Below are 72,089 nucleotides of genomic sequence, written 5' to 3' on the forward strand. Positions count from 1 at the left end.
TCATGAAATTTATTTGGAAAAACAAGAGACCCAGAATAGCCAAAGCAATCCTTAGCAAGAAAAGTGAAGTAGGAGGCATCACAATACCAGAACTTAAATCATACTACAGAGCTAAGGTAACAAAAATGGGATGGTATTGGCACCAAAACAGACACATAGACCAATGGTACAGAATAGAAGACACAAATAAATCCCATAAATACAGTTATGTCCTCCTAAACAAAGGCACTAAACACATACATTGGAGAAAAGAGCCTCTTCAACAAATGGTACTGGGAATACTAGAAATCCATATGTAGCAGAATGAAGTGAATCCCTATCTCCAGCCTGCACAAAACTCAACTCACAGTGGATCAAGGATCCCATTAGACCAGAGATTCTGTGCCAAAGAGCAGAAAAGGTAGGCCCAAATCTCCACCACGTTGGCTTAGGAACCAAATTCCTCAACAAGACTCCTAAAACACAAGAAGTAAAATCAAGTAACAATAAATGGGATGGAATCAAACTAAAAACCTTCACAGCAAAGGAAACAATAAGGAACGTGAAGAGAGACCCTATAGATTGGGAGAAGATCTTTGCCACCTGCACCTCAGACAGAGCACGAATCTCCAGGATATATAAAGAACTTAATTCATGTTTTTTAAGCAATATTTTTAGAAAATTCCACAACGATAGAGCCAGTGAAGGACATAGTAGTGACTCAGACGCTGTGAGAGTTCGTGGAATTCACAGTCGAGTAGAAAGGTCCATTACAGGCATAGTTACCAAGCAAGAAAAATCATGAGGGTTGCCCAGAGTTATCTAAGTGAAGAACGTTGGGAGTGCGGAAAAGAAGGAGAGTCACGGGCCACGTACTGATGGGCCCGATTTCACACCTACAGGTCAAGAGTCCTGAAGCGCCAGGTTCTGAAGTGTCTGCAGACCGTCAGACTGCCCCCCAGAAGCCTCGGTCTGTGAGGGACTGTGGACCTGGGGTTCTGGACAGCAGCCTCTCCATTCTGTAGTGCAGGAGGTGAATGTAGCCCGGAATCTTGAAGGGTGATGGAGAAGCGGGAAGGTCCCTGAGTGGCCAGGTGACAGGCCAACGTCACATGGGAACAGAAAACTGTCACCCTTTGCTGACCAGAAGGGAAGCTTGGAGCCAGAGAGCAGATGGTGAAAATGTGAGGGAGTGTCCGGACTGCTGGGAGGACCTGGCGATCAGGCTGCTTCATCGCTGGTGGACCTTCTCCCCAGATGCGCTGCTGGGACCTTGGCTGCTGCTTCTCCGGCTCTGCCAGTGAGCCTGAGCTGCATCAGGCCACAGGTCAGCTGCCTCCCCATCCTCTGCCCTCCAATCGCCAGGAATGGAAGAAGACTGTCGCCTTCTTCCTACACGCCTGGAAGATCTACAACTACTTTCCATCAGTGGCATGGACGTGGGAAGATGTGATCACACTGGCCTCCCTCCAAGCCCACACGCCTGCCTTGGGGATCAGCAGTTCAGTTGATCATAAGCGACGGTAGCTCTTCAGTTTTGAGGTTCTAAGGCCAGGCTGGTCTTAGGCGAAGCATTCCCAACTTACGTGAAGAATCTAACTTGGCTCCCTAAGGGCATATCCGCTTCCTCTCCTAAGGACTGTCAGGTGCGAGGGGTTCTTGACAGGTCAGAGACTTCCCTGGAAGCACTTCTCAGCCAGGGCGCTGCAGACCAGCCCATGACCCTTGCTAGGGCCAGCGCTGGCGGCTGTCTCCTTCCCTCCATGGGGACCAGGCAGTGACTTCCTTCCCTGTTCCTCAGGTGGCCCATTCTTAACTTGGCCCAGGCCATTTGAAGCCACCTTGAATGGCCCTCGCATGTGATCAGCAGCTGTAGTTTCCCCAGCACCTCTGAAGGGCTCAGTATGTAACCTTCCAATAACCTTGCAAACCAGGCAGGACTGTTTTGAGTCCCTCATACAGGAGTGTGGATGGGGCGGTGCATAATACATATAATGTAATACATATAATGCCTTTCTATGTTCATTTTTTTAAGTGTTTGGATATATTTCCTGATTGAGAGACCCTGGCATTTCTGGAATAAGACGTGCTCAGTCACACAGTGATATTCTTTTAGTTTATTGTTGTTTTCCTCTTGATAATATTTTATGTAGAATTTTTTATCTGTATTTATAATAGAACTTCTTTGTATTATCTTTATTATAACTTGGTAACTATACTGAATTCATACAATAATTGTATAGTCTTTTAACTTATCAACTCAAAATTCTTTCATGAACACTTGCATATACTTATTTTAAATGAGATAAAATTGACTATAAACTTATCTACTTCTGTTACCTTTTTAAACAGGCCATTAATCAAGTTATCAATCACTGTAGTGCTTAGTACACTACTGGGGTTTCTATTTTCTCCCTGTAGGGTTCTTTATAACCCCTTTATATCTCAAGAGAGAGTTAACTACTCCTCTTTTTATGAAATCGACTAGTAATCTTACACCTTTGCAAACATCTCTGCTACTATCAACATTAAACATATCACATTTGATGTCTCTCTATAGAAATGTTAAATAAGATAATTGATGTTCACTAATAGAAATATATACACTACTAGAAATATCAATCATCTGAGTGGTGACCGAATTACTATAATTCACATTTAATTCCAGCATACTTGTTTTTCTTTGACTTTCTGTGAACGTCTAATATTTAACAGAATCTACTTCAAATGTTTTCTTTATGAACTGGAAAGTGCCTCAGTGATCTCACCCATGCTCCGTGCTCAGGATTTTTTGAAAACTGGACCATTACACAGAAACATTATTCCATGGGTTTTGTGAGTGAATGTGAGGCAAGCGTATGCAGGAAGGCTGCAATTTGCCTACAGACTTCCTGGGGGGCGATGTTTACGGAGCAAATATTGAGCACACACTACCTGCTCACGTGACTAAATGACTGGTATTTAATTCAGGCAAAAGCAATTTGTTAGTCCTGGTGTAAGATGAGCTAAACAATGTCTCTTCTATTTTTTAAATGAAATAAATAGTTGCTGCATAGGCTGTGGTAACTTGGCACATACCATGGGGCAACAGAGAGTAAAGAAAACCTACTACTCAACAATTTCTGGATGTGTTTCTGAGGGTTTGCATTCCAGGGAAGACCTTACATAGTAAAATCTGCTCAAAGTTTAGTGGAAGAAATAATTGAGCCGCTGAAAATACAATATTAGTAATAATGATGATAATAATACTGGGGAATGAGGCTTATCAACTTATGTGCATGTACAATATAGCATGATGAATCCCGGTACAAATAAAATACACCAACAAACAATTTTTTAAAATAAAAATGATGTGTTTTGGAATTGGGTTATCAATAAAACTCACAAGATATGATTAAACTTACACAGCACCAAATTTATTCATCCTTAAGAAAGGGCACAGAACAGGAAGCACCACCTTGCAAATCACAGCATCCCAGGGACAGTAGGAAAGCAGACTTTGCTCGACGCGCCCTCTCGTGGTCGGAGGTGATATCGCACCGTTTGTGGAGACTGGCGAGTGAGGCCGGTCATCCCAGGAAGGCAAAGGGGTCTGAAGATCCTCTGCTTAAAGGTCCTGGTAGTTACACAGGCTCTGCGAGGTTGGATACTTCACTCCAGAAATTCAGAATAATGGAATAAACAATCCTGACTGGGATGCACAGTTGGTGAAGGAACTTTTTGGACTCATTAACCGCACATGGCAATCCATGTGCAGTTAACTTACCTACTTTCAGTGTCTGTGCTGCTAAAAGTTTGATTAAGTTCCAAATATTTAGCCTGTAGGAATAATTCACAACCCAGATTTTAACCTTTTCTGGGCACGAGCAAAAAAACCTAGCAATATGCAGACTTTGTATGAAATGAATGGAAAAAACTAACAGGTTATTGACTAATACATGAGCAATAGCTAATCAGGAAAAAAAAAAATCAGCAGTAAAATGTAATATTCTGCTGCACTCAGGCTTGGGGGTTCTTCCTTAAGCTTCCTTCTCAGGCCAGTACCATCCTTATCAGTGCCTGGAAGCCGCCACGCCTGGCTCACCTAACCACACTTTTTGGTAATCTACGCTTAGTCCCTCCTTAGAGTGTATCAAACAGTCAGTGATATTTAATGGGAATAATAAGGTGAACATCTTCACTTTAGCAAGATCTAAGATTCGGAAAATTAACCAATTGGCTGAAAGATACATAAGAGCCTTTCTTCCAATGTCAATGTAGGTTTATCCCAAACTCATCATTCTGTCCAGGAAACACACTATTTCACGCTACAGTCTGATTATAACCCTGCCTCACTAGCCATGCACACTGTCGAGACTTACAGATTTTCTTCTGACTAACCAACATACTTGTCCTGGATCCAATGGCCTAAAAGTGAATTAAACAGTGACATCATGAATGACAGGGTCCCGTGGAACCCGTCCTCCATGTGGTCGTGGTAACCTGAATGCCAGTCTTGCCAAGCTGGTTGACATAAATGATCCCGTCATCTGACAGGATGTCGTGCTCACACGTGAGGATGTAGGTCAAGGGCAGGTTCCGCAGCTGTAGTCGCTGGCTATCAGAGGGGACACTCTGCTGTCCACCAGCACTGGATATGAAGAGTTCAGCTTTCCAAGAACTGGCTCAGGGTAAATGTGGTTCCTTTTATACTTCTCCAGCAAGGACGCTCCAGTTAGCAACCTGAACAGGTGCCTGGACCCCCAAGGCACGTGCTGGTTTTTCCTCATCCCCTGGGGCAGGGCCTTATCTTCTGTCAAATACAGGCAGCCCAGTTGAGTGCCATGTCTGGGGACAGATGGGCCCATGTTTGTTTTTCCTGGTGAGAGGGCGTGAAGGTATCCAGCAACTGTAAACCCGGGTAGATTAAGGCTTGGGCCTTAATTTTATCTTTGAATTCTGGATCATTCTGTGGCTGAAAAAAGATAATAAAATTAATGAGTCAAAGACTTTCAAACTGTAGGAGTAGGAGGCAAATAATTTATGAAACAGATTATAAATTATGGTTGTGAATATTCTGATAACATTTATACTCTATTTTGGAAAGTAAAGAAATCACACAAGTACACACATACAGTCACACCCGTGTTCACATATGACCACCAAATGGAAATGTAATTATGAGATTCTTAGAGAAGATGACAAGGTATCTATGTTCAAAAAACCACTTTCCCTAAATTAAAATAAACAAGAAGAAAGAATAAGTATAATAAAAAATAGTCATGTTAAGACTCACACAGTAACCAATTCAAAAGGAATGTACCAGATGAAAGGAATATTCCAGATATACCACTCACCTTCAGGACAAAAATCCTGCAGGGTGATGGAAAGAGAGTAAGTCATGAAACCTGGAAAACCAGGAGGAAGTGGAACTGGGTGCACTTGGCCTCCCTCCCTGAGCCCTCAGCCGGGAGGTGGCTCCCTCCTCCTGTTCAGCCCTGCACTCTGGGACTGTACCTAGGATTCGGCTCCAGGGGAAAGGCCTCAGGCATAGGTCAGCTTCCCTGGCTGGATGAAGGGATGCCTTCTTCATTCTTCCCACGAGATTTTTAATTCCTCTATTCCTGACACTGAGCCATCATAACATCTACCTACCTTTCTATATGTCATCTCTTTCTGTCTTCCTACCTATCCATCATCCTTCCATTTTACCACTATCTATATGGAAAATGCATATATTAGTTTGTTTTATATTTATTTATATGCTATTTTTTAAAAAATCATATATTTATTTTTCATTATGGGGGGAGAGCCGGGGATTGAACCCAGGGCTCCTTACCCACTGAGCCACATCCCCAGCCCTTATTTTTTATTTGGAGACAGGGTCTCCCTAAGTTGCTTAGGGCCTTGCTAAGTTACTGAGTTTTGGCTTTGAAATTGCAATCCTCCTGCCTCAGCCTCCCAAGCCACGGGGATTATAGACATATGCCTGGCGTTTACATATTTATTGATGTTACATAGCATACAAATTACATGTTCTATATGGATTATAAATGTAAATATGTGGAAGGAACATTTTCTATATAGCCTGTATCTGCGGCAATGATAAAAAATGAAAGAATAATTTCATTATTCATCCTTCTATTCTTCAAATAGGAAAACAGCATATCATCTTTGTAGTCAGAAAAAAGTGCAGTCTCAGACATATGCCACGGTTCCTGCAGTAAATTCCCTTGGCTGCGGAGAAAGCCCCTGCCGAGTTTCCCTATTCTGGTTGCCGTACAAACCCAAAGAGGACGAACCATCCAGAAGGCAGGGGATCAAAGAAGCAGGGATACGACAGGGCAGGGAGCCCGGGGAGGCCCCGGAGCCCTGGAAACACAGTGGGACATACGTGCACCACCCCAGGCACAGCTAGCAAGCCCAGTGCAAGGAGAGGCTCCGCGGGCTGGGGCTTTAGTACGTGCACAGTCAGAAAGAGAGACACGGCACAGCGTGACCTCTCCCTTGTGTTGGTGCAGAACTGAAATTGTTCAGTTGGTACCTCGCTATCTCGTCCTCCAGGGCACCTTCAGTCACTCTGGATCAGAAGGGCTGATGTGACTCAGGACGGGCCTCCTCATCTGGAGATTCCCTCCAACTCCATCGGCACACACTTGGTGCAGTTTCAGCTGCAGGTGGAAGGTCCCTGTGCTGCTCCCCATAGAAGCAGCGTGGTTTAAACCTCTGAGCGATTTGGTCGATGACGATACTACTTAGTCTCATCAAACAGTTGGTTTATAAACACTGAGTTCAAGGCTAATCCCCGGTGGGGCTGGCTGCAAGTCGTGTGGCAAGCGCGTCAAGGGCCGGTGTGCTATTTATGTTGAGTTTTGTAAGAATTTTATCATGGTTCAGTAACGGGGGGACGCTTTCTAAAGACACGAAATGACCCTCCTAGAGAAAGGTGACACACCACTAGTGATGCTCGGGGAATGATCTCCACACAGCTAAAATCTCCAGGACTGCACAGGCAGAGCTCCCACACAGACTGGGACCTGAGAGTGACTAGGGTCCGACCCTCAACCCGCCCCTCTCGCTGCTCCGAGCAGGCCAGGCTCTCCTGGGATCGCCCACCCTCCCCCCGTGCTGGAACCTCTTCTGGACTCCCCGCTTCAGGTTTGTCACTGCTGAAGGTTTGCCCACGAGGCAAGGACAGTTTTTAGTCCACGACCAGAAGACACCGGGTCTCCAAGCTCAGGACCCAGAGGGGCTCTGAGACGGTGGAAGAGGAACAGCACTTAGGTGCATTTTCCTCTGGCGCCCTAAGGAGATGCCAAGAGGTCGCCATGGTTCATGGTGGTTTGATTTGATTTGATTTTCTCTGACACTGTCTATAAACTAAAAAGGGTATCCCTCTGCTGTACTAGCTTCATTATATAAAAACGGTTCTGAGGTTGAGAAGTGTGCATTGAATGGAGCTTATTTTTCAATATATTACTTAGTGCCAGTTGTTGGTCAACCACACACAGCAAGGTTCTCACGGGAGTGCAGTTGCCTGTCCTGTCTCAGTTGTGACGCTTCTATATGAGCATGACATGCCACCTAGGTGCTACGTCATGACACTCCACAGGGCTTAACACATCAGTTACCAGCATCCCAAATTCCTGGCAAACTTTACAATCAGGGAGAAAAACAAACTGTCATATCATGTGGTAGTTCCTAGACATGAGTGGGTGTTTTCTTAAATGAGTGAGAACACTAGAGCCTTCCGTAGCGTCACATTTCATCCTCTTGATGCCTTTAAAGCCTTCTCACCTCAAGACAAAATGATGTGGGGACAGAAGGTAGTTCTGGGGGTTTGTATTTCAACATTTCACAGTTCACATATAAGCCTAATGCAGCTATCACAGCTGAAATTAAAAGGCTCCTGAGTGTCGTGGTCACAGTGCGTGAGCTACAAGCATGCACAACATGGAGGACCTACCAGCTGTGTCACTTTTGTGGCCAACACGCCCCCGGAACTGCCTCCTGAAACTCAGATTCGGGTGGGATCCACTCCATGTTTTGCAAGAATTTCGTCTTGAAGGAAGAACTTCACCACAGAAATGGCATCTTCCAGGGAGACTGGGACCCAGTCTATTAGCTGCAGGGAGTGAGCCCAGGGAAGGGAGACAGTGGGATTAGACCCCCCAGAAGGGGGTCCAGGTGTCCCCAGGAACCCACAGAGCCAGCTGGCAGGCCCGGTGTGAACCCTCATCTCACCACCCAGACCTGGGCTTGCTTCTGCCTTCTGCTTAAATAAGAGCAACTCTGGGGTGGAGGCCCCGAGCTGCTGGGTCCGCAGAGCCAGGGAACCGGGTGTCCTCACCCCTAGACACGTGAGTTTTCAGCAGCAGCAGATCTTTCAGTGTGGATTTCACGCTAGACGCGCTCTGGCTTCCATGACTGTCTCAAGTAGCTGACAACTCAAAAATTAAAAAATTAAGTATAGCAAGGCATCATGCTTAGTCAGTGTGAGTCCATTGTAAGACAGAGCACTGCAGCATGTCTTAATACATGAGTGTCTGCCCCACACCGTCACAGGAGCACAGCTCACTGGGACCTATTTTCTATTTCTATCTATTGTAGTAATCTTAATATTTGTAAGAATTGGTGAATTATTTCCACGCCAAGTTCAACACTTAATATTCCAGAGGGCCCTGGCAATTTTGTTATGTTGTATCTGTGTCCAAACTGCCCTAAATAAGTGTAATCTATAAAAAGTAACGTATTGACAATGTAGTTGCTACATTCAGAAGTTCCTGGGTGAGGAACAGCAAGTATCAGAAGTCACTAACAGAGGTCTTAACCAGGAACAACAACTGTCACCATGCAAAAAGTTTATTTAAAATGACAGTGTTGTTGAGTTTAAGGTTATAGAAGGGAAGGGAGAACATTCTTAGTGTTGTAAATCAGAAATAGCTCCGAATCCCAGGGGCTCTTCAGGTTGCTACAGACAGTAGTTGTGGGTGGGCAGCACTGATCCCACCAGAACATTCCGCCTGACCTCATCACACTCCCAGGTAGCCAAGAAACCCACCGTGTGTTCCTCACCTCAGGCAGCTGTCTCTGTTTTGCATTCTGAAATTGGTAGAAGAGGTGGAAAAGTTCTTCGTCCTCAGGGCTGGGATTTCAGAAGCACAGAGTACACCTGGATCAGAAAGTAATGGGCACTTGCTGACCTTTCTGGAAAATGTCTGGAGTTTGGGGGAAAGTCATGTGATGCTAAGCGCTCTCATTTTGAGAATGCTTGACTCTCTCAGGTGGTCCCACCTAAAGCTCCTCCAACCAGGAACATCTCCAAACTTCATCTCTTTTTTCCACCACCTCAAAAAAATCCCAAATGTGTAAGGGGAAACCGAGTTCCCCCTTTCCAAGTGTCTGACCTGCAGATTAAACGGGTCCTTTGAGAACCTGAGCTTTATGTTTCCAGGATTGTCACAGCTGTGCTGGCAAAAATGCTTCCCCTCGGGTGCCCCCAGAGGTCCACTAAAGTGGAACTGAGCCCCGCGGAGGAGGTGTGGACGTTGTATTGTTAATAAAAGTTCCTGCAAACCCAGGTCCCAGCATCAGCCCCTCCTGAGGCCCGAGCGGCTTGCTTGGCGTGACAGCTGGGTTGTAAGGGCAGGGCGGTGCCGCAGAGGGCAGTGTCTCTCACTGGGCTCCAACGACAGCATCGGCTGTCAGCGGTCCATCTATCCAGGGAGTCCTAAGCCGACGACTCTGAAATGGAAGGAAGGAATTCGAGTGTGCGCCCCATAAAGGAGGAGCAGTAGAAACCGCCTGTTAGGGCTTGGATGTGAGGTGTCCCCAGGAGCGCAGGGCAGACGAGGCAGGAAGGCTCAGGGGGAAATGACTGGGCTGTGAGAGCTTCAGCCCAGTCGTGCACTAACCCCTGCTGGGACTCACCGGGGTGGCGGGCGTGGCTCTGGGTATGTTTTGCATCTGGAGAGCGGAGACCTCCTCTCTCCACTTCCTAATGGTGTGAGCAGCTTCCCTCTGCCGTGCTCTTCCACCCCGAGGAGTGGAGCGTGCTGTCTGTGGATTGAAACCTCTGAAACTGTGAGCCCTACATAGACCTTCCCTCCTTTACAGTTGTGCTGGTCGGGTCCTTCGGCCACAGCAGCAAACAGCTGACTAGAACACCACCCGCCTTGCGAAGTGCAGAAATCCAGGCCGAGTGGTTGTTGGACTCCATCCCCACCTCTGCTGCCAAGTGGAGGGACGCTGTCGGAGGAGCGAAGCCTTCCTCGCCCCCAGCTCTCCGCCACCCCTAAGCAAAGTCTGAGAGAGGACATCAGATTGTTCACACTGGGGAAGAAACCAGACATGCCCCTTGGCTCATGTGGCTTCTGCAGGACACTCTTCCAGGTTCTCTGTCATGCACGCCTCGAAGATGTCCAGGTCTATCGTGCCCTGCTGCTTTCTGCACGGGCTTCACCAGGAAACTGCACCCGTTAACAAGAGCGACGGACACATTCCTAACAGACGCACTGCACTGCCCATGGTTGAATCTTAGGATTCTCAGTATTTGCAAAACTAAGGAGAAGGAGAAGTATGTGCCTTGATCCATAACTGATACCCTCATTATCATAGTATCCCACAAAACTGATGGGAATAAGCCAGAACTCTCAAGTTGAAGATGATTTTAGCTCCAGTATTAGGATGTTGATGTGCTCACAGGTTCAATCAGAGTTCATTTTTTCAGGAACTGTTAGTCAGGACCCCTTTCCTTTTCAATAAAGAGACAGTAGTTTACCTAATTCCAAATATACTTTTCAGTGCAATTAAAGTGAGCTTTTTTTCTTTATCAATTTCTCTGATATTTACATGAACACATTCATGTTTAATTATCTTGTATATAAATTTTAAGTTATCTTTCTGGATAGAGGTGAAAATTTAAATTTTAGTCTAAATCAGGTGACAGGAGATGCCTGCTATTCTAATTCCTTATAACGATTATGAACTAAATCTAATGATGGTGTGCTTAAAGGAATGGAAAGATTGAGAAGATTGGGTAGAATTTGGGATAAAATCCAACTAGAAATCAGCGTCAAACACTGATTCTATATGAATTCACTCATTCAAAAGGGCATTAATCGAGCATTCACTGGGTAAAAGGTAAAGACGTGATAACTAATATCAAATAGGAAAGGGAAATGTCTTCATCATAGGAAAAAAGTGGGTTCAGAGACAAAGGCTCCTAAGAATGCAGAGTTCAGGGAAGTAAATGCAGTGAGAACAGCCAAAATAAAACTTTAGAGAGGAAGAAGGGTAGGAAGTCAGGCGCCATAGGAAAATAAGAATGTGGGTGTCTAAGCTTGGATGGCAAACAAGACTTCTTTGTCAACAAGCGGCGGATATTATCAAAGTTTGACAATAATTTATATGGTCAGCTTTGCATATAACAAAGGTTTAATCCAAAAGAAGGTGACAGAGTTGAAGAACTGTGGTGAACAAGCAGAGAAGAAGCAACGGAAAGAAATCCGAATGATGAATCATTGACTTCATTTTTGACAGAGGGAAGAAATCTAGAAAACAGGGTGGGCAGAGCGGGCGATGAGATGGGAGCTGAGGGACCGAGTAACTGAGCTGCCACTTACAAACACCAGCCCAGGAATGCGGGGACAGGGTGCGACTGAGCTCCTGCCATGGTGACGGACACCAGCCCCGAGTCTGGTTTGTGGGGTTTGTGGGGTTTGTGGGGACCGCACTGTCCTGGGTGTTTGTTTGTTTCCTTCCTTTTCTGTGAAGCTCGAGTGCGAGTTAGACGTGACCCAGTCTGAGTGCGCGGGGCCTGGGCTGGGCATGCGGTCCCGCCGAGCCGCTGACCTAGGGGTTCTGGGGCGCACGGGCCTGCTCAGCCTTGGACTTACTGAATTGGGATTCAGGAATCATGTGATTGGCGAAGACGCGGAGCCAGAAGTCGGCTTCAGGCGCGGGGCAGGGTCTGGGAGGAAAGTGCTGGGGTCGACATGGAAGCCCAGACCCTGAAGACGGCGGGCACAGGGGGCAGGCCTGTACTGCCAGCCGCTCAGGAGGCCCAGGCAGGGATGGCGAGTTCAAAGCCAGCCTCAGCAAAAGCGAGGAGCTAGGCAACTCCGTGACCCTGTCTCTAAATAAAACACAAACAGGGCTGGGGTGTGGCTCAGTGGTCGAGTGCCCCTGAGCTCAATCCCTGGTACCCCCCCAAAAAAAACCTGAAGATGGAATCCTGGGGAGTGTGAGCGTTATGCGGTGGAAAAGGACAGCCCGTTTGTGGGTGGGCAGCTTTGCCTCTGCTTTGTTGACAGAGGGAGAAGGAGGTAGAAGGAAGGAAATGAATTCTGTCATAGGAACTGAAGGAGCAGAGCCCTGGGGTGAAGCAGAGGACAGGGGCCATTTTCCAATTCCAGCTCAAAGAACTGCTCAGAGAATCAGAAACGGACCTGCGATGTGTACCAAGGAGACTGAGGAAAGCACGAGTGGCAGGCAGTGGACAGAGACGTGGGGTCCAGGGAGGTCGGGGTGGAGAGGGCCACGTGGTCCAGAGTCCACTGAAGCGCACATCTGGAGGGGGGAGGCTGAAGGGGACGAGGCTGGAGAGATCGTGATCCCAAGCCAAGCAGAGGGCTGACCTTCGCCACAAGCTAAATCATGATCAAAAAGAAGTGAATCAGTGGCCACTGCGGCGCAGATCCCTTTAGGGAGATGCGAGATGGACGGGGTGGAGGGAGGGCTAGGCAAGGGGCTGACTCTCTGGATTCACATCCTGGATGGCCGATGGGGGGAATCGGGAGGCCTGTGATCATCACACCCATCCCGGGGTGCGCAGGCCTAGCGAGAATCGGCCACCAACTGAAGGCAGTAGCATTTTTTGACATTTTGAAATGTTAGCAGGTAAAGGAGCCAAACTTCTGGATATAGGAGTTAGGCTGCAGGTCCTCTCAGGAAAGGACCTTGCCGTTTGTTTCCGACATCTTCTAAGCACGTGGCTCAGCAGCCTGCAGCCTGTGCCGTGTGCTGACTTGCTGACATGCATCCGTGGTCTGAAAGTGAGTGCGTGTCGGCCACTCCACTGCATTTCTTGGAATTGTCTCCACATACTGGATGGGCACACAGATTTTAAGAGAAGAGCTGATTACTCCGTCCTATTTTGTCTTCCTTCCTTATTTGTCTGTGGCCAAGTCATGCGTTGGATTGTAAGCGTCAACATTATTGACGCACGGGAGTCTGCAACATGAACGTGCGCTCACAACTATGAATCACGTCATTTCTGATTTGACACACACTGGATTCACTTGAGTTTTTTCTGAAAGTGAAGTCAGGTTCTTGGCTAACTTGAAACTTAAGTTTCCAGGTTACCATTTGAACTTACCATTCCATGCTATCAATGGAAGTTTATTTGATAATAAAGTTTATAAAACCCAAATCTCATCTAATGTTTTTATTATTTCATTTGCCAAACTGTGTATGAAGTGTGTATGAGCCATGATTGTTATAATCCACAATATCTCTGTAAAATGCACCCACAGAGTCACAGAAACAAATACTGCATAAACAAATGGTCGGTCAATTTTACATATATGCACAATATGTTTTAAGACAAATTCATTTATAAAGATCAACACACAGTCATATAAACAAAATGCACTTACTGCACCTTCCCAAGACAAAGGCACCACCATGAAGAAAAATCACAGCTGGTCTCTGATTTCCGACTTCCTTTCTGGCAAGTACAGAGAACGTCACTAAAGGTCGTGTCAACAACCGTGATGTTTTCATCTGAAATTGGTTTTGTAACATCCAGCTTTGTGACTGTGAAAAATAATTCTTCGTATGTCATAAGACCTATGCTTTCAAACCATGTAGGCTATCAAAACAAAATAAAACGAAAATAGAGAGAATCGTCCTGGAGAAGAGGGCCGAGCGGACCAGGCGGGGGCCTCGAACCCTGCTCAGTCCAGCGATGACGCAGTGCAGCAGAGCCGGCTGGGAGGTGGGGGACACAGTCCAGGCTCAACTCAAGCCTGGACGGTCAGAGACGTGGGGCGTGGAGTCTGGTTACTGGGACAGAAAATAAGGACAGAATTCCTTGCCCAGAACCCTGACCAGGACGGGGCCATGAGGAGGGGTAACAGAGAAAGAGGGGGAGGGACAGCCCACAAGTCACGTCCTTATCAGTAGCTAAAAGGGAAAGCAAACCAAGTTAAATGGGGACAGCAGCAGAGACAACGAGCGAGAGCTCACGGTTTAGACAATGTGGGCTGAAAGCCATGCTGGGCAGGGCAGTCGTCCTGTGGAGCCCTCAGCCAGCTGGCCTTCCTAGAGGAAATGAGAGCCATGCAGCCTCCCCACCTTGGGTAACGGACACCCTCCCCAGGCACAGGGATGAGCCAGCCCCCAAGAGCGGCAGCCGGGGTGGAGGCTTCTGTGCCGCAGACCCACAGGGGCTGCACCCACAGGCCCGCAGGCGCAGACAGCCACCCAGCAATCGGATAGCACCACGACAAAGAAGCTGGCAGCGCGAGCAGGTGCTCAGCGCCCCCCAGCAGCCAGTGACAGCCCTGAGCCCTGCACTGCACCTCCACACCCCACAGAAACAGCCAGCAGGTGCAGCACCCTCCCAACATGGGGCCTGGGCCTCTGCGCTAACAAGCACCATCTGGCGAGAAACCGTAGCAACCCTGAGCAGGGCATGCTAGGGTGCAGGAGGCTGGTGAGTCAGGTGCCAGCAACAGCAACTCGGCAAGACTGTCCCAAATTCTAAAAAAATGAAAAGGGCTGGGGAAGTAGCTCAGTGGCAGATGCTAGTGGATTCAATTTCTAGTTCAGGAAGAAAAGAAAGAAAAGTGTATCAACCAGGGAAGTAGTTCCTGTGCCCCAGCACCTCTTGCTTCAGGAAGGCACATGAGACTGCACCTCTAACAGGGAGTAACCTGAGTAACCTAAGTCACAATGAGGGACCATCTCCTCTGACCCTCCAGAAAGCCAGCAGCACCTGGACACATCAAAAATCGAGAGGAGCCTACCAGAGTCATATCAGAGGTGAGCTGGGGTGCTCACTACCTCTCAGGAAAACTCAGAGGAGTAGTGTGCATCTTCTAAAGGACCAAATCCTGGTGAAATCCAGATCGGGAACTCCAGGAAACCTGCCCACCTCAGCAAGGAATATCAGTATCTCTCATGTCAGTCTTGACCTCCAGCTATGACTTGTACAGAGTTGCCAGACGGTCCTCTACTATTCAACCTTGCAGGCCTCAACCCACTCAGCTGCATTCCTTCCAGCGTTTTAAATAATGAATGGAGCACCCTTCCTGCCCATGCCTGCGGATCTCAGGTGCCCAAGCCCCTCTTGGGCCCTACGGCATTCCCTGTGTCGGCTCAAACACACCCCACATTTTCCTTGTTCTCATCTTAGTTTCCGTTACTTCGTTCTACATTTTCTTTTCTCTTTCTTTTGCTTCTTGGCCTATTGCTTCTCTTCCCCCCTTCCCAACCCTTACAGAGCGTAATAGTAATTTCACTCTCTTTAACCACTGATTTCTAACCTATTGAAGAACATTACTACAATTTTACGCTTGGACTAGAGGAATTGTGAAGAAGTCTTCAACAAGTTTTTTCCCCTAAGGTTCATTAGCATGTGGCTTTGTTCTAAAGTGATTGCAGTTAATCGGATGCAGTATCTCATCTCAAGTGGTGCTGGATATAGGTCATAGCAGAGGGCACACTTTGGGAGTATTGATATTTGAATATTCACCACTTAAGAGAAAGAAGCTCACTAAATAATAATTGCTTCCATAAAAGTAGAAGAGATCATCATCCCAGCACATTGGCATATTTACCAAAAAATATGAAAAAGCAAGGGAACCAGCTGCCCCGGATCTCCCACAATGCTTCAAAAATCGATCCAATCCCAGTGGAGGAAATGTTAGACAAAGAATTCAGAAAGTCCATACCTCACACGTTCAGTGAGATAAAAGATGGAAGGAATGAACGTAGAATACAGGAGTGAAAGATCATTTCAATAAAGAGATAGAGATTCTGAAAAAGAACCAAACAGAAATCCTGGAAATGAAAGGCTCAATACATGATATTAAAATTTCAAGTGAAAGCATCACCAATAGATTAGACCACGTTGAAGACAGATTCTCAGGCCGAAAAGACAAAGTACATAATTTTGAAAGTAAAGGTGACAAAAAAGAAATGATGATAAGATACCATAACAATATTCAAGAGATCTGAGATAACTGAGACAAACTCAAGCAGTCACTGACGTAGAAGAAGGCACCAAAATGCAAACGAAAGGAATGCACAATTTTCTTCCATGAAATAATTTCAGAAAAAATTTCCAATCCTCAGGAATTAGATGGAAATGCAACTGCAAGAAGCATTTAGAATCCTAGGGATACAAGACTAAAAAATCATCTCTAAAGCACATTATAATTATAATGCCTAACAAGGATGGAATTTTAAAAGCTTCAAGAGAAAAACAGCAGGTTATGTTTAGAGGTAAGAGATAGATTTCCTTCTGATTGCTCAACCCAGGCCCTAAAAGTCTTGGAATAATATATACCAAGCCCTGAAAGATAACAGCTGCCAACCAAGATTACTACATCCAGAAAAACTATCCTCCAGAATTTAAGATGAAATAAAAACCTTCCTTGATAAAAAATCATAACCTCTAAGCCGGTATTATAAAACAGATTTGAGAAACAATAAATATTTTATTGACAGGAAGGGAAAAATAAATATCAGAGCCAGCATAAGGATGAATCTCACTTGAACACTAGTCAATCAAAGGAAAATTAAGTCTGAGTTAAATATTAGAAATAAATCAAAATGAAAGGAAATAAAAGTCATCTATATAATTGTAGTGGGAAACTGACCCAGGCCTGGATATGAAGTACACTAAGGAAGTGTCTGTAAGAATGTGTGCCCAGGAGAGGAGAGAGTTCCCCTCCCACCTCCAGCTCGCCAGCTGGGTTTCAGCAAAACTAATTAGCACCATTAGCTCCTTCCTTTTGGAATGTAAAGGACTTTTCCTGGGACCTAACCATGTCCCTTTGAAGTGTACACGCCCCTGCAAGGCACACAGTCATATATCGGTTTTTGTTTTTTTTTTTTGAAACCTTGTGCCCAATTATGTACTGTTTTAGACTAGAACACTTGTGACACTAGACAGCCTATAAATATTGTGAAAAACTAGTGAGGGGAATTTGGAGTGCTGATCTCCTCTGGGCCCACGGGTACAAAATTAAGTTTGTTTTCTCTCACTCTTTGAGTGCTATTTGCACCTCCTGTGTGATTCCCGTAACATAACAACACAGTATAAATCGTCTAAATTCACCCATCAAAAGTCAGAGATTGGAAGAATGGATTAAAAAACAAGACCCACTCCTGTGTTGTTTAGGAGAAACTCACCTTGCAGGCAAGAACATCTACAGGTTGAAGGTGAGAGGACAGAAAAATACATACCTTGTAAATGGAGACCAAAAGTCCATAGGAGTCTCTTCTTTCTTATCTGGGAAAGTAGATCTCAGTCCAAAATTAACCAGAATATACAAGCAGGTCACTGCATACTGGTTAAGGGAGTCACTCAACAAGAAGTAATTGAAGCCAGAATTAAGGACAGGTAGTTAGTGTAGAAATAGGAAATCGGGTCAATTCAAGGAAATGAAGCCATGAAGCCATCTGCCTCTGGAAGTTGGAGACTGCCCCTGGAAGAATGGAATGTCAAGGAGCTCCAGAGCCCATTGATTACCAAATTTACCTGCCTTTATCAAGGACTGCAAGCATGGAGCTGCTAATTAATGCCCCCTGGGCCCTTGTCTGCCTGAATCACCTTGGACTTCCCCCTGCCCATGGCTTCTCACTTTATGCAAAACCAGGCCTAGTCACTAGGCAGGAAGGAGGGGAGATAAGGGGGAGAGAACTGGAGAACAAGAGAGAACTTAACCTATAAAAGATGTAGGGTGCGCTCACTTCTTGGGACTTTAGAACATCAGCCATGGCCCCCTTCTTCCTGCCGGGAGAAGTCTGTATTATTACCTTTAGATAAAAGCTGCTTAATCTGCTTGCCTTGGCTGCTTCTCTAGTGTTCAATCTTCAACATTAGAAGGAGCAGAACTCGTCACCGGTAAACGGCGGTATCAGATTTGGAGGTCCCACCGAGACTTACGCCAAGGTAGGTAAGCTTCTCTCTCCATGCACCCCACATCTGTTTGAGGTGCATCTTTCTGTCTCTTTATTTTTGGAGGGCAAAATGGGCACCTGTCGGCTACTTAAATGCAGTTAGTGCAGCCGCCATTCTTAAGACTCGGGTGAGAGGTTTCCCGGCCCAGGCAAGTTTCCAATCACCTGCTCTGTAGGCATGTTGGACTGTGCTGAAGCCATTTCCTACTTTTCTGTCCAGGCCCGGAGCGCAATTGCCGCCAGTACACAGTGTCCCTAGTCCTGATCTGCCCAGGATGCGTGGAGGTGGAGGAAGGGTTGGAGCAACTGCGGGGTTCTTGGCCCGGGCTACTCTCGGGTGGACCCCAAAGGTTCCTTCTCCAGACTCCCCCTCCTAACAGCCCTGAGGGGTATCCAGAGTGATCGGTAGACGAGTGGCACTGAGGGAAAGCGCCAATTACCTTTGCCTCCGTATGGGCCATACAGTGCACAGCACTCCCACACATCCACTCCCTCCTGGATGCTCCCCTTCCCTTGCCGGTCAGACATTAGGAATTCAGACTGTAGGATTAAGGTCTGGGATGATTAGTATGAAAATGCCCAGGTTCCCTTTGTTCGCATAGTTAGCCTTCACTAGTCTGGACACTAGAGTCTCCCCATTACTGTTCCTGTGCTTAAATGTGCTCACGGTGTTCTCTTTAAGCTGCAAGAGGGATGCATTTAAAAACCGCTCCCGTAAGACCCTCCAAGCAAAGGGCGTTATACGCCTAACAACCAATAGATGTCCCCCCACCCTCCGGAGATTCCTTTAGTCTACAGGGCAAAAAGATAGGCAAAAGGCACACTTTTTACTTTTATCATCATTTTTATAATTAGGAGTTTATAGTGGCAGGAGGAAAGCAGTAATGCCCTTAAGTCTGAATCCTCCCAGGGTCTCTAGCACAGGGCAAACTAGGACCCTAGCACTTTGCCGAAGAAGGCCAGAAATAACTTTGGCAAAGCCAGGTAGTGAGAGACGGGTTTTTCTGGGCCGTAAGGAAGTTCAGTTAGGGAGACATCCCTAATACTTCTAACTCAGAAGGGAGCTTCTCTCTCAACAGTATTGCCAGGTTCACCACTAGCCTGCATATTGCTAAATTGTAATGATCAAGAAAAGTGCCTTTCATATGTTACCATGCTTGACAGCAATAATCTCTACCATGAGAGGAGAAAGCCTTGAGGAATGGCCCACTAAGGGAGGAGAATCGAGGGAACCCTCCCAACTTAAGACAGACAAAAATAAATTTAAGGAGGCTTTTGGAGGATCCTAATAAATATTGAGATGTTTCAAAACTTATGCCAGGTATTTGACTTCACCTGGAAAATTATGCTATTAACCATCTAGAGAACAGGCAGTTCACAGAAATCATCCTAACTGGGATTCGAATAATGAGTAGGATGCCTAAAAAAACTATTATGCAGTCTTCAGGAAAGTCCTGCTATTTTCATGGAGAGACTTAGAAAAGTAATAAGAAAGCACACCACTCTGAATCCTGAATCCATAAAGGGCTACCTACTTTTAAAGTATAAATTTATCATTTAGTCAGCCCCAAATATTTAGAGGGAATTACAAAAATTGGCACGTAGCCCTGATCAATCCTCAGACGATCTTCTCCAGCTTGCATCTTCCGTTTTTAATAGACATCAAAAAGAAAGAAAAGGGAACATATAGGCAAGAAAAAGGACTTATTAAAGATCATTCAAACTGATAGAAACTTTTAATGCCTTGCAATAGCCCATGCAATTTGCCCATTTTAGGAGTTAAAAAGCAAACTGCCTAGTCCAAAACCTTAGAATAATGAAGCAGTAATTTCCCCCACCCTGTAGTTCTTAATCTGTACACTTTTATCTTGGATTCCAACTGCTGCTTGGTTTACTAAGTTAGATTTAAAAGATGGCTTTTCCTGTTTATGCTAAACTCTGAATAGCAATTTCTGTTTGCCTTTGAGGAACCAGATACTGTATCTCAACTAACCTAGACAGTATTGCCTCAGGATTTAGATGGCCCTCACCTGTTCCCGACAAACCTTAGCAAAGGACTTAACAAAATTCAGAGATAAAACATTCTGTGATTGTTCTCCAATAAGTAAATGACATCCTTTATGTGCCTCCACCCAGGAGGAATATCAAACGGCCATTGCAGAACTCCTAAACTTCTTAGCTAATAGGAATTAAAAGATCTCAAAAAATAAAGCTTAATTATGTCATCAACAGGTTCAATACTACAGGGAATAGTCACCATAGGACAATATTCTGCCCCAGGAAGGGGCCTTACTTCAAGCTCCTGTCCTCAGCTTACCTGTGAAGCAAGATTTAACCTATTTGTCACAAAGGGGAAAATAAATCCTGAATAAGCAGCCATAGGCAGCTCAGTAACCAATGGCATATCTCAGTGAGGAGCTTAGCAAAGTAGCTTCATTCTCAAAAGTAATGGAAAACAAGGTCTCATAATTTTCTTTGACATCCAACCTGTCCTGATGAGTTGGCTAAAATGCCCTAGGCACAAGGTTTCTATTAAAACCTGTTAGATCCTTCCAGATCTCAGTCAAGGCTTACATTGAAATATAAATAGGAAGCCTAAAGGCTCAATAGGAGACCGGTGTCAAACCCAAGGAAAAAAAAAGATAAAAAAGAGCCTTACCTAAACTCCAGCAAAAGTAAATTTTATGGTACTTTACTGAAGTAATTAACGGCTGTATCATTTTTCCAGGACTCTTGTTTCTTTTAATTGTATATTTTTTTGAGCTCATGATTTTTTTGATCAGTTCTATTTTTCATTCAACTAGAGTTTTTGAACATCTGTTACATTGCAATGGAGATTCACCTATAAAGTTACAAGGCCTTTGATTTTGTGTTATTTGTATGTCATGCTGTCTGATGTCATGTTTTGTCTGTATCAAAACTGAGCGCTCCTAAAATTAAAATTTAAAAATGGATCCAGATACTTTTAATTCACGTGATTTAAAGGTTCAATTCAAGTTGGGAAAACTAATAAAAGTAAAATGTCTTTGAAAATAACTCACAAGTCTCTAGGTGGTCAAGCTAATAAAATATTGATGTTAATAAAATGTCTAATATCAATTGTTTCTAGGACTTTTCTTCAACAGGAAAGAGACAGCAAATACTGTTCAGGACACTTGTCTGATTTTTTGGTTTTTACAGAATAAGTGAATTAGAGTTAACATGTATGGGATTACTCAAATGTGTTTGTAGAGACATCTGATTAATTTACAAAGTTAAAATGCTAATTGTTAAATAACATCAAGTACTCTTAACTCCTTAAATTCCATGGGGTATCATACTTAAACATTATTGGTGTTTACATAGGTTGGTAAATAAAAGGGTTTAAACTTGCTTTGTGTCATCACTAAACTAAAACAAGGTTACTAAGAGTTATGTCCTAACAAGTGCAATTCTATATACAAAGAGTCCCAAAAGTTTCAACTGTGTTTCAATTAGAGTACTATAAACAACAAAATATTTAATCTTATTAAAATAGAGCAATTTATCTAAATTCAGAAATTTCATAAGAGTTGTTTCAGAATGTAAACAAAAAGGGGTCAACAAATAGGAAAGAGAAAATAAAAGGTTCTGGGTATGGAAATATATTTAGTAAAAGGGAAAAGGAAATGTTTCTGGGTAAGAAAGTGCTTGTGTGATGAAATACATGAGGGTCTAAGTAAGTGCTAAGAAAGTCTGTGTGTAAGTAAAGGGCAAGTTTCAACAAGTTTGCGTGAAACTAAGTTGGTTGTATGTATGTGAGATAGCTAAAGCTATTTAAGGTTTTTCCTAAGGTGAAATACTAATGTTCTGATATAAACCAAAGTTTAATCTATATGGTAAAATGACATGGTAAAATGACAAGGATTTGAAACACTAATTTACTCTTAACTTTGTGTCTATTAAGTATTATTCTTTAGAACAATTAGTCTTAAAAATTGGGGTATATACAATTATGGTTAAACAACTGTTAGAGTATTGTACTATGTTACAGAGTCTACATTTTTCTTTAAAAACTAAATTTGGTAAGATAAAAGTGTCAAGGTAATTGTGAAATGGTCACTAGTTGTAAATTAAATGTGTTCATATTTTCCAGGTATACAAGTTTTTAAAGCAGGGAATTTATCAAGCTCTGCTATTCTCCAGATTAAACTTGTCTGTAATGGTAATCTTAAACTTATAAAGAGTAAATTTTATTGGGGATTTATTTCTATCATTTAATGTTCTATTATAGGACCTGATATCAATAGGGTATATGTAAAATTTGTTACTTTTTACACTGAGATAAAGAATTTCAAATATAAATGTATTTATAAAAGTTAGAGCCTGACTTGTTTAAAGGTTAATTTTGTGAAACATGAAAACATTTTGCCACTTTATCACACAAAAGGAAAATTAAAAGCTCTCTCAGCCTTTCTTTGATTCATGTTTTAGATACAATGTTAAATTGTGTTAATTATAAAGTTTATGTAGACTCAGGAAACAGTATATGTAGACTACTTAATGATAATAAGGAAGAAGCAAAGATCAACATCAGAATTAGAACACTTAAGATCTGTAAAGAGCCACGCCTTACCTGATATAAGGCTCTGCCTCCCACCTTACTGCATAATAGAATGGCTCCAAAATAAGTCAGACTTCAGCTTATTTAGAGTTATAGTCAAAAGATTGGTTCTTGTTGTAAAAGTACTGTGATCTCAAATAGGGGATATAATGTGGTTCTCAGTCAAAATTCAAGATAGCTATTATACAAGCTAAATATATTTTTACTCTTGCTAATTTCATTTTGAAAAACTGTTACCTGTTAATGTTTTGCAGAAGTAGCTGCTTCAAGAACACGCAACCTAGGTAACTTGTGATAATAAGCCATCACCTAACAGATAGTGGTAACAGATACCAGAACAGATAGTGGTAACTTCCAATACTAATGCAGACTCCAGTTAGATAAAAGGGTAAATAACTGTAAAGTTATGGACATTGAAGTTAAAGCCCAGTACTCTTACTTTATGACTGGTGAGACTGGCTTGCTGGATGATTAAGATCAAACTTAGAGATTGGAATTAAATACAGAAGGCAAAATAGACCAGTATTTGGAACTTTTGCCCTCAGTCAGCCTGAACCCATGAACAAGAGAACTTCTCTAAGGAGCTTTGCAACTCTGGGTCACACAACCTCCTGATCAAGGAGATTGTTGAGACTAGAGGATGAAAAATCACTCAGTGCATCTGCTGCAGAGGAGGGTCATGGAAAAAGGAAGACATCCCTTGATGCTTCCAAAGGAAGTCACCTCATCAAGGAGACCCTGCCTAACCAATGGCACTGGTGGAGCTAAGAAGCTGCTCTTAAGTTCTCTACGAGTGGCCCCTGTGGGAAATCAGCTGACTCTTTAACAAGGCAGGAACCAGGTCAATTTGACCAGCTTGATCTTAGACACCCAGCAAAACAGTTAAAACCAAAATATAGCCACTCTTGGGCATTTAAAAGAAATAATAGTTAAATGTAACTTAAGATGTACACTTGTATTAGCCCACTAGAATAAAGACTGGAAGCTACAAATGAAAGATTCTTCAGCAAATGTGCCTGATAACTATCAAGAGAAACTGCCAGAGTCAGAAGTTTTTAGTCAGTTTAAGGCCTGCAGACCTTCCTAAGCTACACAGGTAGACTTAACCTATGTTTGCTCCTATGATTATCTATCCCTAAGTAACAGAAGTATAGAGCTCTCTACTAAACACAGGTTATACCAATAAAGGGATATTTTACAAAAATCAGATGACATTAAGTAGCTTAACTATATTTTCTGGGGACATCTATGACATTAAGAGTTAAATGTTGTGTTTACATTCCTGATAACCTGGACAATGTTAAAGTCCCCAAATAAAGGCCTTGTCCTCTCCAGCCTTTGCTAGGCCTAGTTATGGGAATAATTTCTCAGTTCTTCCACCTCCTGGTGAGAGATTGACTTCTGTCATTTTCATGATACTCGGTGGCATGTTTCAGATGCTGCAACATTTACTTTGTACTAATCTCACTTCAGAACTCATGTCTTTTTGCTCTTCTATCATAGAAGCACCCACCCCCAGATGACTTTACAACCTGCTCTTCCCCAACCAGACTTCTACCTTGGACCCCTTGATTGACCCGATTTTTTAAAAAAGGAACTCCAAACTGCTTGCCCCTCGCTGCCCCCTTTCAGCTTCGAAGCAGCCAGAACGATTGACGCCCCCTTTTCCTTAAAGCAGTTAGGAGTTCCTATAGCTAAAGGGGGGAATGAAGCCAGAATTAAGGACAGGTATCTAGTATAGAAATAGGAAATCGGGTCAATTCGAGGAAATGAAGCCATGAAGCCATCTGCCTCTGGAAGTTGGAGACTGCCCCTGGAAGAATGGAATGTCAAGGAGCTCCAGAGCCCATTGATTACCAAATTTACCTGCCTTTATCAAGGACTGCAAGCATGGAGCTGCTAATTAATGCCCCCTGGGCCCTTACCTGACTGAGTCACCCTGGCCTCCCCCTGCCCATGGCTTCTCACTTTATGCAAAACCAGGCCTAGTCATGTAGGCAGGAAGGAGAGAGAGATAAGGGGGGAGAAAACTGGAGAACAAAAGAGACTTTAACCTATAAAAGATGTAGGGTGCGCTCACTTCTTGGGACTTTAGAACATCAGCCATGGCCCCCTTCTTCCTGCCGGGAGAAGTCTATATTATTACCTTTAAATAAAACCTGCTTAATATGCTTGCCTTGGCATGCTTCTCTAGTGTTCAATCTTCAACATTAGAAGGAGCAGAACTTGTCACCGGTAAACGGCGGTATCATAATGACTGTAAATATTTATGACCCAAATGTCGGTGTACCTATGTGTATAAAGCAAATCCTACTCCATGTAAGTGGAGTATGATACAATAATATAACACACCTCTCTCACCAATAGATCTTCAGACATAAACTAAGTAAAGTTTCTTCAGAAAAGAACAACAACAAATACTATTATTCAAATGGGCCTAACAGACCTCTATAGAAGATTTCATTCATCCACAATGAAATCCATTTTCTTCTCAGCTGCACATGCATCTTTCTCTAAAACAGACCATATTTTAGGACACAATGCAAGTCTTAGAAAATACAAAAAAATAGAGATAATTCCTTGCATCACATTAGATCATAATAGAATTTCTAAATTGGAAATCAGTAACAATATAAAATTCAGACAGCATTTTAATACATGGAGATTTAATATATGCTTTTGAATGAGAAATGGGTCATAGGAGAAATCAGGAAAAAAATCTAAAAATTCTTAGAAACAAATGAGAACAGAGATATAGTATATCAAAATCTCTAGGATAGTACAAAGGCATTTCTAAGAGGAAAGTTTGTATCATTGAGTGTCTATATTTTTAAAAACCCAGAGAAATATCCTAAATAAATAATTTAATGTTATACCTCAATACCCCAGAAAAGCAAGAACAAACTGATTGCAAAATCAGTAGAAGACAGGAAATAATTAAAATCACAGCCTAAATTAATAAAATCAAAGATAAAAAATACAAAAGATCAATGCAACAAAAAAGATAAACAAGAAAAGATAAACAAGATCAATAAAAACCTTAGTAAAACTAACCAAAAGAGAGAGAGAATGCAAATCAACAAAATCAGATATTTCTGAAATCTGGAGAATTTTTGGGGACTATTTTGAAATTTAATAAAATCTAGAAGATACTGACAAATTTCTAAACACATATGACCTACCCTAAATCAAACCATGAGAATATAGAAAACCTAAACAAACCAATATCAAACAATCACATCAAAGCAGCAATTAAAAGACTTACAACAAAGGAAAGCCCAGGACCAGATGGATTCTAAGCTGAGTTTTACCAGACCTTTATATAGAGCTAATGTCAATCTTCCTCAAATTATTTCATAAAATAGAAAGGAGGAGCTGAAAAAATAGCTCGTGTTGGAGAGTGCTCGCCAGCAAGCACAGGGGCCGTGGTTCGAATCCCCAGCGCCTCAAAGGGAAAAAAACAAAACAAAACAAAAAATCAACCCTTAAAAAAAAAAAAAGAAAAAAGAAAGAAAGGAAAGGAACATTCCCAAATTCATTCTATGAAGCCAGTTCTACCCTCGTACAAAAATCAGACAAAGACACATGAAGAGAAGGACACTACAGGTCAATATTCCTGATGGACATCAACACTAAAATCCTTAACAAAACAGTAGCAAACACATTCAAAAACACAGTGAGAAGGTTGTACACCGTGATCAAGTGGGAACCAACCCAGGGAAGCAAGGTTGTTTCAATGTATGCAAATCACTAAATGTGACTCACCATAGACATAGAGCTAAGGAAAATTAGCACGTGATTATTGCAGTAGATGCAGAAAACACCTTTGACAAAATCCAGCATCCATTTGTGTCAAAAACATCAGAGAAATGAGGGAAAGAAAGAACTTATCTCAACACAATAAAAGGGTATACAAGACAAACCCAAGGGCAATGTCATATTGAACAGAAGAAAACTGAAAGCATTTTCTCCAAAATCAGGAACGAGACCAGGATGTGTGCCCTTGCCACTCCTACACACGACATAGCTGTTAAAACTCTAATGGAGTAATCAGCAGGAGAAGGAGGGCAGAGGGCTACCAAAAGGAAAAGAAGAAGTCGAATTACTCTGCTTGCTGATGACAGGATCCTACATCTAGAAGGCCACTCAACTCCAGCAGAAGACTTCTAGTGCTGATGACAAAATTCAGTAAAGTAACAGGGTACAAAATCAGCACAAAATGGTCAATAGCTTTCCTATACTCCAATAACGAATCTGCTGAGACAGAAACTAGGAAAACTATCCCATTTGCAATACTCAGAAAAATAAAATAAAATACTTAGAAGTAAATCTCACCCAGGAGGTGAAAGAACTCTACAATGAAAAGAACCCTGAAGAAAGAAATTGAAGAAGGCCCTGGAAGATGGAAAGACCTCCCATGTTCTTCGACACACAGAATTATATAGCCAAAATGGCCACATTACCAGAAGCATTCTATAGATTCTCTGCAATACCCATTGAAATACCAATGACAGTCTTCACAGAACTAGAAAAAACAATCCTGAAATTCATGTGGAAGAGTAAAAGACCCCAGGTGGCCAAAGCAATACTGAGCCAGAGCAATGACATTCATGGGGTCAGAATATCTGATCTGAAATTATACTACAGAATCATAGTAACAAAGCATCAAGAGAGACATGAGGATCAATGGAACAGAAGAGAAGACACAGAGACAAACCCACATAGGTAGTCACCTGATACTGAATGAGGTGCCAAAAATATATGTTGAAGAAAAGACAGCCTTTTAAGCAAATAGTGCTGGAAAAGCTGAATATACTTGTGTAGAAGGATGAGACTAGATCCCTACCTTTCTCCCTGTCCAGTACTCAACTCAAAGTAGATCAGTGGCTTAGGAATTAGAACAGAAATTTATGACTGCTAGAAGAAGACATAGTGTCATAGTGTCAACATATTGGCACAAACACCAACTTCCTTAACAAGACCCCAAAAGCTCAAGAAATAAAGCCAAAAACCAGAAAGTGGAATGACATAGAATTAAAAGGCTTCTGCACAGCAAAGGAAATAAGAGCATGAAGAGAGAGCTTACAGAATGGGAGAAAGTCTTTGCAAGTCTCTCCTATGACAGGAAAATAATATCCAGAGTATACAAAGAGCTCAGAAAACTTAACACCAAAATTGAATAACCCAATCAATTAAAGGGCAAAAGAACTAAACAAATATTTCTCAAAAGAAGAAACACAAATGACTCACAAATATATTTAAAAAAAAAACTTCAACATTCCTAGCACTCAGGGAAATGCAAATCAAAATTATACTGAGACTTCATCTCACTCTAGTCAAAAAGGCAACCATCAAGAATACATTAATAAATGCTGATAAGAACGTGGGGGCAAAGGTACACACATACATTGTGCAACCACTCTGGAAAAGATGGAAATTCCTCAAAAACTAGGATGGCATACACCATGTGACCCAACTATACCACTCCTTGAAATTTATCCAAGAACTAAAATTCAGCATAGTGCAGTGATACAGGCACATCTGTGTTTATAGCAGCTCAGTTCACCATAGCCAAGTTATGGAACCAGCTCAGATACCTGTCAACAGATGAACAGAAAAGAAAAATGTGGTTTATATAGACCATGGAATTTTACTCCGCCATGAAGAAAGATGAAATTATGTCCTTTGCTGGTAAATGGATGGAAATGGGGACTATCATGCTGAGAGAAGTGAGCCAGACTCAAAGTCAAGGGCAGGGTGCTCTTTCCTCATATGTGGACTGTAATGTACCAAGCTGCTCCCCCGCCCTTTCCGTTGTAGTCATTTTCCTGCCTCCCAACCACTTGTCAATCTGTGAACATCCTGGCTAGCTTTGGTTCATCAGTCAGCTTGCAAGTATCCTTCTCCATTCTTGGTCCCCTGTTAGCCTGGGGGAATTCAACCGCCATCTTTCCCTTCTTGCTTCTCTCTTCTACACACTGGCTTTTCCTCCTTCTCACTTTCCACTCCCTCTAGTGGGCGCCCTTTCCCTTTCCTTTCTCTTTTCCTCTCGTTTTCTCTCTTACCCTGCAGGGAGACACTCTGTTTGCTTAATCAACTCCCTTATGTGATTTCCCATGTCCGGCGTGGTTTCCGTGGGATCCCTTACATGGACACTAGAGTAAGTAAGGGGAAGGGCAGGGGGAGACCCATGAGAGCAGAAGGGAGGTCAGTGGAGTGGAGGGAGGGAGAGGGAGGGAGAGGGAGGAGTGCAGGACCTGGTGGACCCAGTGGTACGGACGTACCACAGTGAGCGCCACCTTCATGTACCTCTAAAAAGCACCAATCTAAGAACTAATAAGTAAATAAGTAAGTGAAGTCCAGTAGAGGAAGGGAGTCGTGGAGGGCTGGGAGGGACGTCCTGGGGACTGAGGTGGAGCAAATCATTCCATGTAGTCAGACCGTGTCAGCATGAACCCCACGGTGCACTGACGGGAACGCTGAGCGAGGTTGGGAACAGGAGGCATGCTGATGTTCAGCAGCCGGAAGTAACAGGGGACACTGTGGTGGCTCTGCAGACACAGGTCTTCCTGCACAGCCGGGCCCGGGCTCTGCGGGTTCTGGAGGAAGCCGTGTGGGGCCGGGGAAGGAGAGTGAGCTCATCCAGACTCATTGGCTTCGGGCACTGTGTGCATGTTGGTCCAGTTAGGTCTTAGCTGCCGAGTTCCATCCGAAAGCTGCCTGAGTAGTAGCAGCTGTCACACTGCTTTTCCTTGGCGTAGTCCCAATATTTCATTTTATTCTATTGGTCACTGGATTTAATTTAAAATTTATAAAATCATCTGGTTACTAATGGCCTAAATTTCTAGTTTTTTCAACTACAAATAGGTGTCTTTCCTTTTCCTTAAAAAGATTTGAAGATAAAAACATGATATTTTAAAATTTTTATGGCCTTGAAATAAAACCCTTTTTGTGTTCCTCACGAGAGTTCTAGCAACTTTACTGGCTCTCAAGCAGAGAGACAGAAGCAATCAGAGCAGAGGACAGGTGTGGATGGATTATCCCCACGTTACAGCCTGCGGTGTGAGAGTTTTACTGTTATTTACTCTTATGCTCCATTCTCCTTGAATATCTTTTACAAGTATAAATGTTTGTCTCATACCGGTGTAGTTGCAATTCAATATTTTCTTACTGATTTGTGTTCCTCCAAGTCTTGAAGAGTACACTCAAGCTGGACGTATTTATTAAATATTTGGCCTTATTCGTAACAGAATTGTGGTTTCCAGGGACCTTCAACCCTGGTTCAGAAGCATTAAGATCAGTAAAGCCTGCCTCTCTCCTTGACCGCAGCTAAAAATTCTGCACACAATACCAAAAAACCCTGAACATTCTAAAAAGTAAACAAGAGAAAGAGTGTTGACAAGGGCCTTCCAAACCCGAGTGGGAATCTCTAAGAGGGCGAGTGCTGACATTTTGTCACTTTAAGCCTGGGAAAGTTTCAGTGGGAGGTAAGGCAAATATCCCAAGAGAAAGGCTCTATTGTTCTATTCCTATTTCCAGCCTGGGCTGAGACTGAGTCCCTGTGAACCAGAAAGAGGTGGGACCCCATGGTCTTCTTCAGGCTCTTCCCCTGCTTCCGGCTCCAAGGCCAGCCCCACTGGGAATGCCGTTTGCTCACGTGCGAAGGTGCAGCAGGTAGAACCCTGAGCTAGAACCTTTCAGCCAGAGGGTCTGGAGAGGAGCTCAGGGGTCAAATGGCATAAAGAAAGCAGAGGTTACGTTTTCCTTTCTTTCCTTCAAAACCTCACCCTGGAGGTGGGGCCAGGGGTGTGGAACTCCTCAGTATTGATACCGCTGTTTACCGGTGACGAGTTCTGCTCCTTCTAATGTTGAAGATTGAACACTAGAGAAGCAGCCAAGGCAAGCAGATTAAGCAGCTTTTATCTAAAGGTAATAATACAGACTTCTCCCGGCAGGAAGAAAGGGGCCATGGCTGATGTTCTAAAGTCCCAAGAAGTGAGCGCACCCTACATCTTTTATAGGTTAGGTCTCTTTTGTTCTCCAGTTCTCTCCCCCTTATCTCTCCTTCCTGCCTACATGACTAGGCCTGGTTTTGCATTAAGTGAGAAGCCATGAGCAGGGGAAGGGCCAAGGTGATTCAGGCAGATAAGGGCCCAGGGGGCATTAATTAGCAGCTCCTTGCTTGCAGTCCTTGATAAAGGCAGGTAAATTTGGTAATCAATGGGCTCTGGAGCTCCTTGACATTCCGTTCTTCCAGGGGCAGTTTCCAACTTCCAGAGGCAGGTGGCTTCACGGCTTCATTTCCTCGAATTGACCCGATTTCCTATCCTTAATTCTGGCTTCAGTATCATGAATGACTAAATCCCTAAGTAAAAATACTCTTGTCCAGAAACACGGGAAAAAAGGAATCTTGGGGGGCCATAGAGTATAGAAGAATTCCAGAAAAGAACCAGAAAACAGTCCTCCTAGATTCTGTAAGTAAAAACACCATGTCCGTGGCTCGCCTGTCATGTGCAGCGTTAAGCTGGACCTAGGAGGCTCTGCAAGGCTTTGGCCTTGGAAGCTCAGGGTGTAAGGGGACCAGGCCTGCCCCACGTCTCAGGGTGCACACCTGGACGCCCAGGCTCAGAAGAGCTTCGGAGACGGAACTGACCCTGGGAACCTTTTGGTCAGAGAAGGAAAGGCAGATATTCCAGCCTCTTGCTAACTACGTGGATTGCTTCCCAAACACAACAATGGGGAAGAAAGCCAAATTCTTCAGAGAAATTTAAAAGATCCCATGGTATCATAAGGAAATAGTCAAAATGCCCAGGATGCTACTTACAATTACTTTACAGAAAACAAAGAAGCAAATGAGACCACAGTCAACAGATGCAAACCTTGAAAGACTTTTGAACAGCTGTTACAATCACCCTCCATGCGGTAGAGATGGACTCTCAGGAGATGAATGAAATAGCAGCCATTCTAAAGAAAGAATTTAAAGATGTTAAAAAAAAAATAAAACCGAAAGTGAAAACTTTAGAACTAGAAAAAATGTACTATCTAAAATAAACAAATTCACTGGCAAGTGCATTCAATAAACGCAAACCGAAAATGACAGAGAGAAGACAAACTTGAAGACAGATCAAAAGAAATTGTATAATCTGAAAAAGCCTAAAATACTCATTGAAATAAAATGGAGTGTAGCTAGGGTAGTTAGGTGAGGAGAATCCTGGGGTGTACCAGGCATGGATTCAAGGTATGGACTGGGCTTGAGCACAGAGCACTGGCCTCTCTTCATGTCACATGAGAACACTCAATGATGACCCGATGGCTCTTGGCCTTCCTGGTCCCCAGTAGAAGTCTGCTCTTCCCTGTAGCATGGTATTGTAAACATGTAACCTGAGCAGTGGCCTGGCTATCTCATTAAAATGATTGGTTCTCACTCCATATATAAACTATTGCACTTCCTGAATAAATAGAGTCTGCATCACAGAACCTGGCTCCCGGTGTCTGAGTTAAGGGGCACCATCACACTCACTCCCTTCCCGAGAGGCCAACCCACATCTGACAACAGCTAGGGACTCATGGGGCAACACCAAAAGGCCTAGCATTTGTTATTGCCAAAAAGAGAGAGGGGAGAGATGGGAGAGAATGGCACAGAAAATATACTTCATGAAATAAGGACTGAAAACTTACCAGATTTGCTAAAATAAATATTCAAAGACCCAAGAAGCTTGCTAAAGATCAAAGGATAAACTAAAAAATACACTCAGAAAAATCACAATAAAACGGCTGCAAAACAAAGACTTACAGGTCTCTGCAAGCATGCTCCCCATCTCGTAAATATGCCATTTTAAAGTTAACCTCAACCTTCACAGCTCCCTTCACGGAGCAGGTGCTGATCACCTTTCCACTAAGAAATTACCAGCACCCTCGACATTGTCGAGTGATGTTTGGCAGCGCATGCCCTCCTGTTTCATGGCAACCGTACAATATATGCATTGACTTCCTCATTTTGCCATTAAAGACACTGAGCCACAAAAAGATTAAGTACATTATCGAGATCTAACTGGTTTACTTAACACCAAATAAAACAAATAACCCAATCAATAAATGAGCAAAGGAACTGAACAGGTACTTCACAGAAGAAATATAAGTGGCCAGTATATATATGAAAAAGTGTTCAACATGTCTAGCAATTAGAGAAATGCCAATTAAAACTATTCTGAGATTTCATCTCACTCCAGTCAGAATGGCGATTATCAAGTGTACAAGTAACAACAAATGTTGGCAAGGATGTGGGGAAAAGGCACACTCATACCCTGCTGGTGGGACTGCAAATTGGTGCAAACATTATGGAAAGCAGTGTGGAGATTCCTCAGAAAACTTGGAATCTAACCACCATTTGACCCAGCTATCCCACTCCTTGGCCTATACCCAAAGGACTTAAAATCAGCGTACTACAGTGAAGCAGCCACATCAATGTTCATAGCTAAGATATGGAACAAGCCCAGGTGTCCTTCACAGATGAATGTATAAAGAAAATGTGGTACATATGCACAATGCAATATTACTCAGCCATAGAGAAGAATAAAATTATAACATTTGTGGGTAAATGAATGGAGTTGGAGAATATCATGCTAACTGAAATAAGCTAAGTCCAAAAAAATCAAAGGTTGACTCTTCTCTCTGTTATGGGGATGCTAACACACAATAAGGAGCGGGGAGGGAAGAATAGCAGTTCATTGAATTAGACAAAGGGAAATGAAGGGAAGGAAGGGGAGATGGGAATAGGAAGGAGCAGAATGAACGGGACATCACTTCCTGTGTTCACAGATGAACACACGACCAGTGTAACTCCACGTCACATACAAGCCCAAGAATCGGGTCCCCTGTTGTACTCCACGTATGTGTAATATGTCAAAATACCCTCTGCTATCATGTATGTCTAAAAAGAACTAATAAAAATAAAATCAAGATCTAACTGGTGTCAAAGCTCGGGTTTCCCCCTCTCTTACCCTGTCTATATTTGAAGGTGTTACTTCAGAGTATTAATTTTCTCCATGCTATTATATCAAGAACTGTGATGGTTGTTTATCTGACATGTGTTACATTTTATTTCTCCTGGGAATTGCTTGAGTTATTGAGTCAGGACGGTAACAAACAGCTCGCCCTTGAACAAGTGCAAACTGATCGACCACTACCATGACCATGCTCGGACCTCTCCATGTTTCATTTCCAACACACGCATGTGTGTAGATGAGCAAATGCGTGAAATCGCTTTTATTTTAGATGTGCCACATCATCCTATTTTGCATTTGTGAAAGAAAGGGTCAAATTCTACATGTTTTCAGAAAATGTGTGTATTGACCAGGAAATAAATATTGGTCACTTTACAGTCTAAAGATGCAGGAGCAGTCTCTCTGTAGGTGACCTTCTCTCCTATTATCCAGTGAACAAAGTGAGTCCCTTGAAATTAACAGAAAAGAGCAAACCGTGTCCAGGATGACCCAAGTAACTTTGAACTTCTAGAAGGAGATGCCCGGGAAGGGAGGCAGAGGGCTCTGTGGTCTCTCCCGGCAGCCTGGAGGCAGCCTGTCCCCGTTTGGCACTCTGCTCTCTCCTCTCTGGGCATCTACTCTCCGTCGCTGTCTTCTCCCGACAGCTTCCTACTGTCGCTATCCCGCAAGCCCCCAGATGGCAGCGTATCCTGGGGTGGTGTCTCAGGGTGGCGTGGACTTCAGATCTGACACGGCACACACATCATCTGAAATCTAGCAACTCGCTGCTGGAGGTGGGAAGGGCAGCGACAGGTCTCAGAGTGTGGTCTCCCAGCCCTCGAGGGTCTCAGACATGGTCAGAGGGCACTTGTCATACCGCCATGCTGTCCACCTCTTAGGAACATCTAATTTCCTCATGAGCGCATGAGGAAATGCACCGGGATGTTCCTGAAGTTCCAGGGCGTGGACTCTCCCCACAGACCAGCTGCAGAGGCAGACAGGAGAACACAGCAGCCTTCCAGGAAGAGGCACGTTAAAAAATCTGAAAAAAGGTCACTGTCTTAAAGTTTTCCTGTTCAAAAAGTACATTTTATTTTAATAAAACTATATTGCTTAGGTTAACTTATGGGTTCATCACTGATATCAACATTACCCTTTAGTGAATTAATTCTAATGAGGCTAATTTCTAATGCGGTTCACAGTGACAAACATAGCCCACACAAATAAGCTCTTTTAGGTCCTCGGTAACTCACAGAATATAAAGCATTTCTGAAACCAGAAAGTTTGGGAACTACTTAGAAAAAGAAAAACATTAAAATAATAAAAGCACTAAATGTGCATCCAAATGTACATAATTCGTGTATGTACATGTAAGCTTCAGGAGAACATGTGAGAATAGGTTAAATCCAAAAGGTCAAATATCTCAAACTATTTAACAGTTTCTCAAAATTTCCTTTCAGACAATATCATTTCTATAATTCTTATGATATATGGTCATAATCTTTAGATACAGATTCTTAAAAATTTTGTCTCCCTCTACTTCATATAGATTCAAATAAACATATTCGTGATTAATTAAACATATTAATGGTTGATTTATTCTAAAGGAAAACCAGTCTCTTTTAAAATGCAACTTTAACAAAAATTCATTTATACTTAAGATAAGGCATCCCAATTCCCCAGGAAGAAAATGACCGTAAGTGAAATCATTTTCATGGTAGCATCCACGATCCCTACTTTCCAGGGTTCTTCAGTGTTTTCTGGCATGGGTGTGTAAATATAATGAGCAAAGAGAGACAGGACAATCCGAGGCACACAGTCTTGCACCCGTAGCACCAGCTTCTGAGTGGTGACGATGTTGTCACCCCACATATACTGAGTGCTGAAGAGCAGGACAAAGGTAGATAGTAAACTCTCTCGAGGAGAATGAACATTGTAGCAAGAGGACCAGCACTCGGTTCCAAGATCCACGGTGACCACAGCGACTGGTTCTGCAACTGTCCTCCTTCCTGAACCTGAATTCACAGTACGTCCACTCAGCCTCGCATCCACGCCAGCAGCCAGCAGCCAGCAGCCAGCAGCCAGCAGAAGCTCTTTCCCTGTGACGTCAGCTAACACGCTTCACTAGGGTCCTCAGCAGAGCACAAGAAGAAACAGGAAGCCCATTTTTCTGATAATCATTTTGTAAAGATTAATGACAGCAAGTTAAAAACAAAGCATAACCAGTTAGGTCACAATTAATCAACCCCAAGGCTTACGCCTAGGGAACAGATTACTAAGAAAATGAAAATCCACTGTGATCCGTTGAGCTTTAGACACAATGAGTGGAAACTGATGCTCTTGTCCAAATTCCAAAATTAATTCACCCAGTCAAGAAATATTTATGCAGTGTTCATTTTACTTAAGCTTAAAAGTTTTTTGATCTGCATAATTATATAATCATGTGGAAAGTATGTATTCATTAAGCAAGTATTTATCACATCCTTCAATATTCTAAGTTCAGTATTAGGCAAAAAAGGACACAAACGTGAGTAAAACCAGGCATTTAAAAAAACCTTATTTGTTCTAATTAGTTGTCCACGACCAGTAGAATGCATTTACACATTTTGATAGATCATACATAAGGGGAGCGTAGTCTCATTTTTCTGATCGTACATGTTGCAGGATCACATGGGTCATGCAGTCACACAGGTGCAGGAGGTAATAACCTGTTTCACTCTGCTATCCTTCCCACCCCATACCCTTCCTCTATCTTTCTAATTTCCATCCTCCTAAGACCACTTTTGCAGGTTTCCTCCTGGACCAGGGTCCGCTGGAGGCTCCTCCTGGTTTCTCCACTCCATTTTCAGCAGAAGCTGCGGCTGTTGCCCTTAGTCACTCCGTGTTACCCCTGCCATAATTTCTTCTTGCAACACTTCTTTATCATCTATCTGAACACAGACTGACAGGAAGAAAGGTCACCCTCCTGAAAAGAGCTACATGGATAAAAAGGGATAAGAGGATTCGGAGGCTGAAAATAAGCCAAATACGAATCATCGACGTGTGCGCAATGGAAAGCCAAACCAATTTTGAAATATCAGCCAACTTTCACGTGCTGTCTTCCCGGCCCAGGCGGGACTCCACGAGCTTCACTGGCCCTGTCTTTTCTCCCATCCAGGCATCTAGACCTTCCTCTCTCCATGTTTCAAGGACAGAATATATCATCAGGAAAGAGGAAAAAAAAAACAACAACATAAAACACCTTTCCTTCTGCCTCCTGAAGCTGATATTTATGTGACTAGGAAACAGGGAGCTGTGTGATAGAGGCTCTGGAGGCGGGGAGTGCAGGGCTGCCTCTTGCGTGGCGTGCTAGGGAGGGTGGCCGCCAGCCAGGCTGAACAGCACGGAAGAGTTCATGCTCCCGGGGTTTGCCCACCAGCTCCTGCTGGGAGAGAGTGCGAGACGGCTCAGGCTAGAGCTTTAGAAACCAGATGTGCAAGGAAGTCCTTAGCAATGCCACCTGGCCACACCCAGAGGATACCTGCTCAGCTTAGAGCGATCATCCACTCGCTCTAGCTGCAAAACAGGGGTAAGGATGTGCTGTTTCTTTGTAAAAAAAAATAATTAATTTCTAAAATTCTTTTAAACACAGTGCCTAGTATGTATACACACACACATACACTCACACACATACACACACTAAACCAGAAGCAGACCCACACACAACTCAGATATTGGAACTGATAATAGCAAAAATATGTTAAAATAACTATTTAAAATATTTTAAAGAATTTGGAGAAAACTGAGCCAAGTATACAGCACTGGTGAACTCACCATATGAAAGTGAAAGCTAATAAAACAAGCATCCATTCTGATGTTTAAGAATCAAATTGAAATTAGGGATTCATGGGTACACTCACAAAAAAGGAAAAGCATGAATGTAAGCCAGGAAACACAGGTCACAGGAAAGTACCCCAGTTGAATCCTAGAAAGACAAAGTGATTTCCCAGGTGAAAAAGCCTTAGAAATGAGATCAGTGGCTCAGGGTTGGAGCACTTGCCGAGCACATGTGAGGCACTGGGTTCGAGTCTCGACACTGCATATAAACAAGCAAATAAAATAAAGGCACTGTGTCCATCTACAACTAAATAGGTTTTAAAAACAAGGAAGAAATGTGATCAATGTCCAACGATCTAATACATGTTTGACTGGAGGAGAGAAGAAATGGGGGGGGAGCAATATTGGGAGAGTTAGTGAGTGATTAATTTCCAAAATTGATAAAAAGACATAAAACCATAATTCAAGCAGCTCAGTGAATTGCAAACAGTGCAAATGCAAAGGAAACCACATCTAGGATCACCCCAGCTGTAACTTCCGAAAAATAAAGAGAAAGACAGAAATCTCACAGTGAGCAGAATTCCAGGATGCCCGCACAGGGCTCCTAGCCACCCGTGGATGCACACCTTATCCTATTTATTCAGTTAAGCACCAAGCTAAGTACAGCTGTGGAGAAGCTTTGCAGATACAATTAAGTTCCCTAATAGGTGACCCGAGACGGGGAGTATGTGGGTAGGCCCAGCTCATCACACAATCCTGTTAAAGCAAGGAGTTTTCTCCAGCACGTCACAGAAGGGCTGGCCAGGGATGTGATGGGAAAGGAGACACAGCAGATGGGGAGTCCCCAGTTGCTGGCTGGAGTGCGAAGAGACTCTCACAGCAAGGACAGTGAGCAGCCGGGACACTGAGCGGCTCCCAGTCCAGAGCTTGTGAGAAACACAGCAGAAGGCCCTGGGCCGTAAGGCGCCTCCCTCGTGCAACAGAGGGAAGGAATTCTGGAAATGGCCTCGTGTGTTTGGAAGACGGAGCCTGAGAAAGCTGCCAGCTCCAGCTGGCACCCTGATCCGAAGCCATGGAAGTCCCAAGGCCCTGACCTGTCCACACGGCCACCTGACCAAGGTCCCCAGAACCTTTGGAACAACATGTGTGCTGTTTTAAGTCATGAGGCTTGTGATAACTTATTCCACACCATTTAAAATGAATACGAATCTCAAAAGAACCTGGCGTCGGGGGAGGAGAAAACCATCATGTTACTGGAGAAAACGACATTAAAAGATGATATTCATATTAAGCAACAGACGCCAAGATAATAAAATGATATCTTTAACGAGGGAAAGCAAAAGGAGTTTCTCATAGAAGACATCAGGTATTGAAAAGAATAGCATCCAAGGAAGGAAAACTAAAGACATTTTAATACAAACAAGACTAAGCCAATTTGGTACCAGCAGAGAACCAAATATAGGAAAGCAAGAAATATAGGAAAAAGTTCTTCTGAAAACAAAAATAACCCCCAAAGCAGACCACAAGTGAACCTGATATGTGCCAGAACGGGCTTACGCAAGACAGTTACACCCGTTCCCACCACGTCCCACTTACCTTCCACTGGAGAACTTATTCAATAAAATAAGTCCAAAAAAAAAAAAAAAGAGAGAGAGAGAGAGAGAGAGAGAGAGATAGGTGGCATCAAGATTGTGTGTAACCTTAGACAGGAAAACCTAAAATCAGGAAAACCTAAAATTGTGAGTAAACCTAAAATCAAGAAAAATGAAGTGATTTTAGCAAGCTCAAAAATGGCAAGACAAAAATGATAGAATTTCAAGGTGAATTAGGAAATCAACTATTATAGTTAAAATTTTTAATTTCTGTTAGTAATTGAAATATCTAGCAGAGAGAAAATAAGGATGTGATCGAACTAAACAACACTACCAATCAAGTGGACGCCAGTGATATTTGTGGAGTACTTCATCCAATAATAGCAAAATACATATTTGTCTGAAGCTCACATGGAGCATTTACCAAGAAAGACCTCATTCTGGGTCATAAGCAACCTTATCAAATCCAAAAGAACAATGGGAGTTATACAGTCTGCTCTTGGATCACAATGGGATTAACCTAAAAATCCACAACAGGATGATAGCTGAAAAATTCAACTACTTGGAGATTAAATGAGACACTTCTAGATGCAGGTGAAACCATAAAACAATTTTGAGATAAATGAAAGGAAAATACAACATCAAAATTATGAAATGTAGCAGAAGCAGTAATTATTGGGTAACTTGTAGCATTGAGTGCAATGTGGTATAAGAGAAATAGCATTAGAAAACTAGATAAAGAAGAGCAACATAGGACTAAATTAGCAAGCAGGAGAAAAAGTGAAACAAGAATCACAACAGAAATCAACAAAATTGAAAATCAGAAAAAAAATTGAGAAAATAAAGAGAATCAAAACCTTGTGCTTTGAAAAGCTCAGTAAAGTTCAGTCAGACCAACCAAGAAAAAAAGTGAAGGTGCAAATTAATATCAGAAATGAAAAGGGGTCATCACTACTAACCCCATGAACATTAAGAGGTCAATAAAGGAATAATACAAAGAACTCTGTGCCCACAATTGGATAAACTAGAGGAAATGAATCAATTTCTTGAAAGACCTGAACCCTCAAAATTCACACTGAAAACAAAGATAATATGAATAGGCCTATGCATTTTTATGATACTGAATTAAAAATTAGTTGCTGTCTACAAAAGAGAGCACTAAACCCAGATGGACTCATTTGTGAATTTTACAAAATATTTACCAAAGAAATGATACTAAATATTTTCAATCTCATATAAACATGGAAGGAAACTTCTTATTCATTATGAGTTACCAAACTAATACCAAATACCAAAACCAGACAAAGGAATTATGAAAATAAAATCATAGTCAGCATCAATTCTGAACTTAGAAATCTTCAACAAAATATAAGCAAATTAAGTCCAATAGTATACTTAAAAATTATATACCACAAAAAAGTAAAATTTATTTCAGGTATGCAAATCTGACTTCACTTTAAAAAATCAATTACTTAAATCCATCATAGGAACAAACAAAAGAAGAAAATTACATAATCATATCATTAAATGTATATAACATGTTTGATAAAATTTAATTGTCATTTATGATAAATATCTTGGCCAACTAGGAATACAGGGCAACTCTTCAATTTGATAAAGACCATCTATTTAAAAAAAAAAAAAAAAAAAAACCACATCTAGTATCTTGCTTTAGTGGTGAGAAAGTGGATGATTTCCCCTAAGACCAGGAAGAAGCAATCATGTCCTTACTCTTGAGTCCTATTTAAAATCCTACTGGAAGAACTAGATAATACAATCATAAGTGAAAAGAAAGGTCTTCGCGTTGGGAAAGAAGAAATAAAACAGTCTGTGTCACAGATGACATGACTGCCTCTGTAGAAAACCCTGGAGTGGTGACCAGAAAAACCAGGAAAAATGAAGAGATTTTAGCAAGCTCCTAAGATGCAAAGGGCGTACACAAAAATCAAAGCCAGGCCGCCGCCCGAGTCCTGGAGCTCCCCAGGTCGCCCGCTGAGTCCCTGCGGAGAGCTGGAGAACTGGACTCCACGTCCAGGGCCACGGCAGCTGCCAAGGTGGGCCCGCCGAGGAAAACGCGGTCTGCTCGCCCGCAGGCTCCCTGCTCTGCTCGGTTCCATCCGGAGCCCAGCCCGCCGGACAGCGCTGCCCACGCTCAGCCTGGGTCTCCGCCTCATTTGCTCTGCAGCCCGCCAGCCGACCCTGGAAACCCCCCCGGGTACACCCAGAAGTGGACCACGCTCAGTCCCTCCGCTGATCTTCAGAGCGACGGGCGCGCGTTTCTTAGACGGGATAGGGAACAGGAAGAGGGACACTCCCAGGGCACAGCGTGGGTCCTCTCGGAGAAAGACGGGCACTCCTCCTGCCCGCAGAGGCCTCTCCAGAGAGCTGGCAGGTTCACCTTCGACTGTGATTGGCAGCACTGCTTGGGGGTGCCCCAGGGTGTTGGTGCTCGGTAGATTTTAAGGAGGTCGCGGTCCCCTGTTTTGCCTCAGTCCCTGCCTGCCTCCGCCGCCGGTTACTACCAGCCCTCAGCAAACTGCTCCCTGAGGGTCGAAGGTTGGTTGCCAGGCTGATTGGGGCTTGTGTGAGGTTGTGCTTGTAAGGAAGGGTCTGGGCCACCTGGTGGGTGTGACACGGTCTTGAAACAACGTCTTTCCTGAGGAGATGCAGCTCTGGCTGGAGGAAGTAGTGACCGCCAGTTAAGCACACATGGGTTCAACCCCTGGTGCAAAAAAGACAAAAAACAAAAAAACAAAAACCTACCCCCACTTAAGTGCACTGGAGCAGCTGCAGAGTGAGTTGTGATTGTCACAACAGCATGCAATCAGTCAGCAAGGAGTGGAGCCCGCGAGCTCAGGAGAGAGCAGGAAGGGAAACAATCAAAGAAAGCCCCGAAAACCTCAGTAATTCCAGGGTGCCAGCCAGGCCTGCGTCCTCGGAGGAAGGACAGAAAGGCCCTGCAGGATACCAGCCTCCCAGAACATTACGCCAGTCGCTCCACAAACGCGCGCAAACAGCACCAGTGTCTCCGTGAGGGCGGCGGGTCTTTACTCAGAGGTGCCACAAAGGCACGACGTCACCTGCTGAGAGATCAGGGTGCCTGGAATCACCCGCCACAGCGCCCAGCGCCCAGGCTAACCACATTTTGTGGGAGCCTCAGCGCTACTGGCTGAGAGCAGGCAGCTCCCAAGGGCAGAGGCCCTGCAGATCCTCCTGGGCAGTGGTCAGGCCGAAGCTGCGCGTGCGGGGCCCTGCCCGAGACCGCACGCGCACATGGCTCCACCCGCTTCTTTCCCTACCTCCTGTGTTGCCTTTAGATTTCTCTGAACGCTGGACCTCAAGAACTCAATGGTGCATGTCCCCTTAACAAGGGTCCACTTCTGGGGAACACCACGTAGACACAGCCAAGCTTTATTTAGGCAAAAAATAATGACATTACGATACGTCTTCCACACAATAGGGGAGAAATATTCCTTAGTTCACTTCATTGCCGCCCACACTTGGAACCAAAGCCCACCTCCCGGCCAAGCCCCAGAACCCGCAGGCCTGGCCCTCCCAGCCGCACCCCACCCCATAGTCCTGCAAGCCCAGCACCCTCAAAGCCAAAGCCCAGCCAGAGCAAGCGGCCCCCAGCCCTGCCAGCGGAGGCTGCCCCTCACTGAGTCTGCAGCAGGCCGGGGGCTCTGGCTCTCTCTGAAGGCGGCAGAGCTGCCTGGGCCAGGTGGCATGCGGGCTGAGCCCGAGCCGGAGTGCTGGGTGCTGCAGGACTCTGGTGTCCTGTGTCCCTGCTCCTAGCCACCTCTCAGGGTCTGGGTGCCCTGTGGACCCGCCCTCCGGAACTCCTGGTCCTCAGTGCTTGGAGGGCCTGATCTGCCCTCATTCTCTTCTCCTCAAGCCTCCTTCCTACTATGCGTTGGGTGTTCCTTAAGGTCTGCGGGGGACACTTCATCCCCCATGCAGCAGTGTTGAGAAGGGGACCCTGCAGAGATGGCAAAGCCCTGCTGAGGGGACTGAGGTCCACCGTCCCACACCGCTCACGCGGGGCTCAGTTGCCCTGCCTCCTGCCACCGGATGGCACAGCCAGAAGCCCTCACCCCCACTGGCTCCTTGATATTGTGTTTCCAACCTCCAGAACCTTGAGCCAAATACGCTCTGTTCTTCACAAATGTCCCAGACTGGGACGTGACGTCACAGCAGCACACAGCAGGCTAACGTGCCCCTTAGAAAATGCTCCTGACAAAGGTATTCTTTGCATAAATAAATAAATCCAGCTCTTGTCTAGCTCACAGCTGCTGCATCCACACGTCAGCATATTGGTTGACCATTATGGCTTGGGAGTTGTGCTGATGCGTTTTGTTGAATTTCGTTATTAACCCTGACACTTTAACGTGGTCCACCACATTCTTACAATACCAACCCTGCTCTGAATTCCAACAGGAAGTCCAGGGCTGAACGGGATCTGCTTGCCTATTCACACAGCCACGGGCACATGATTACCCAGGATGGTTCCAGGTTAAAAATAGCAGGTCCCTACTGTCATGTATTACTAAAAAGAACAAGTAGAGTAAATGTAGGTCAGGAAGTGCATTTCCTAGCTGTTTAGGCTCAGTTTCAGCATAAGCCCCTGAACAATGGTATGAACGGGACCAACACTGGGAACACAGGTCGGGGGAAGCGGCTCTGGGATGGCAGGAGGAACGGTCTCACGTTCAGACCTGACCTGTCCTCCCCTCTCCTCAGGAGAGCACGCGTTACAGTTTAACTCCAATTCAGGAGAACAAAGTCAATACGTGAGGCTCTCAGAAGCAAGACTGGCTTCTCACTCTGGTCTGAGAAAGTCCAGGACTTTTCTACTGAATTTCCTTGACTCCTCTTCAAGCTTTTGTGATTTCCTCATACAGATGTCTTGGGTCTTCGTAATAAAAATTATGTAATTAGTCCCTCGTGATGTTTCAAAATCCTGAGTATGGAAAGAGAGTTCCATCTTGGTTACATTATAAAAGTGGCGTTAGGGAGCCTGATCCATCTCTACTCCCCTGCATAACATCTGCAGGGATTATTAGTCTTTATAAAAAGCAGGGTCTGTGGGGCGCTGGGGAACACACCTGTAATCCCAGCCACTTGGGGGCCAGGCTGGAGGATTGTAAGTGCAAGACCAGCCTCAGCAATGTAGACCCTGCCTCAGGTAAAAACCAAAAAGGGCTGGGCTGTGGCTCAGTGCTGAAGCACTGGGTTCAATACCCAGTACCGACAGATAGATAGATAGATAGATAGATAGACAGACAGACAGACCCAAGGGTATCTAAGGTCAAAGCACCTGGATCCCAGGAATCCTGAGAGACAATACCCAATGGTTTTGTCCCACTTTGCAGTTGGACCCAGCTGTGTCTATGAAGGTCTTCTCTTATCTGAGCTTCACCTCAACTAAATACAACGAGAGATGAGTAAGACCTTCAGAAGCTGGACACTACTGGTCCCTTTTTGACTTTTGGTTTATGATTGTTTAGCTAATTTTGCAGTTTTATCATTTTGGGGTGGAAACCAAGGTCCTCATTCCATCTGCCGCTGCCCGGGTGCTGAGGATCGAACCCAGGACCCTGCACGTTCTGCCTCTGAATTGAATGCTGAACACCTCACTCCATCATTCCTGAAATTCCGTCTTCTCCCTCACTTGGAAATATTTTTAAAATATCTTAAACAATTTAAGATTTAATGTGAATTTGCCAGGACAGTACAGGGAGCTCTGATATACCCTGCCCCAGTAACCCTTTTTATTAACTTACTTGTGTGGCACTTACATGTGATTTAATGTGGAAACCTTAACATGAAGTGGAGTCCAGACTTTTTTTGAGTCCTAATTTTTACCTAATGTCTCCTTCTGTACCAGGATACCATACAGGGTACAATGTTACATCATCCTATCTATTAGTTATGTCTTTTCAGACTTTTATTAACTGAGACAGTTAATACTTTTCTGTAGTTTGGATGACCTTGTCTGTTTTAAGAAGTACAGGTTGGGTGTTTGGAAGGGTGTTCCACCATTGAGATTTTTCTGGCATTTTCCAGAGGAGCAGCTTAAAGGCCCCAACAGCCTGGGATAGGAGAGGAGCGAGGCAGAGACAGGGAGATGTCTCAGTTTGCAATTCTCTAGGCTCAGGCCCGACGTCTGTGCTGATACTTTATTCTGGATGTGACACATGCGTAACCAGGGTTAATACTGAGGGACAGAAGATCAGCCCCATGGCTTGTGGAAAGCACAAAACATACCCAGGCTCCTGTCTCTGTCAGGGGCCATCGGAATCTTTGACCTTGGACTGGATGTAAGCCTTAATTAACTTGCATTTCTCACTGAAATGAGAGTCCTAAACTGACGGGGTTTCACACACTGTCAGTGTTTTATAAAGAGCATGAGAACCATCCAGGGCAGGAGGTGATCCATATGATAGGCTCAGCTGATAAAATGCTAACTCCAATGAGGGCACCAAGCAATCCGCCAAATCCTCACCACACCTGCCTCCCCCAGCCAGGTCAGCCCCACCTCCTGAAGTCAGTCAAGCTCTCCTGAGCCACACCTGTGCTCAGTGAGCTCTCTGCGCCTCCCTCTCCTCCTGGCCCCGGGAGCAGATTCTCCGCTCTTAGTTCAGGCCTCACCTCCTTTCCCTGATATTTGCAAGAAATGGAAACCTCCTAATTTTCTGTCAAAATTATTTTTCATCATAAATAAATTCATCTCTGTGTTTTAAGCTATTTGTAATCCTAGAATTTCTTCCTTTTAAACCAATCTCCAGATATGTGCCAATTTTTTCTGAGGAAGCCTTTTGTGTCCCTAAGCTGGGCACAGGACCCTCCGGAGCTGTTTCTGGTATTCCGTGATGTGGGTGCTGTGGGCAGTTTCTCACCTGCATTCTTGAAACGTCCAGTGTGTTGGTCTACATCCTCTTGTGTCTGGGGATACTGGCACTGGGTCTGGAAAGTCACAAAATATCTCGAGACCCAGGATCATGTCCTCTTCGTCTTCACTTTCATTCTGGCAAATTCTCCAATCACCTAATTGACTAGCAGGGACTGACAGTTAATTGAATGTGGGTTCAGCATCTGCTGGCAGCAGTCAGTCGGGTCTTTTTTGCTCCTGGGGTTTAGCCCTTTGCCCAGTTTTGGAGGTGTCCCCCAGGGCTGCACCTCTGCAACAGAATGTGGCCCTAAACTTCTGCCTTTCTATACTAGTGAGTAATGCTGTCTCTCAAAATGAGCTCAAATTAAAATCTGTAGGGAAGAAAGTTCTAGGTTACTATTGGTTTTCTTCTTCACTTGAATATAGGCCCTGAAATTTGCCAATACCTCCTTGGCTCTATGACACCTTCTACTGGATTTCTTTAGAACATTGGGCATGTTGCCGCCTGCAGCAAGGAGACCGTGGGAAAGAATCAGAGGCGGACTGGGAATGAACTACTTCAATTCTGGGCTGCTTCCTTGCTTGCTTGCTTGCTTGCTAGTTTATAGAGGAAGAGAGGCTTGCTTAGAGGAAGAGAGGCTTGCTTAGAGGAAGAGAGGTTTGCTTGCTTTTAGAGGAAGAGAGGCTTGCTTAGAGGAAGAGAGGCTTGCTTGCTTTTAGAGATGCTATGCTTTCATAGGTCTGCTGCTTCTTAGAGGTACATCCTGCGTCTTGCGTCCAGAGGCACGTTCTAGAGGTGCATCCTAGTGGTGCGACCTATGTCCTATCAGAGGTTCTGCTTATCATAAGTGCTTCCTATAGGTGCGTTCCTTTCCCAGCTGAAGAGAATGTCTTAGATACTCTAAGGCAGCCAATCAGCTTAGGATTAGTAGCACGATTGGAGCACGCACCACGGTACCAATCAAGAATGAGGAACATCTGTTGACCACGAGCGCTAAAGAGACATCAACCAATCAGGCAAAAGGTCAAGAGATCACGCCATGTTAACACTAATTATGCGCCACCTCTTGGCCCAACACCAGCCTCCATCTTAGAGCTCTCCACAGGGCATAGTTTCTAGAGTTGCTTGCAGCAAAAGGATTGGTTTTGTTAATGCATTCGGGATCAGTATGAGGTGAAGTTCCCTTCTAGTTCATTACTATATCAAAATCACAGGCTCAGGAAGAAACAGGGAAGGAAGGATATTGTCTTTGTCTCTCTCTATTGGAGGACCTTGTGGTGTGTTGGAGGGCCTTAGTAAGGGTGTCCTCAGACTAAAAACAGTAAGGAGCCTGAACAGAATGAAGAAGGGACATTTTGGAGTGGCATCAAAATGTTTTTCTACTGAAATAAGTACATTTTCAATTTTATTCAGATACTAACATTAAAATGACTGGTATTTACTAGTGTCTTAACATGGAGATGTTGATTTCTGTATCCTGAGAGGGAAACAAATCACTACCACTTATCAGTCCTCACTATTTCCTACCTTAATATTTAGCACCAATGAAGCCTACTTATAATATGACATTTTAAAATAAGAAATCTGTTTTATTTTTTAAATATTTGGGAAAGTGTGAGTTAGTACATATCTGAGGTTTCTTAATTTTATGCTACATATTTAAGATATGAATTTTATCTCAGTTATATCAATTACCACTATGGATACCCACACTGTGGCTCTTTCTTTTATATGGTGTAGTTAAATTACAAGAGTTCTAATCTTTTTCTTGTTACTTTATGTATTTCAGTCCTTATCTGAGAAATCTACTTGGATGCCATAAAAATATTTTTCTATATTTTCTTGTAGAAGTTTCAACTTTTATACCCATGAATTAACTAATCTAAAATCAGGTTTTATGTATGTTATGTGTCCTATTTTTCTCAAGATAGTTATCTATTGTCTCTGTTCCATTAGAGATTTTTATGACTTATCTGTTATGACTATATCATCCTATATTTCACATAAGAATATCATGCTTCTGTGCTCTCAATTCATTTCCATGTGCCTAAATGCCTACATTTGAATCAATGCCTCAAATTTTGATTAATGTAGCTTTCTTTTGTTTTGATATCTCAGGAAGTTCCCCAACCTATACTTAACTACATAACATTATCTTTTCCAGACTTGACCTTTTGTCTCTCATCTAAATTTGAAATAATATTTTTATGTTTTATTATAAAAATGATTGAAATCTTTCCTTAACTTCATTGAAATTATAAATTATTTGGGGTTATACCAACAACTCTGATATTATTTACCAATCCATGAACATAGTATGTCTCTGCATTCATTAAGGATTCTTTAATGTTTTTCAATAACATTTTATTACTTTTCCCATAAATTTATATATTAGATTTTGTATTCATTTATTTCTGGATATCCTCCATTTCTTGTTCTCTTTTAGTTATTAAAATGATAGTCTTATGTCTCTTACAACTGCATTTATATTATTACATTTTGTTATCAGAAGATTCTTTGAATTTTTCTGTGAATAATTATGCATGAGAAATAGTATTTCTTCTTCGTTTTCTTTTCTTTAGTTTTTTGCCTTAGTGAAAACTGTCTAGCTCAAGACCTCCAAAGAAATGCTGAATACAGAGTTGACAGTGAAGAAACTTACCTACTCTTGATTTCAGAGGAAAAATTTCTATGAAATTTCTCTTTGGAAATAATAGAGGAGTGCATTTTTTTGCTAGTAATGCTGGGTGGCTTAAATGATTTGGCGACCTGGATCCTTTTGAAGATAATGAGGAAGGTCTGTTCCGGCACTCTCTGGGTGGTCTTCTCCCTCTTTCTTTATATTGTCTTACTTTTGTGTGTATTTCTGTGTCTAGATCTCCTCCTTTCTGAAGAAGTGGATTTACACTTGTACTGGATTGGAAAATACATGGTGAGCTAGCTTCAGCTTGGTTACCTCTGTGAAGTCCCTACCTCCAAAACAATTCAAATTCTATGGTACTGGAGTTAGACCTCAGAGTATGTTAACACATGAATGTCCTTCAGCACTTAATCTAGTGAGTCCTGTTTCCTCCAAGGTACATAGCCTGGGCAGGTGACCTTTGGGGGTCACTCAGCTGTGGTGCAGTGAAGCATATACAGATGACTGAGTCCAAGCTGATGGCTTTCCTAAGCCTCAGGGATCAGCTCACAGTGAATCTCAGGCTTCAGTTGTCCCTGGCTTTCTGTATGAATAATACATCAGCTTCCTGTAAATCATTGTGCCACATGAGTCTTCTGTCTCAGCAGATTCTGACAGGTTGATAACCAGCACGCAGGGAACCTGCTTCAGAAATTGGCCCAACAATTGGAGTCCTGTCCAAAAGAACAGCAAGAGGGATGAAACCAGTCAGCATCTGACCAGAGCAGAGACACCATTCCAGAGATCCAGGAAGAGACTACACAGAGATCAGTGATTTATGGAGAAAGAGAGAGACATGAGTCATTCCCCTCCATGGATGTGAAAGAGCTGTCTGCACAAATTGAGGCAGAAAGAAAGGAATGTCAGAGAAAACATTCAGCTTTTGGTTTTTGAGGATTGGCTTATTTTGTTTAGCATAATATTCTCCAGCTCCATCCATTTACCAGCAAATGCCATAATTTCATTCTTCTTTAAAGCTGAGTAATATTCCACTATATATATATATATATATATATATATATATATATATATATATATATCACATTTATTTTACCAACTGGATGCTAATTCATAATGGGGGAGCCAGGAAAGAATAGAGTTCCTTTAGATTAGGTGGAGGTAAGTGAAGGGAGGGGAGGGGCCATGGGGGCAGGAAGGATAGTAGAATGAAACAGACATTATTACCTTATGTACATATGTAACTGTTTGAATGGTGGAATTCTACATCATGTACAACCAGAAGAATGAGAAATTACACTCCATTGTATATGATGTATCAAAGTGCATTCTACAGTCATGCGTAACTAATTAAACAAACAAAAATTAATTAAAAAGGTGGGAAGGAACGTGTGGCAGTTGGTTGCCTCACTGGTTGCCCCCCCCACGGCTCGTTCTTGAGAGCTGTGTACTCGGATGGTGCTGAAGGCGCCTGACAGGGAAAAGGAGTGGGCAGACCACCAGCAGCATCACCAGAGCAACACGTAGGGCGTGTACCTCCTGGGAAGGACCCACGGAGACAGAGCGGGAAGTCTGACCACCCTGGTGGCTGGGCTTGCCTGGTGCATGGACCTCAGGGAAGGAAGCAGGACTAGAGTTCAGGTCTCTGGGCTCCTGCCAGAGGCCTGGGACCCTCCATTCCTACCAAGAGACGAGGAGCTCGCTCATTTCCGGAGTCCTTGCAAACTGGGGCACACATGACAGATTTCCAGGTCACGCTAATGGAAAAGTTAAGCTGACAACTTTAGGAGTTTGGAGAAGAAAGCAGTCACCCATGGGGCTTATCCACTGAATTGTCCGAGCCCTTGGTCTTTGGGCACTGTGGACGTTGGCGTTTCAGCTGCTTGTGGTATGAAACCACCCCTGCCTGAGGGGCATATCCCGCCCCAGCTGGAAATTCAAGCCCTAGCCCTGGGACACTTTCACCCAAGCTACCCCCACCCAGGGGCGGTTCCACAAAACCAGTACCGCAAGCCAGGCAAGTCGATGCGACTGTAATCCCAGCTGCATGGGAGGCTAAGGCAGGAGGATCTCAAGTTTGAAGCCAAAGAAGTGCTCAAGATACAGTCAAGCGAAATCTGCTGGTCCTGGCAGCCCGCTAGTGAGAAGTGGGACCAGCCCCCGCAGAGCCCCGTGGGTGGTGGAAAGAGCACGCGGTCTCCGTCTTTCTGACCTTCGTCAAAGGGAAGGATGCATCCAGCAGCTTTGGCAGGGCTCTGCTCAGCAGGACTTGAAGGACGATCCTCAGGCTGCAGCCTGCGCCTTTACAGCCTTTAGCCGGCAGCCTGATGGAACCACCGTGCCTGAAGGCTCCATGCCTGTGGGTCAGGGTCCAGTGGACTCGCCGGCCTCTCCAGCTCTGGACACTTGGGTCACCAGAGGCAGCCATCAGATATGTCAGTTTTGAAGGGCAGCTCCATCTCTGCAAGTGGACCCTGGCAGAGAGGGGCATCGTGTAACTGAGGCGCCACCTGCCACCTTAACTGGCCTATCTCATTTGTAACCACTTAGTGCTTCCAAATCCCACTAACCAGAATGGATGGGTGAACAGAGCTCAGAGGAAATGCCCCACTCAAGATCTGGCTGTGGAGAGTGGTGACAGAGGATGGGAGCGCAGTGACTGAGATCGGGGTCTCTGATGACCTCACGGCTGTGGCCTGCCCGGTTCCTGGGAATGTTCCTGTGCAAGGACACAGGAAGCCTGGCTGCTGTGGCAATGCCCTGCATGAGGAGGCTGTGCAAGAGTCCTGTCAGCTCTGACCTTGCTCTCAGGCACAGAGCTCCTGGGAAGGAAGGATCTTTTATGCTAGAAACCACAGTGTTTCACCAGCTCTGCTTCTCCGGTTCCTGCCCACCTTACAGTAACTTTAAACAATGGACGTTCTTGAGAGTCACACAGAGCTCCTAACAGTGCACTTTCTAACTGTGGATTGCAGCCGTGGAAAAGCTACACAGATGTCCTGGTCTCTGCAACCTTCCTGAATATAAAGAATAATGGTTGCATAGTCTTTAATATGATAATGAGACATAGGAATAAAGATTGCTGGTGTAACTCTTTAGACCTGCATCTCCATCAGAGAGCAGGCTCCACCTGATCCAAGCTTCATCTTCAAGGTCTGTGTCTGTCAATATTTATTTTCCAGTCCCCCTTTGCCCCTTGCTGGACCCGAGAGATTGGTCATGCTAGTCGTGACATCTGACCCTGGGGAACTTGAACTGGGGACTAGGTTGCTCCCAGGGGCCCAGCAAAGAGACACACCAACTGACGATGTGGCATAGTCTACACAGTCCTGCCAAAGACAAGCAGCAGGTCCACGGGGCTCAGGCTCCATCTGGCCAGTGGATGGCCACCTGCTGCTGATGTAGGACAAGGTCCTTCTGCCCAATCAGCAAAGCTACGTGCAGTGGACATAGTCATGCAGGTTACCCCACCCCAGGTCTGGCTTCATTTCCACCCACTCGGTGGACACTGCCCACATGCTAGCCAGCTGGCCAGGCAAATGGCAATAGGTGGCTAGACTGTTAAGGGACCTCCTGTGTGGGGACAAACCTCCTGCTGTCCCTCACTCCCAGTCCATGGATCCTGATCCCAATCGGCACACCTTGCTGTGGGTGCAGGTGTGGGGACTCCGACAATTAGGAAACCAGCAGACGGGGAAGAGCTGCTCTCAGCATGGACACTAAGTGGTCCAGGAAAAGTGTGACCAAATGCATTCAGGGAAGCACTCACATGCTGAGACACTGTGACACTATCAACACCAGTGACAGCGACCCTGGAACACCTAAACAGATGGAGTGACACCACACGCACAGGACACTGAGTAATGCTGAGTGTCACTGGCTCCAAGAAGGACCCCATTCCTGAGCACCAGCTCCTTCCACGAGGCCAGGTCACGGAACGAGCAACACCCGCAGCAACGCCGTTGGCGAAGGAGCATCCGCAGACCGACAACCCGTGCGAGGCGGCCCCACGGGGTGAGCCACACAGTGGCACATGAAGTCTGGTCAAGCCGAGTGTGCACCTGGAGGGGAGGCCAGCCTTGAGCTACGAAGCATTTCCTGCCGTGACACGAGCCAGTCGACACTCTTGAAGTACAACTTTGCTACGTTACAGTGGATGGAAGCTCACTATCAGCACTGTTCCTGCAGTTTGACTGCTCCTGAGCCCAGGTTGACACCAGCGTGTCCAGAAGAAGAGCCCCCCACACGGAATGACCCCTCCTCAAAGCACCACCCACGTCTCCTCCTTTCTTCATTCTTCTATCCACACACTGTCCACACCGGGAGTGCCACACCAGGATCAGTTATGATTAAGGGATTGACAAGACACAGTTGTCCACACCAGGAGTGCCACACCAGGATCAGTTATGATTAAGGGATTGACAAGACACAGTTGTCTACACCAGGAGTGCCACACCAGGATCAGTTATGATTAAGGGATTGACAAGACACAGTTGTCTACACCAGGAGTGCCACACCAGGATCAGTTATGATTAAGGGATTGATAAGACACAGTTGTCTACACTAGGAGTGCCACACCAGGATCAGTTATGATTAAGGGATTGATAAGACACAGTTGTCTACACTAGCAGTGCTACACCAGGATTGGTTATGATTAAGGGACGGACTAGACACGGTTGTCTTCACTTTATAAATGCAGAATATAAGTTCAGAAAAGTAACTTTCTTTCCCAAGGAATGCAATAATTGCTGCAGCTCTGATTCAAAACTGATTTGGCTACCCCTCATCCCACCCATCTCTCCACTGTACTCTAAAACGACGATTTACACGGGGTTTCTCTGGATTGCAATCTACTAAATGACAGGCTGCCTGCATGCCCCACGTATTTGCAAGTTCCCATCCAGCACATTAGTGTGCTAATCATCCATTTTCTTGTATTTAGACGTAATTGAAAGTTCGTGCTGTGATGTGGGCGTTCTACCCAAGCACGCTCTAGCTGAGCAGGAGTAACTGCAGGTCAGCGTTTCAAAGCCCCGCAGCACGACCATCATCTCTGCTGACGTCATGCTGACAGATGGGATCGCAGCCCAGGGCAGGTGCGTCTGCTGGGGTCATCAGTGTCCAGGATGTGTCCTGTTACAGGAAGTCCTGGAATCAACACTCTCCTCTCCGTAATCAGGGTCACTGTGGACGCCGCTCCTTCTCTAGCTTTCAGGAGGTGAGTCGCTCTACTGATCAAACTCACAGGGATATCGCGATCCCACGGGCTTCTGTGGTTTGCACCCACCCTTTCAGGAAACGGTTCTTCCTCTGCCAGTCACTCTTGTGCCAAAGCTCCTGTCAGAAGTGAGAAGTCATTCTCACTTTCAAGTTAAGATGGTATCACTTTGGTACCAATTGGTTATAAGCCAAAATAAATTAAGGCTTCTTCCTTAACTTTTTTTATGAATTTTATGTCTTTATTTTAGGATCACTCTTTACCAGTAAACAAATCACATTTTTAAAAAAATTACCTAATGCAAATTAGAGGTTTTCAAAATACAGGATTTAATTTCATTCTAAGCATGAATAAAGTTATAAAAATTGGTACAATAATAAATACTTTTACACTTTTCATAGTATGTTTAAGGAAGTTGAAAAATATCAAGATTACTTTAATACTACATGAAATTTATAAATGTATTGAACCAATGTATGAAGTATATATACACATGCATATGTGAAGAATATTTCAAAGTATATTTTAGCAATATGATTATAATAAAATATCATGGTCACAGCAGTTAAGGAAGAATTCCCAATTTTATAAAATACCCAATTTTCCAAGAGAAATGGAATTTTATACAGAAAAAATAACAATTATGAATAGTTACTGCTAGAAAGAGGCTAGGCTACAGAGTGCTAGGAAAGAAGTCATGGCAAATATGTTAGGAAAGGAAGAAGGAAGGGAGGAAGGAAAGAAGGGAGGGAGGGAGGGAGGAAGGGAGGGAGGGAGGAAGGAAGCCTAGCTGGTTCCCGGGAGAGGGCCCACTGCGTGAGGTCGGCTGTGTGTCCCCACAGGCTCCTGTGTTAGCGCATCATGTCCAGAGATGCAGAGTTGGGTCGCGAGCGGGTAACCCGCCCATCCAACCAGTGTAAAGGGCAGACTGGGGGCAACTACAGGCAGGTGGGCATGGTGGAGAGGGGTCGCAGGGGCCCAGCAGCTGCTCTCCCGCTGCCCCTCTGCCCCACGTCCTGCTTCCTGGCTGCTGTGAGAGGAGCAGCCTTTCTCTCCAACCTTCCACCACCTCACCTGCCTCACTTGGGCCAGAAAAAGGGGCTCAGACTGTGGACCCGACATCTAAATCCCTGGGCCAAATGCAGTTTCCCTCCTTTAAGTGGTTCTCCTAGGGTGTCCTGGTCACAGCCACAGTGGTTCTCCTGGGGTGTCCTGGTCACAGCCACAGTGGTTCTCCTAGGGTGTCCTGGTCATGCCCACAGTGGTTCTCCTAGGGTGTCCTGGTCACGCCCACAGTGGTTCTCCTGGGATGTCCTGGTCACAGCCACAGTGGTTCTCCTGGGGTGTCCTGGTCACAGCCACAGTGGTTCTCCTGGGGTGTCCTGGTCACAGCCACAGTGGTTCTCCTGGGTGTCCTGGTCATACTCACAGTGGTTCTCCTGGGATGTCCTGGTCACAGCCACAGTGGTTCTCCTGGGGTGTCCTGGTCACGCGCACAGTGGTTCTCCTAGGGTGTCCTGGTCACAGTCACAGTGGTTCTCCTGGGGTGTCCTGGTCACAGCCACACAGAGCTGGCTGGCACAGGGTGCTGCACTTGGAGAAGAACCTGGAAGCAACATCAGACTGTGGGCATGTAGGCAGGAAAGGACCAGGACTCAGCAGGTCTGCCGCCATGACGTCTTGGACTACCATCGTCCTTCTTCACCAAAGCCCGCTCTGCTGGAGACGGTCTGCTGAGGCGGTAATGTGTCCTTTCTTCCTTTCCCCGCATACGAGCACCACCCCATCCACACTGGTGTATGAGAGACTCAAACCAGTCCTGCCTGGTTTGCAAGGTTATTGGAAGGTTACATACTGAGCCCTTCAGAGGTGCTGGGGAAACTACAGCTGCTGATCACATGCGAGGGCCATTCAAGGTGGCTTCAAATGACCTGGGCCAAGTTAAGAATGGGCCACCTGAGGAACAGGGAAGGGAGTCACTGCCTGGTCCCCATAGAGGGAAGGAGACAGCCGCCAGCGCTGGCCCTAGCGAGGGTCATGGGCTGGTCTGCAGCGCCCTGGCTGAGAAGTGCTTCCAGGGAAGTCTCTGACCTGTCAAGAACCCCTCACACCTGACAGTCCTTAGGAGAGGAAGCGGATATGCCCTTAGGGGAGCCAAGTTAGATTCTTCACGTAAGTTGGGAATGCTTCGCCTAAGACCAGCCTGGCCTTAGAACCTCAAAACTGAAGAGCTACCGTCGCTTATGATCGACTGAACTGCTGATCCCCCAAGGCAGGCGTGTGGGCTTGGAGGGAGGCCAGTGTGATCACGTCGTCCCCACGTCCATGCCACTGATGGAAAGTAGTTGTAGATCTTCCAGGCGCGTAGGAAGAAGGCGACAGTCTTCTTCCATTCCTGGCGATTGGAGGGCAGAGGATCGGGAGGCAGCTGACCTGTGGCCTGATGCAGCTCAGGCTCACTGGCAGAGCCGGAGAAGCAGCAGCCAAGGTCCCAGCAGCGCATCCTGGGGAGAAGGTCCACCAGCGATGAAGCAGCCTGATCGCCAGGTCCTCCCAGCAGTTCCGGACACTCCCTCACATTTTCACCATCTGCTCTCTGGCTCCAAGCTTCCCTTCTGGTCAGCAAAGGGTGACAGTTTTCTGTTCCCACATGACGTTGGTCCTGTCACCTGGCCACTCAGGGCCCTTCCCCGCTTCTCCATCACCCTTCAAGATTCCGGGCTACATTCACCTCCTGCACTACAGAATGGAGAGGCTGCTGTCCAGAACCCCAGGTCCACAGTCTCTCACGGACCTAGGCTTCTGGGGGGCTGAAGACACTTCAGAACCTGGCGCTTCAGGACTCTTGACGTGTAGGTGTGAAATCGGGCCCATCAGTACGTGGCCCGTGACTCTCCTTCTTTTCCGCACTCCCAACGTTCTTCACTTAGATAACTCTGGGCAACCCTCATGACTTTTCTTGCTTGATAACTATGCCTGTAATGGACCTTTCTACTCGACTGTGAATTCCACGAACTCTCACAGCGTCTGAGTCACTACTGTGTCCCTCACTGGCTCTATCATTGTGGAATTTTTAAAAAATATTGTTTAAAAAGGATGAATTAAGTTCCTTTTTTATCCTGGAGATCAGTGCTCTGTCTGAGGTGCTGGTGGCCAAGCTCTCCTCCCATTCTGCAGGCTCTCTCCTCACGTTCCCTATTTTTTCCTTTGCTCTTCCTGGGACCAGAGACAGGGAGTGATACTTGTCCTGAAGCCACTTGCCATGATCTCCTCGGACACGGAGCCAGGCTCTGTGCGGCCCTTATTAGCTGAGTCTCAGGACCTCGGTCCCATAGTCGGCCTGGCCTTCTCGAGGGTAAGCCAACATGGCATGATAATAATATGGTGCAGGGGCCTATTCTTAGAATATATGCCTCCTGGTAGGATTCAGAGTAGGACTGGGGATATAGCTCAGTTGGTAGAGTGCCTGCCTTGCAAGCACAAGGCCCTGGGTTCAATCCCCAGCACTGCAGAGTAGGGTTGGTATTATAAAAATGCAATGAACTGCTTTAAAACATCAGAATTAATTACAAATTTTAATACAGAATCAAAACTTTGCAGCTATAAAAATGTCGTAAAGTGTGTAAATGCCACACTAACTAGGACTGCCATTAAATATAATTTTCAGAAAAATGTGAAATTATGACCCTTGTGAAGATGTCAAAATGGACATGTGCTGGGGACTTGGCTTTAATTCATTCAACCAGTGACCCAAGTTGATGCTATAATTTCTTTAAAAAAAAAAAGGATCAAAATGGCCACTATAAGCAGAGTGGCAAAGAGCTGAAGGTCAGAGCCCTGCAGGGGTGCGGTTAGCAGGAGATCAAAGTTGTAGAACTTTTCAAGACAAAACAGGCCAGAATCAGATGACCTAGGCATGGGTGTCCCAGGCATGTGTCCAAGCAGATTGTTTTCTTAGTCAAAAGAAGGACAGAGGAAGGCAAAGTTCTCCTCTTAAACCACGGGAGTGAGTTAGTGAATTGACCCATAGATGCAGGAGATGGGTGGATCGGCCAGCACAGGACTTCAGGGGTGCTGTGGTCAGAGCACTGAGAACAGCACAGCACCAGCCGTGGGGACGATCTCAGAGGCAGAGCACCGTTTCCCAGGCGTACCCTGTGGCTGGAGGGTGTGTGAGGCGTGCGGGTGGCAGCTGTGTCTGTGCCCAGCTGAGTCCGCTTGCTCACACCGTGGGGTCAGCCAGCGTGCCTGGGCTGCTTCTCTGTTATTAATGTGACGGCCAAAGATCAGACTAGCTTCTTTACAGGAAGTGAGTTCGACGAGGAGAAGAGAATGAGGGCAGATCGGGCCCTCCAAGCACTGAGGACCAGGAGCTCCGGAGGGCGGGTCCACAGGGCACCCAGACCCTGAGAGGTGGCCAGGAGCAGGGACACAGGACACCAGAGTCCTGCAGCACCCAGCACTCCAGCTCCGGGCTCAGCCCGCATGCCACCTGGCCCAGGCAGCTCTGCCGCCTTCGAGAGAGCCAGAGCCCCCGGCCTGCAGCAGACTCAGTGAGGGGCAGCCTCCGCTGGCAGGGCTGGGGGCCGCTTGCTCTGGCTGGGCTTTGGCTTTGAGGGTGCTGGGCTTGCAGGACTGCGGGATGGGGTGCGGCTGGGAGGGCCAGGCCTGCGGGTTCTGGGGCTTGGCCGGGAGGTGGGCTTTGGTTCCCAGTGTGGGGCGCGGGCTCTCTGGGCTCTGTCAGCCTCTCCCTCACACAAGCTGCGTGACACCAGGGTTCTGTGGGTGCTTGGGGCCCCGCCAGTGCCTCTTCCCCGCAGCCTCCTCCAGAGAGGTCAGGTGTTAGCTGCTCAGATCGGAATCAGCTTTGCGATGAGGCCACAGAGTCATCCAGGGTCCAAACCAAGGGGGTCCTGGAAGGGAAGGGGTGCCATTGACAGGCCGGGCAGCAGGAATAAACCAGTGACCCAGGCAAGAGAGGCCCTGTCTGCAGCGTACACTGCTCCCCAGTCCCTCAGGTGGCCTCTGAGTCCCTCCTTGCCCCTGGCCACCTTGTCTGTGTGTGCACGTGGCGCACTGTGCTGCCTGCACCTCACGCGGCTCTTGGGTTCCTCTGGGCCTTTCATCTGGCCTGGAAGCTGCCACCTATTAACCTCTCTCCAACACACCTGGGGGTCACCTGCTCAGCTTTCAGTTTACTTCTTAAGATGCTCTGGCCTTATCTATGACAACTTTTTGTGATTTTTCTCAGTGAAATTAACAACAACGAAAAAAGAATTCAAAAAATCTGCACAAAGACGTACACATGCATGTGAAGTCCTCATATAGCCTCGGTGTCTAGCGATAAGAACAAAGTTATCACATACGCATTACGAATAAGCTTCTGGTCTTTCTCGTTTGATAATAACACTAAAATAGAGATTTTTTTTCTCACACTGATATTTGAAAATCTTCCTATGATTGTAGATACTGGGTTCTAAATAGTTTCTACCCATTTCAATTATGTTTTCATGCTTGAATTGTTTAGATTTTTACAAGCTTTACTTGCAATATGACCAGAGAATACAGCCAGTGTGTTTCAGTCCTATGAAACCTCTTTCCAATAAGTATTTTTATTAGTGATTTTTATCAGTGCATTAGAGTTATACATCACGCCGATATGTGTAGGTAGGCACGGAAGCCACCTGGTCCAATTCAGTCCACAGTACGTCCACTTTCCCTCTCCTCCCCCACCCTGTTTCCCTTCCTCAATTCTGGTCTTTCTTCTATTTGTTTATAAATTTTTTTTATAAGATTAGTGCTTTATAGATCTATATGAAGGTGAAATTCCCTGTGGCATGTCCACACGTGTGCATGGGCAAGTCCGGTCAGTTGAATGCACGGTTCCTCCCTCGGCCTGTCCCTCCTTCTCGCCCCCAATCTGCTTGCTGTACTTCACTGATCTCCTCCTGTCTCCACAGGATCCTTCCTCCCTTTCTCCCTTCGGATTTTGTTCTCACTTCCTAATATGAGAGAAAACATTTGACTCTTGATTCTCTTGTTCTGCCTCCCTTCACTCAGCGGAATGTTCTCCATTTCCATTCATTTAACAGAAAAGGCCCTACTTTCATTCTTTGTTGTGACTGAGTGAAACTCTACTGTGTGTATACACCACGTTTCCCGTATCCATTCATCTGTGGATCTGGGTTGGTTCCACAACTCGGCTATTGTGCATTAAGCGGCTACAAACACTGATGTGGCTGTATCATTACAGGATGCTGATTTTCCATATTCTGAGTATATAATGAGGAGTGGGATTGTGATCTGAATTTTTTGAGGAATTGCCATACTGCTTTCCAGAGTGGCTGCACTAATCTGCAATCTCACCAACAAGGTAAGAATGCACACTCCACATCCTTTGAAACACTTATTATTCATGTTCTTGATAATTGCCTTCTGACTGGAGGGAGAGGAATTCCCAGTGTAGCTTAGATTTCCATTTCCCTAATTGCCAGAGATGTTGAACATTTTTTTCATATATTTGTTGATCATTTATGTTGTTTCTTTTAAAAACCACCTGTTTAGTTCTTTTGCCCGTTTATTAATTTTTTTTTTTTATATTATTCCACTGATTGATTTTTGGTTTTATTTCCTTCCTTTCAGGGCCTTGTTAAGGAAGTTGGTTCCTGGACCACCATGTGGGAATGTTGGGCCTATATTCTCTTCTAGCAGTTGCAGAGTTTCTGGTTGAATTCCTATTTCTTTTGTCCACTTTGAGTTGACTTTTGTGCAGGATGAGAGATAGGAAACTAGTTACATTACTCAACATATGAATATCCAATTTTCCCAGCGCCATTTGTAAAAATGACTGCCTTTTCTCCAGTGTGTTTGGCACGTTTGTCTAGTATCAGAAGACTGTGATTATGTGGGTTTGTCTCTGTGTCTTCTAGTCTATTCCACTGGTCATCTTGTCTGCTCTGGAGCCAGTTTCATGCATTTTTATGACTATAGCTCTGTAGAATAATTTGAGGTCTGGTATTGTGATGGTTTTAGCATGGCTCTTCTTATTCAGGACTGTTGGCTCTTTTGTAAATGAATTTTAGAACTATTCTTCCTAGTTCTGTGAAGAATGTCATTAATGTTTTGATTCAGTTGCTCTGAATCTGAATAATGCTGTTGGTAGTATGGTCATTTTGACAATATTAATTTTGGCTCTCTAAGAACATGTGATGTGTTTCCGTCTTGTAAGGTCTTTTTCAATTTCTATCTTTAGTGTTGTGCAGTTTTCATTGTAGAGATCCTTTTCCTCTTTGTTATGTTAATTCCCAGACTTTTGTTGTGGGGGTTATTGTGAATGGGATAGTTTTCCTGATTTCCAGTTTCTTTCTCAACAGAATGACTATTAGAGTATAGGAAAGCTATTGATTTATGGATATTGATCTTGTGTCCTGCTACTTGCTGAATTTATTTATCAGCTCTAGAAGACTTCTTGTGAAGTTTTTGGGGGTCTTCTAGATAAAGGATAATGTCATCTGCAAATAGAATTTGACTTTTTCTTTTCCTATTTGTATCCCTTTAATTTCCTTTTCTTTCCAGATTTCTCTGGCTAGAGTTTCAAGGACTATGTTGAATAGTAGGGATGAGAATGTACATCCTCATCTCGTTCCTGGTTTTAGAGGAAATGCTTTCAGGTTTTTTCCATTCAGTATGATGTTGGCCTTGGATTGTCATACATAGTCTTCAGTGTTGAGGCGATTTCCATCTATCCCTAGTTTCCTAGTGATTAACGATAAATGGGTCCTGAACTGTGTCAAATGTTTTTTAAGAATATTTTTCATGTTTCTATTTATGCAGTTAATTTCATTTACAGATTTGCACATGTTAAACCAACCTTACATCCCTGGGATGAAACCCACTTGATCATGGTGAACCATCTTCCTAATATTTTTTTTTAAACGTGGTCTGTCAATATTTTGTTAAGGATTTTTGCATCTATGTTCATCAGGGATATTGGTCTGAAGTTTTCTTTCCTTGATGTATGTTTGTCTGGTTTTGGTATCAGGGAGATACTGACTTCATATATTAAATTTGGCAAAGTTCCCTTCTTTTATATTTCATGGGATAATTTGATGAATTGGCATTAGTTATTTTTTTAAAGGTCTGGCAGAACTCAGCTGAGAATCCATCTGGTCCTGAACTTTTGTTTTATTTGGAAAACTTTTAAGACATGCATCAATTTCATTGATATTGGCCTTTGAAGAATCAGGATTTTGCTGGTCACAGGCCCCTTTGCGGTTGGTTATGTTCCTCTGTATTTCCTGTGAGTTGTCATTCAGAACCCAGAGGCTCAGTTAGGCTCAGACTCAGTTGCTTTGGCAAGAATATATGTGCGGAGCTTTCTTTCCTCAAAAATGATACAAATGGTTCATGCTAGAAGCCACTGACTTTCTTAGCAGGATGTGGTGGCACTGCCTGTAATCCCAGTGACTCAGGAGGCTGAGGCAGGAGTATCACAAGTTTGAGGGCAGCCTCAGCAACTGAGCAAGACCCTAAGCAATTTAGTGAAACCCTGTCTCAAAATTCAAAATAAAAATGAAAAATGGTTGCTGATGGGACTGCAAATTAGTGCAGCCACTCTGGAAAGCAGTATGGAGATCCTTCAGAAAACTTGGAATGGAACCACCACTTGACTCCTCGGTTTATACCCAAAGGACTTAAAATGAGCATACTACAGTGACACAGCCACATCCATGTTTAGAGCAGCTCAACTCACAATAGCTAACGTATGCAACCAACTTAGGTGCCCTTCAACAGATGAATGGGTAAAGAAAATGTGATATATATGTGTATGATGGAATAATACTCAGCTTTAAAGAAGAATGAAACTCTGGCATTTGCTGGTAACAGATGGAGTTAGAGAATATCATGCTAAGTGAAATAAGCCAAACCTAAAAACCAAAGGTTGAATGTTTTCTCTGATATGTGCTGAAGCTAATTCACAATAAGGGGGTGGACAGGGAAGGATAGACTTACTTTATATTAGGTAGAGGGGGATGAAGGGAGGGGAAGTGGTATGGGGGAACAGAATGATAGTAGACTGAAACAGACATTATTACTTCATGTGCATGTATGACTGCATGACCCATGTGATCCTGCAACATGTACAATCGGAAAAATGAGAGTATACTCTATTTTATGACTATCAGAATGTGTAAATGCATTCTACTGTCAAGTACAACTAATTAGAACAAATAAAATTTAAAAAAATAATTAACAAGGGCAAAAAATAAATTAAAAAAAGTCACTGACTCTCCAGGTATAAAATACTTCAGAGAAATAGCAAAATATTTTAGTTCTATTACTTTGCTGAAAATTTTTATACAAGGTGATCATCTACTTTTCAAAACAATGAATTCATCCCTGTTAGAAGAAAGCAACCAATTGATTTAAAAATAATGTAAGAATTTAAGGCAATCTTCTTGGTTAATTCTTTATTAAAACAGTTCCAGTGTCCCCACGCGGGACCTCGGGGAGCTCAGCGCTCTTGCTCTGAGTCCGGCAGCCTGGAGGTTTCTTGCCCTCCGGTGCGTTAGCACTTTCCACACTTACTTTGTTGGCTCCCTGGAACAGATCTGAATTATTCACTTGTCCGGACATTCCTGCTTTTGTTCATTTAATGTTTCTCTCCAGTGGAAATGTATCTCAGTACCACAATCTGAGCGCTGGGTCTTTCCAGTGACCCAAACTAGGAATTTTAGATGAATGCACATTTTTAAAGATAAACTAACTTTTATTTCATTCCAATATTTCCAACTCAAACTTGGGATACAGGGTCTTTACTTGATTCTATTTTATAACATTTTCTTTTCACACTAAGGATCCAAGAAACTGGGCTCTTAAGAAACACATAATAAGAACATGAGGATACTTCCCAATTTCTAACAGACCTTTCTCCTCACCTTATGTAGTTAGTAGTCTCAGAAAACCACAGGAGTACCGTCATCGCAGTTTTGATTACTGGTAGCAGTTGAATTGTCTTTTTGCTATTTCTTTTGCTCTCCACTGTTCCCTTACGCTTCCTCTAAGCCATCAGATAACACGGCCCTGTGTGCCCCGTCCTCTTCCTCTTAACCGCCATCGGACACAGTGTATCCAGAGGTGTCAATCAGAGCTCTCGTCCAGGTAGCTCTGTTAAATTTGGCTGCGTGAAGCTTTCCCTCCACTGCTCTTTAGGAAGTGCTCTGAACGCAGCATTCAGAGCTGTGTTGGGCACACCCGGTGTCACTGGGCTGTTACATTCCCCACTCTCCCTCAGGATGTATGTTTTATGTTTTTTACTGCATCTCCTGCTGGCGCAAAGCATGACTATCACAGTCTGAGAGTGATCTGATTACTTGCCTCCCTGGGCACAGATCTTCCTGCCTGGATATATAAGTAAATTCTTTCATATTTACGTAGCACAGTAGCTTTATAAGAAGTTGTCCTGGTGTTGATCATTCTCGTAGGATATTCTCAAATATGCACTGTGGTCTCCCATCATGTATTTCAACTTTTCTTTTACTTTCAGGAAGGTTTCCTATAAGGGCTTTTAAGATTTGTCTTTCTGTGGCCTATCTTTTGGTTTCATGACTGCTGTTGTCCATATGCTGACTCTTCTTTGCTCACCTTCAAAATTCAGCACTTTCTCGTTAATACTCTTTATCTCTTTCTAAAGGAAATTCTATTTCTTCTCGAGTTTCATTTTCTTTCTATTAATAGTTGACTGTGCTTATTTGTTCCTTTCCGTTTATTTTAGTGTTCATGTCTGTGTTTAATTTCATGGTTGCTATGCATGAGATCCGATCTCAACATTTTAAAATATGAATATGGTTTTCCTTAACGGGTGACTTTTCTGAACAGTTCAGGTACCTTTTCTGAAGTCACAGTCACTTGCTGGGTTTTGTGGTGTCCTGCTCTCAGATGTGTGAACTCAGGGTCCCTCCTGCATTTATCTGGACCTCCATTTCTGCTCACTCCCTGGTCCAGATCCTGCTCAGCTTGAGTTTTGCTCACACTGGTCTCTGAGCAGCCAGGCTGAGTCAGAGCCAGCAGCCTGTCTGGGCCTGGGCGAGCCAGCGTCTCACCTTGCTCCTCTCGGCTCCACTGCCGTTGGCCTGCGCACAGTCCCTCCCTTCCTGCGTGCTGCCCTCAGCGTGGCCCGTGTTTCCAGGGACTGCCTGTGGGCTGACCTTATTCCCTGGCTCTTAGGCCTATCGGGTGGCCTCTGCTCTGCTCTGCATTCTCCTGCACAGAGGCTGATCACACGCAATTCTTGACCTTAAAGGTGTATTCCCACTCACGTATATTTTGTTATTTTGGGTGAATACCCTGTCAACTAGTTTTGTTGTAAACTTTGGTGATTTCAATCTACTTTTAATATCTAGTTGTCCATTTGTTTCTACATAGATACTCGATAAGTTTCCCAAACTGACACTTGTAACATCTTTCTACAATCCCTAATCTTTTTACTTTCTTTTTAAATATTTTATATTTTATTTGTCTGAAGTAGTTATGCATGATAGTAGAATGCATTTGGACATAATTACACTTGCATGGAGTGTGACTTCTCATTCTTCTACTTGAACATGATGTAGAGTTACATTGGTTGTGTAATCACATGTGCACATGGGATAGTAATGTCCAATTCATTCTGCTATCTTTCCTTTTTCCATTGCCTCTCCCTTTCCTTCATTCCCCTTTGTCTAATACATAATACTTCTATTCATTTTTAACCCACCCCCATTATTGTGAAATTAGTATCCACATATCAGGGAACACATTCAACCTTTGGTTTGGGGGAATTGTCTTATTTCACTTAGCATATTCTCCAGTTCTGTCTGTATACCTGCATATGCCATAATTTCATTCTTCTTTATGTCTAAGTAATATTCCACTGTGTATATAGACCACATTTACTTTATGCATTCACCTGTTGAACGGCATCTAGGTTGGTTACATAGTTTAGTTATTGTGAATTGAACCACTATAAACATTGATGTGGCTGCGTCACTGTAGAAAGTCTTTTGCATATAAATTGAGGAGTGGGATAACTGGGTCAAATGGTGGTTCCATTCCAAGTTTTCTGAGGCATCTCCATATTGCTTTCCAGAGTGGTTGCACCAATTTGCAGTCCCACCAGCAATGTATGAGTGTACCTTTTTCCCACATCCTCACCAACATTAATCGATGCTTGTATTCTTGATAATTGCCATTCTGACTGGAGTGAGATGGAATCTCTGTGTAGTTTTGATTTGCATTTCCCTGATTTCTAGAGATGTTGAAGTTTTTTTCATGGGTCATTCGTGTCTCTTCTTTTGAGGAGTGTCTGCTTAGTTCTTTTGCTCATTTATTGTTAAGCCTTTTAAGCTCTGAATATTCTAGATATTAACTCCCTATTAGAAGAGTAACTTGCAAAGATTTTCTCCCATTCTGTAGACCCACTGTTCATGCTCTTAATCCTTTACTTTGCTGTGCAGAAGCTTTTTAATTTGAGTCATCCCATTTATTGATTCTTGGTTTTATTTCGGGAACTTCAGGGGTTTTGTTAAGGAAGTCAGAGCCCGCACCAATATGATGGAGTGTTGGCACTATGTCTTCTTCAAGCAGCTGCAAAGTTTCTGGCCTCATTCCTAAGTCTTTGATCTGCTTTGAGTTGACTTTTGTAGGGTAAGAGATAGGAATCTAGTTTCGTGTATTTACACATGTGTATCTAGTTTTCCCAGCACCATGTGCAAAAATGGCTTTTTTCCACTATGTATTTGTGGTGACTTTGTCAAGTATCAGATGACTATAACAATGTAGGTTCATTTATGAATCTTCTGTTCTTTTCATGGGTCTCCATGTCTATTTTGGTGCCAATACCGTGTTGTTTTTGCTATCACAGCCTTGTAGTATAATTTCAGATTGGGTATTCTGTAGCGCTCCTCTTGCTCATGATTGCTTTGATTATTCTGGTTCTCTTAGCTCACAAATGAAGTTCAGGACTGTTTTTACTAGTTTTATGAAGAATGTCATTGGTATTTTGATGGGGATTCCATTCAATCTGCATAGTGCTTCTGCTGGTATGGCCATTTTGACAGTGTTAATTCTGCCTATCCAAGAACATGGGAGGTCTTTCAATCTTCTAAGGTTGTTTCCAATTTTTTTTTGTTCTGTGTTCTTTAGTTTTCATTGTAGATCCTTTACCTTCTTGGTTAGGTTAAATTCAAAGGGGTTTTGTTTCACTTTGTTTTTGAGATTATTCTCAATGAAATATTTCTTTGTGTCTTAGCTGAACTGCTGTTGGAGTGTAGGAGAGCTATTGATTTGTGGGTGCTTATCTTATTCCTGCGGCACTGCTGAATTCATTCATCAGCTCTAGAAATCTTCTGGTGTATTTGGGGGTCTTCTAGATACAGGATCATGTCATCAACAGAACGAGATCATGTGACTTCTTTTCCTTAATTTCCTTCTCTTGCCTGCTTTCTCTGGCCAGGGTTTCAGGAATCATATTGAGTAAGGGTGGTGAGAGTGGGTGTCCTTGGTTTTTTCCTGATTTTAAAGAAAATGCTTTCAGTTTCCTTTATTCAAGATGATGTCAGCTTGGGTTTGTCACGTGTGGCCTGCACAATGTTGAGGTGGGTTCCTTCTATCCTTGGTTTCTTCAGCATTTTTAATATGCTTGGGATTTTATCAGAGGTCTTTTATGTATTTATTGAGATGATCATATGATTCTATTTAGGAGGTTGATTATGTTTGTTGGTTGGTGTCTTTTGAAACCAACTTGCATCCCTGGAATGAAACTCACTTGATCCTAGTGCATTATTTTCTTGATGTGTTTTTGGATGTGATTTGCTAACATTTTATTAAGAATTCTTGCATCTGTGTTCATCAGGGGTTTTAGTCTGAAGCTTTTGTTCCTTGATCTGTCTTTATCTGGTTTTGGTGTCAGGGTTAAATAATGTATTCGGGAGTGCTCCTTCTATTTCAATAAAAGATTGGTGTTAGTTTTTTTTAAAGGACTCAGCTGAGAATCCATATTTGTCTGTTTAGGTTTTCTCCTTTCTTCCTGGTTCAATTTGGGCAGGTCACATGTGTCTAGAAGTTTACCAACGTCTCCTAGATTTTCCATTTTTTTGGAGTATAATTTTAAAATAGTTCCTAATGATACATGGATTTCAGACGTGTCCATGGTGATATCTCCTTTTTCGGCTTTTTTTTTTTTTTTTTCCTGGTTGGGTTAGAGTTTTATTCTTTTTTTTTTTTATTGTAAACAAATGGGATACATGTTGTTTGTCTGTACATGGCATAAAGGCATACCATTTGTGTAATCATAAATTTACATAGGGTAATGTTGTTTGATTCATTCTGCCATTTTTTCCCTTCCCCCCCACCCCTCCTACCCCTCCCCTCCATCTATACAGTCCTTCCTTCCTCCATTCCTGCCCCCCTCCCTAAACCCAACTCCAACCCCAACACTAACCCTTCCCACCCCCCATTATGTGTCATCGTCCACTTATTAGCGATATCATTCTTCCTTTGGTTTTTTGAGATTGGCTTATCTCACTTAGCATGATATTCTCCAGTTTCATCCATTTGCCTGCAAATGCCATAATTTTATCATTCTTTATGGCTGAATAATATTCCATTGTATATATATACCACATTTTCTTTATCCATTCATCAATTGAAGGACATCTAGGTTGGTTCCACAATCTGGCTATTGTGAACTGAGCAGCTATGAACATTGATGTGGCTGTATCTCTGTAATATGCTGATTTTAAGTCCTTTGGGTATAGGCCAAGGAGTGGGATAACTGGGTCAAATGGTGGTTCCATTCCAAGTTTTCTAAGGAATCTCCACACTGCTTTCCAGAGTGGCTGCACTAATTTGCAGCCCCACCAGCAATGTAAGAGTGTACCTTTCTCCCCACATCCTCGCCAACACCTGTTGTTGCTTGTATTCTTGATAATCGCCATTCTAATTGGGGTGAGATGGAATCTTAGGGTGGTTTTGATTTGCATTTCTCTTATTACTAGAGATGTTGAACATTTTTCCATATGTTTGTTGATTGCTTGTAGATCTTCTTCTGTGAAGTGTCTATTCATTTCTTTAGCCCATTTGTCAATTGGATTATTTACATTCTTGGTGTAGAGTTTTTGAGTTCTTTATGGATTCTGGAGATTAGCGCTCTATCTGAAGTATGATTGGCAAAGATTTTCTCCCACTCTGTAGGCTCTTTCTTCGCATTGCTGATAGTTTCCTTTGCTGAGAGAAAGCTTTTTAGTTTGAATCTATCCCAGTTATTAATTCTTGCTTTTATTTCTTGTGCTATGGGAGTCCTGTTGAGGAAGTCTGGTCCTAAGCCGACATGTTGAAGCTCTGGACCTACTTTTTCTTCTATAAGATGCAAGGTTTCTGGTCTGATTCCGAGATCCTTAATCCATTTTGAGTTTAGTTTCGTGCATGGTGAGAGATAGGGGTTTAGTTTCATTCTGTTGCATATGGATTTCCAATTCTCCCAGCACCATTTGTTGAAGAGGCTATCTTTTCTCCATTGCATATTTTTGGCCCCTTTGTCTAGTATGAGAAAATTGTATTTATTTGTGTTTGTGTCCGTGTCCTCTATTCTGTACCATTGATCCACCTTTCTATTTTGGTACCAATACCATGCCGTTTTTGTTACTATTGCTTTGTAGTAGAGTTGAAGATCTGGTATTGCGATACCCCCTGCTTCACTCTTTCTGCCAAGGATTGCTTTAGCTATTCTGGGTTTTTTATTCTTCCAGATGAATTTCATAATTTCTTGCTCTATTTCTGTAAGGTACATCATTGGGATTTTAATTGGAATTGCATTGAATCTGTATAGCACTTTTGGTAGTATGGCCATTTTAACAATATTAATTCTGCCTATCCAAGAACATGGGAGATCTTTCCATCTTCTAAGGTTTTCTTGAATTTCTTTCTTTAGTGTTCTGTAGTTCTCATTGTAGAGGTCTTTCACCTCTTTTGTGAGATTGATTCCCAAATACTTTATTTTTTTCGAAGCTATTGTGAATGGGGTAGTTTTCCTAATTTCTCTTTCTGAAGATTCATCGCTTATGTATAAAAAGGTCTTAGATTTATGTGCATTGATCTTATATCCTGCTACTTTACTGAATTCACTTATGAGATCTAAAAGTTTTCTGGTGGAATTTCCTGGTTCCTCTAAGTATACAATCATATCATCAGCAAATAGGGATAGTTTGAGTTCTTCTTTTCCTATTTGTATCCCTTTAATTTCTTTGGACTGTCTAATTGCTCTGGCTAGAGTTTCAAGGATGATATTGAATAGAAGTGGTGAAAGAGGGCATCCCTGCCTTGCTCCAGTTTTTAGAGGGAATGCTTTCAGTTTTTCACCATTTAGAATGATATTAGCCATGGGTTTAGCGTAGATGGCCTTTACAATGTTAAGGAATGTTCCCACTATCCCTATTTTTTCTAGTGTTTTGAGCATGAAGGGATGCTGTATTTTATCAAATGCTTTTTCTGCATCTATCGAAATAATCATGTGATTCTTGACTTTAAGTCTATTGATATGGTGAATTACATTTATTGATTTCCTGATGTTGAACCAACCTTGCATCCCTGGGATGAAACCCACTTGATCATGGTGCACTATCTTTTTAATATGTTTTTGTATGCGATTTGCTAAAATTTTGTTTAGAATTTTTGCGTCGATGTTCATTAAGGATATTGGTCTGAAATTTTCTTTCCTTGATGTGTCTCTGTCTGGTTTAGGAATCAGGGTAATATTGGCTTCATAGAATGAGTTTGGGAGAGTTCCCTCCTCTTCTATTTTCTGGAATACTTTGAGAAGTATTGGAATGAGCTCTTCTTTAAAAGTTTTGTAGAACTCGGCTGAGAACCCATCTGGTCCTGGACTTTTCTTTGTTGGAAGGCTTTTGATGACTTCTTCTATTTCATTACTTGAAATTGGTCTATTTAAATTGTGTATATCCTCCTCGTTCAGTTTAGGCAATTCATATGTCTCTAGAAACCTGTTGATGTCTTCAAAATTTTCTATTTTGTTGGAGTATAGATTTTCAAAATAGCTTCTAATTATGTTTTGTATTTCAGTCTTGTCTGTTGTGATATTTCCTTGTTCATTCCAAATTTTAGTGATTTCGGTTTTCTCTCATCTTCTCTTTGTTAGTGTGGCTAAAGGTTTATCAATTTTGTTTATTTTTTCGAAGAATCAACTATTTATTTTGTCAATTTTTTGTATTGTTTCTTTTGTTTCAATTTTGTTGATTTCAGCTCTCAGTTTAACTATTTCCTGTCTTCTACTACTTTTGGTGTTGGTCTGTTCTTCTTTTTCTAGGGCTTTGAGCTGTAGTGTTAGGTCATTTATTTTTTGAGTTTTACTTCTTTTATTAAATGCGCTCCATGAAATAAATCTTCCTCTAAGTACTGCTTTCATAGTGTCCCAGAGATTTTGATATGATGTTTCTTTGTTCTCATTTACCTCTAAGAATTTTTTAATTTCCTTCCTAATATCTTCTGTTATCCATTCATCATATAATAGCATATTGTTTAATCTCCAGGTGTTGGAGTAGTTTCTGTTTTTTACTCTTTCATTTATTTCTAACTTCAATCCATTATGATCTGATAGAATACAAGGTAGTGTCTCTATCTTCTTGTATTTGCTGACATTAGCTTTGTGGCATAATATATGATCTATTTTAGAGAAGGATCCATGTGCTGCTGAGAAGAAAGTGTATTCGCTCTTGGTTGGATGGTATATTCTATAAATGTCTGTTAAGTCTAAATTATTGATTGTGTTATTGAGATCTATGGTTTCTTTGTTCAATTTTTGTTTGGAAGATCTGTCCAGTGGTGAAAGAGGTGTGTTAAAATCACCTAGTATTATTGTGTTATGGTCTATTTGGTTTCTAAAATTGTGAAGGATTTGTTTAACATACATGGATGAGCCACTGTTTGGGTCGTAGATGTTTATGATTGTTATATCTTGCTGATTTATGCTTCCCTTAAGCAGTATGAAATGTCCTTCTTTATCCCTTCTGACTAACATTGGCTTGAAGTCCACATTATCTGAAATGAGGATGGATACTCCAGCTTTTTTGCTGAGTCCATGTGCATGGTATGTTTTTCCCCATCCTTTCACCTTTAGTCTATGGGTATCTCTTTCTATGAGGTGAGTCTCTTGCAGGCAACAC

At 43.6% G+C, this 72,089-nt stretch overlaps 1 protein-coding gene across 1 annotated transcript; it reads right to left on the reverse strand.

Annotated features, from left to right (window-relative positions):
• Positions 1-4,354: 4,354 nt before the first annotated feature.
• On the reverse strand, positions 4,355-43,450 carry Aadacl2 (arylacetamide deacetylase like 2). Its single transcript, XM_053743442.1, is given in 12 exon segments — positions 4,355-4,458; positions 4,461-4,568; positions 4,571-4,795; positions 4,798-4,933; positions 7,925-8,083; positions 9,034-9,103; positions 13,622-13,673; positions 13,676-13,702; positions 13,705-13,831; positions 35,413-35,513; positions 35,516-35,559; positions 43,413-43,450. Coding segments are annotated over 12 exon segments (1,191 nt in total).
• Between the last annotated feature and the right edge of the window lie 28,639 nt (positions 43,451-72,089).

This window comes from Sciurus carolinensis, chromosome 9 (assembly GCF_902686445.1).
Source record: "Sciurus carolinensis chromosome 9, mSciCar1.2, whole genome shotgun sequence".
NCBI classification, from domain to species: domain Eukaryota; kingdom Metazoa; phylum Chordata; class Mammalia; order Rodentia; family Sciuridae; genus Sciurus; species Sciurus carolinensis.